This window comes from Eucyclogobius newberryi, unplaced genomic scaffold (assembly GCF_026437365.1).
Source record: "Eucyclogobius newberryi isolate DKJ021-1_F unplaced genomic scaffold, fEucNew1.0.hap1 SCAF_3, whole genome shotgun sequence".
NCBI classification, from domain to species: Eukaryota; Metazoa; Chordata; class Actinopteri; order Gobiiformes; family Gobiidae; genus Eucyclogobius; species Eucyclogobius newberryi.
The window spans coordinates 25045088-25099816 of record NW_027315945.1 but is presented as its reverse complement, the minus strand read 5'-3'; the positions used below and the strand labels follow the sequence as shown (position 1 = coordinate 25099816).

The window sequence follows — 54729 nt, the reverse complement described above, 5'->3', positions numbered from 1 at the left end:
GCTCCAAAGTATAAGTAAAAGTATAAGTCACACCCCGGTCAAAACTATGAAAAAAGGTGCGACTTATAGTCCGGAAAATACGGTAGATTGATCTCTATCTGTTCACCTAGTCAGTGTATACTCCAGTTACTAAGTGCTTGCAAGTTACATGTCAAATCTGTATTTTGTGTGTGTATATGCTAAGCAATAACATCTCCATGGAGCAGGTTGTGGACCCCCACCTGAAAAGTGATCCCTAAAGAGCATCTGTAACAAGAAATGTGTTTTTTTTTAATAGTGTATAAAATAATACATATAAAAACATTAGTTATTGTGTTTTAATATTGGAAATAGTTATCAACAGGCAAAACACAAATTCATCTATTTCAGCTTATAACTAACTTATTTTAAAATTAAGATACTCAAAAGGTTAAAAAACATACTTCTCTTGTAAGTGCGAATACTAAGCTAAAATTACAGGCAAATTCTAAATTACACACAAAAGCAATAAATTCAATCTAATTCAACATATCAGTTTTCTCATTTATTTGAAAGGCAATTCAATACATGAACATTTAACAACAAAGTTACCTTTAGTTTTCTGAGCCATGAGAAACCTGATGCTGAACATATGTTTCCATGCACGCAAACGTCTGGGAGCATTCAGTGCATGTATAAACAGGCTCAGGTACATTTTCCTTATCATTTGGAGCACTGAGAACACCATTTTCTTCAGTCCTCTGCAGGTCCTCTGCATGGTTCACTTCAAGGACATGCTCTTCACTTGGAGCAGCTTCATGCATACTACTCTCCTCTGCCATGTCTTGGCCGGGCTTTTCATCTTTAGAAGAGGAATTTGTAGATTCTGCTGCGGTCTTGCTTTCTTTTTTGTGATAGTTTAAATGTGTCTTATAGACACAAAGGAGACCAAATTTCTTCCCACATTTGAGGCATTTATAGTTTTCATGAGCTACCCTTTGTTCCTCTTGAGAGTTATTTTTATTGTCAGAGCCAAGAGCTTGGTTGTAGATTTGTTTGGATATGTAGATTGTGCCCTTATGGTATCTCATGTGTTGGATTAAGCTACTAGAATGACGGAAAACACAACGACACAGTTTGCATTGATATATCTTGACACGTAACATTTTTTTTCTTATCTTGCGACTTCCTTTTATTAACCTCTTAACTGACTTTGGTTTCAGAGTTAGATTTTCCCTTTTCTGTTGAAACTCATGTGTTGTATGGTGTTCTTTCAAGGCAGTTAATTCAGGGAATCGCTCACCACACAAACCACATCTATATGTTGAGTCAGTTTCACTGCTGGTATCTATACATTTTTTAGCTCCATTCCTACCATGCATAGATGATGTGCCATTACAAGATTTAAGATCAACTCTAGAGGCTACTTCGGTTTCTAATTTTGCCGACACCTCTCTCCCTTTGCACAGGAAAAATGAATGGACCTGAAAGTCTGATAACCAGAAAAAAGTTAGCTTACATTTTTTACAGCTGTATGATCGCTCCAGCTTAAAATCTTGACTATTCTCAAACTCATTAAATTGTACGGTAGATGAATGCTTCTGATTCATATGAACATTCAGTGCACCTTTTTTTACAAAGCGCTTGCCACATAATGCACAACAGTGAAATCTTTCATGGGTATGGTTTTGGATATGTTTCTTAAATTCCAGGCTACCTTTAAAGAACCTACAACATAAAGTACACCTGTAACCACCCTCTATATTTCTATACTGCTGATGGCGATGCAAGAATTGCAAGCTGTTGAAAGTTCTACTGCAAACTTCGCAATGGTAAAGGTCTCCATGAAAATTGTCCAAGTTTGAGTCCAATGCTTTTGATGCCAAAACATCTCTGGAGAAAGACTTCTGTAGTGGAGAGACACTGTTGGCAGGGCATGAGAAATGAGATGGTAATATTCCAGGAGAGCAAGGTCGTTTTGTTGAGTATTGCGTATTATGTGTTAATCCAGTTAACGCAGTCAGCGTACCATTCTCTTGCAGGACATACTCTCTGGGCACTTCAAATCCATTAGATGAGCCATCGAAGGTGAAAGACTCTAAAGGTCCATGGATGGACATATGACATAAGACATTTTGATATTGACTAAATCCATCACCACATATTGTGCAGATGAAGGTGCAAGTCTCTCCCACTACCTTCTGTTTTTCCATTGTAAAAAGATTTTGTCCGAACACAGAAGGCATCCCTTTCTTTGGAGTGGCTTAGACTGCTTTCCAAGTTTTTCTTCTCCAAGGCCCCTAGAACGACAACAAACCAGAAAATGAATCAACTATGTTAGAAACAGAAGTCTACAGTATTTAATTTGGGGTAATGCATGGGTTTCCATTTTCTTCTTAGATACAGATTTCAAGTCAAGTAAACTGGTAAATGGTCACATTTATACAGCACTTTTCTACCTTCAAGGCACTCAAAGCGCTTTATATGAAGGAACCACTCACTCATTCACACGCAGACACTGGGGGCGAAGTATCTTGCCCAAGGACACAACAGCAGTATTCACCTGAGGCAACTGCGATTGCACCGCCAACCTGTGGGCCAGTGGATCTTACCTCTCTACCAAGAAAGTTTATGTTGAGAGCAGGATTACAATTGCCGACCTTCAGGTTAGAAGAGAAGTACTCGGCCACTGAGCTACCGCTGCCAAGTAAATTATGCAAATCTGTAATTGGCAAGCATTTAATCTTACAAACACCTCTGGCCACCCTACTGATACGCACAACTAAAACCCCATTTCCTTTTAATGACTTGGAAATAAATTTTAGTTCGTTTTTTAGGGCCTTTGTGCACACTGGGTGCACAAAGGCACAAAAAACGAACGAGAAGCTGCGGACATTGGCTCCTTGATTAAATGAAACTATTGCTTAAATAATATCAATTCAATAGATCAACGCGGGCGTGACGTCAGAATATTAAGGAGCACTACAAAAGTCCCGGATGAACATGCAAGCCCCGTCAGGCCGTCAGGGAAATAACATGGGAAAATGGCAGAACAACAGCTAATCTCAATCAAATTGACAAAAGATGAAATCCAAGAGCGAAGCTGGAACAGCATCAAGTAGAGGACCATTCTGAACTAGTTGAAGCAATGTTTACGGCGCAGAGCACGTCGTATTAGCGGAAAGAAGGCAGTACTTGTAAAAAAGTATATCCGGGCTTTCAGCGTCTTCATCTAGACTCTCTCTCCTCGGTTCACAACAAGTCAGATTTTTGAACATTACGACATGGCATTTGTAAGGGTTTACTGAATAAAACTGATGTTAATTCTACAGCGTTTATGGAACACGGTAAACTTATATCCCGGAGCTCCAGGTGCAGGCAGCGGTGAGTGACAACCTGCGTCCCCGGTATGCTCACTTTCACAGGCGGAACGCGCCCCCTTCCCCGCTCTCCGGGTCTAAATTTCCCGGTAAAGACATGGACACAAGAGTCTTTGACCACTCTCCGGAGAACGCCGCAGAGGGGACGCGTTCTGCCCGTGAAAGTAAGCAAATCCCGGGGACGCAGGTTGTCACGCACCGCTGCCTGCGCTGGAGCCGCGGTTGTCGGCTTCAGGAAAGTTATAAGATAAGATAAGATATTCCTTTATTGTCCCACATGGGGAAATTTCATTGGTGGAACGCAGGTAGATACAGAGGTAGATACAGAAGAAAAGAACAGATCACTTATAGGAAGTTTGAAAAAACAAACCAATGTTATGAACCAAACGCCCTCTATCGGCGTAGCGAAAATCACTTTTACACATTCCATAGCAGCAGTGGTTGTTGCTAAATGTCTTTGTGGAACAAATGAGTCAATTCTGGGTCGTAATAATCAGTTTCGCTTTATGAGGTGTTTTCAATGGGAAAAGATAGCCCCGCAATTTTCATTGACTGACTTCCGGGTATGCGCTGTTGGCGCGGTGACGTCACATAGCTATTTTAAGCTCGCCCGCAGAGCGCCATTGAATTATATACCAATTTTTGGACAATGAAAGAGATGCTTTCTATTGTATTACTCATTCACTCCTCACCTGGTGATTGTAGACTGATGGAAGAAAGTTTGAAATTTGTGCCCGTCCACCAATCACCAGGCTTTTAGATAGAGGGCCGCCTTCCCGTATTTTGGACGGGGGATTTTGAAATGTGGACGGGCATTTTCGAGTGCAAGGACGGGGTCATCTGATTAATAAATCTTCGAAAAAAAGGGATCATCATCATTAAATCGGGCCGGGAAGCGTTAGACAATAGTCCGCCATTACAGTTTATAGTTTACAAGTGTAAAATTACGGCGCTCGTTTACGGCGCACGGCATAACGTCAGACGGCGCACAGCGTTAAAAGCACTGCTTTATTTTGTAAAAGCGTCGGAAAATACGCCGCTCCTAAGTGGCGGAGTGTTATCATATTGGCTTTCCATAACCTTGTCCATAACCACATTTTTAAAGTACTTTTTATTAGTCCGGAGAATGCCGAAGCTACTCGTATTTTGCCAAGTCGGCCCCGGTACCCCCGGACAAAATTATTTGGACGGGGTGTTTTCAAATCCTATCTAAAAGCCTGCCAATCACACACACTCCACTACAACACATAGTATTTTCAGTGGTCTCCCATCCCAATACTAGCCCGGCCAATTAAAGCTCAACTTCAGAGATCAGATGAGATTGGGCATTCTCAAAGTGGTATGACCCGTCTGTTCTTTACTGTGCAAGGCCTTCTTGAAAAAAAAATGACCAAAATCTCTGTAGACCATGAAAAGTAGCCAAGGAAATTAACTGCAGCATACAAATATTTGTTGTGTAGAAGTGCAAGCTATTTTTTTAAGAGAGTGTCCACAGAGCCGTGGCGCGCAACCGAAACTCCCATGTTATTTTGTGCCGCGGCTCCTGAAACTGGTGCGCTATTTGCCCGCACAGTTTTAGACCTCGCCGGGTTAAGGTTAGGGTTAGGGTCAGGGTTAGCCATGGCAGTGCCGCGGTTCCTGAAACTGCTGGGCCATTTGACCGCGCCGCGGCTCTGCAGCCACGGCCTTTTTTTAAACCAACGTGGTATCAAGAATAAGCAATAAGCTTTGTATAGCTGAATTTAGAATTGTACTTCTTTAAAAGATTGGATTGTCTATGGTACGTCAGACTTTAAGCAGCTACATTTTCCCCATGTGATGAACCCTGCGGCCCAGTCAATGGTGCGGCTAATGTGTAGATCTTTACTTGCTAATGGCCACCGGGGGATACTATAGTAGGGAGTGCAAGCGTTTGACACACTGTAGAAGAATACATCAGGGGAGTTCAGACGTGTTCTCTGTATGTTAAAGGAATAATAGAGGATTTTTGGCAAGCAGTCTGAGTCACATTTCCTCGGGGTATGGACAGCTAGTTCCCAGGATAGCACCACGTTTCCCTGGCTGCGCATGCGTGGTTGATATGTCGGTGTGTGTTTAACGAGTTCCTTCAGTGTACAGTACAAAAATGACGACAGAGAAAGACTATGTTCGAGCTTGCTCAGAAGAGACAGAAATCTGCGGAGACAAAAGATGCGATGCGATGCGATTGGTCGCGTTAATAAACAGTGGGGCTTTTGCGTGCTTCCGCACAAGGTTTGATGGTAGGCGACCTCTTGGAAAGAACAGGAGGGTGGGGGTGAGTGTGCGCATGCGCATTTTTAAAAAAGGGACTGACGGTCGCTTGAGTTCTCAAATCAGGAAATAATCATCTATTATTCCTTTAAGCTTCATATTCATTCAAACTCATATTCACAGAGTAATTAGTCTAAAGAAGAACTGAATCTAGACGTGGCTAAATGTTGAAAACGCATTGAAATGAGACTTTCTTGGCCCGACCTGAGCTGCAGGTCAAAAGAACAACTCATGCACCACAACCGTACCATCTTTCTTTGTAAATATCTCATCTTATCTCACTAAGTACAAACTCAGGAGCAGATCGAACCAGATGTGAAGACAGACAGTTAATCAGCTCACACGGAGTAATCAAGGACAGCGGGTACGTGTTCTCTGTATGTGTTTTATAACAATCCAACTCATATTCACTGAGAAATTAGTCGAATTTGACCTGTGGCACACCTGCTGTCAGCTTCGGACCCCTGGTTCAAAAGACTGGCTCTGATCAGCCTGATAATCTGAAATTTTAATCTGCCGATACCGATCACGGCTGATACTGATCACATTGGCTTTGAGTCAATCTCATTGACTTGGTTCAATTGGGTTCAAGTCGGGGCTCTGGCAGGGCCACTCAAGGACATTTTGAGTTGTTTTGTAGCCACTCCTTTGTTATCCTGGCTGTGTGTTTAGGGTCGTTCTCCTGTTGGAAAATGAAACTTCACTCTAGTCTGAGGCACAGAGCGCTCTGGAGCAGGTTTTCATCAAGGATGTCTCTGTACACTGCTGCATTTATCTTTCCTGACTAGTCTCCCAGCTACTGAAAAAAATCCCCACAGCATGATGCTGCCACCACCATGCTTCGCTGTAAGGATGGTACTCACCAAGTGATGTGCGGTGCCTGGTTTCCTCCAGACATGACGCTTGCTTTTCAAGCCAAAGAGTTCAATCTTTGTTTTATCAGACCAGAGATTTGTTTCTCATGGTCTGAAAGTCCTTACAGTCTTTGTAAGATAAGATAATCTTTATTTGTCCCACAAAGGGGAAAATCCAGTGTTGCAACACAGATCAGGTACAGAAAAAGATTAATAATAAAAAACAGATAACTTATTAAAAAAACAAAAAAAAATAAAACTTTAATAAAAATAACACTTATTTACAGCTGTTATATGGACAGAAAATATTGCACCAGGATGATTGACATTATGTCACACAATTGCACATGATTATGACACATGTTTAGGCCTATGAGTGTTTGTTGTAGAGTCTGACAGCAGGAAGGAAAGACCTGCAAAACCTCTCCTTCACACAGCGAGGGTGGATCAGTCAGTCACTGAAGCTGCTCTCCAGAGCGGACAGTGTCCTGCAGGGGTGAGCATGGTCAAGCATAGACGCGAGTTTAGCCAGTACCCTTCTGTTCCCCACCTCCTGCACAGAGACCAGAACAAAGCCCAGGACGAAGCTGGACTTATTGATGACTTTGTCAAGCTTCCTCCTCTCCCTCTCTGTGATGTTGCAGTTCCAGCAGACCACACCGTACAGGAGGGCTGATGCCACCACAGAGTCGTAAAAGGTCCTCAGGAGTCGCCCTGTCACTCCAAAAGACCCGAGTCTCCTCAGGAGGTAGAGCAGACTCTGGTTCTTAATGTACAGCGAGTCTGTGTTGAGTCCAGTCTAGTTTGTGGTTCAGATGAACACCCAGGTACCTGTATGAGTCCACACTCTCAATGTCCCTTCCCCGGATGTTCACTGGTGAGGGAGCAGCAGAGTGGCGTCTGCGGAAGTCCACCACCATCTCCTTGGTCTTCTCCGCGTTGATGAGGTGGTTCTGCTGACACCAGTCCACAAAGTTCTGCGCTAGTTCTCTGTACTCCGCATCGTCGTGGTCAGTGATGAGTCTGATGATGGCAGACTCGTCAGAGAACTTCTGCAGGACACAGCTGTCTGTGTCATGTCTGAGCTCTGCAGAGTAGAGGGTGAAGAGAAAGGGCGGTGCCCTGGAGCGCCCCCACACTGCAGATGTGTGTCATTGTGCTTTTTACTGACGACTGGCTTCCGACTGGTCACTCTACCATACAGGCGTGCTACAGAGTGCAGAGTACAGAGTTCTTCTGGAAGGTTCCTCTCTCCATAGACATACTTGAGATCTGTCAGACTGACCATCAGGGTTCTTGGTCCCCTCCCTGACTAAAGCCTTCTCCCTCAATTGCTCAGTTTGGCCGGTCCCAGCTCTAGGGAAGAGTCTTGGTGGTTCCAAACCTTTTCCATTTATGGATGATGGAGGCCACTGTGCTCATATGAACCTTCAATGCTGGAGACATTTTTCTGTACCCATCTCCAGATCTGAAATTGTATTTTCCTTCTCTATATCTCTTCTATGTATTTTCTAGTACGGACCCTGAAGCATGCATGAACATGATGTGAACGTGGGCAAGGAGGGAGCAAAGCAAGCCAAAGTTAAAAATCAAAAATCCGATTTTAAGAAAAGAGACGAACTGTAAAAAAAAAAAAAGTTTTTACATAAACAAAATTGGTTCTAGGCTGCAGAGGGCTTTTTTCACTGTAATAAAAATTGACTGGCCACTAGTGACAGGCGACAGGTTTAAGCCAACTATACCCTATCCAGTTATTTTAATAAATCCATTACAGCTAGTAGGGCTGGGCACCAAAACAATCGAAAGGTAGTACCAAAAAAAATCAAGTTTGTTTGATGCCAGTTTTTGGCAAGAACCGTTCAAGAACCGTTTGAAAAAGAACCGTTCAAGAACCGTATCGAAAAGGAAATATTGTTTAAGTACTGGGATTTTAATGAATCTAAAATGGTACCCAGCTTTTATAGCTAGGGGCTGAGGAGGTCCAGTATGGGGACCAGATCTCTGCCGTTTGCATGAGACATGAGGACGCATTCATAAATCTTGGACCAACGGCATCGGGTGGTTTGCAGCAGAGCTTGCAGTGCTTGGGATGAAAATCTGCACATTTAAATCCAAGGCCATGCTCTAAATATCTCAACGAGAAATTGATTATCACAATTGTGCAGCTTGGGAATGTGATGATTGAAACACATCGTACATTTTGGAACGGAGCGGCAAGCAAAGTTTCACTTGTGCACCTACTTCAGCAGACTGGAGCACCACACAGCCGAAGCCGATAGTCAACCCAAAATACGTGTCAAGCTTATTTTTCCTGCTCTAGGATTTTCAGTCAAAATACATAGAATCTTTTTTTGATACGCAAGTAATCAAAAAGTAACGCTACATGCCCTTCACGCATTGATTAAACATCAGAGGAAAGACTGGCTTGACTCGACAGTGATTGAGCGCTTTTATTCCCTCTGACCTAACCAGCCCACAGAGACGGTGAAGAGCATATAAGGCCAGCTTCTCCTTAAATACGGTAGATCAGTTCGAGGGGCTTCACCATAGAGAATAACAATAGACAGCAGCTACTTCTCTCTGCTTGTGTCATCTCTATGCTTTGCCTCATGGACACTTGCACTCTGTATTGAGAATTAGAAGCAAAAATGAGTTCAAAAATCTATCTATACTCCAATGCCCGTTACAGACAGGGGCGTCCAAAGCGTCCAATTTACATTCAAAGTCTATATAAATGCACGCGTCCAGCGTTTTCTGCGGTGCGATTTCTGCATTTTTGGAATCGGTGAATCCACCATTATAAATCGAGTTTAGCTTTGAGACAAAAGAAACCTACCTAATTTAATCAGAGGTGCTCCAATCACAGCGCGGAAAAAAAAAAATCATGTGATTGGATCTGCAAAATGGGTCAGACGTACCGATTACACCTATTTTGAGGTAGAGGATCTGTTATTAAAGCAGAGCCATTTAAAGGGTGCATATCATGCAAAAATCAACTTTTCAGAGCTTTTAACCTTCTCCATCCATCCATTTTCTTCCGCTTGATCCGGGGCCGGGTCGCGGGGGCAGCAGTCTAAGGAGGGACTCCCAAACTTCCTCATCCCCAGACACTTCCTCCAACTCCTCCGGGGGGATCCTGAGGCGTTCCCAGGCCAGCCGAGAGACATAGTCCCTCCAGCGTGTCCTGGGTCTTCCCCGGGGCCTCTTTCCGGTAGGACCGAAACAGGGAGGCGCCCAGGAGGCATCCGGAACAGATGCCCGAGCCACCTAAACTGGCTCCTCTCGTGGACGTGGAGGAGCAGCGGCTCTACTCCGAGCCCCCCCTGTGTGGCCGAGCTCCTCACCTTATCTCTAAGGAAGCGCCCAGCCACCCGGCGGAGGAAACTCATTTTGACCGCTTGTCACCGCGATCTTGTCCTTTCGGTCATTACCCAAAGTTCATGACCATAGGTGAGAGTAGGAACGTAGATTGACCGGTAAATCGAGAGCTTTGTTTTTTCGACTCAGCTCCTTCTTTACCACAACAGTCCGATGCAGCAACTGCATCACCACAGCCGCTGCACCGATCTGCCTGTCAATCTCACGCTCCATCCTTCCCTCACTCGTGAACAAGACCGAGATACTTGAACTCCTCCACTTGGGGCAAGGACTTGGTTTGGAGGTGCCGATTCTCATCCCAGCCGCTTCACACTCGGCTCCAAACCGTTCCAGTGCATGCTGCAGGTCCGGGGTTGATGGAGCCATCAGGACAACATCGTCTGCAAACAGCAGAGATGAAATCCTGTGGTCCCCAAACTGGACACCCTCCTGACTGCACCTAGAAATTCTAATATGGGAGAAGCTCTCCCGGAGGTGCAAGTTGAATACCCTACTGACAGAGGGCTACGCAAGATGTTCCCAACAGACCCTCACAATGCGCTTGGGTCTGCCAAGTCTGTCTGGCTTCCTCCTCCGCCAGCGGATCCAACTCACGGTTGACAGCTCTGTCCCTCTCTTCACCAGAGTGTCCAAGACATGCGGCCGGAGGTCTGATGACACAACAACAAAGTCGATCATTGACCTCCGGCCTAGGGTGTCCAGGTGCCACGTGCACTGATGGGCACCTTTATGTTTAAACATGGTGTTCGTTATGGACAATCCGTGGCTAGTACAGAAGTCCAATAACTGAACACAGCTCGGGTTCAGATCGGGGAAGCCGTTCTTCCCAATCACCCCTCTCCAGGTGTCACTGTCACTGCCACTAACCCTGATGAACGTTGTGAGGGTTTTGCCGAAGTAAAACGCTGTTTAGAAGAAGAGGGCGTCGAGCAATAAGCTGCTCAAAACGAGCTAATCTAAGCTCTAAAATCAACGTCATCATCTTCATCCTTGCCCATTTCAACAGTGGTTTCCATCTTGGCAGCAATCATGTTCTCTTCAAACTGAGCATAACTGTCAAATACTTGTGTGAAATCTCTAACTGTTACTACTGTAACTCTAACCCTAACCCTGAGCCCTGTTATCAGAAAGCATGGCATTATCTTCCACTGCTATGCAGGTGACACTCTGTATTTATCGATGAAACCCAATCAGACCGATCAAGTAGACAGACTTAGTGCTTGTGTGAAGGATATAAAAACCTGGATGACACTTAATTATCTGCTTCTTAACCCTGAAAAAAACTGAGGTCATTGTGCTGAGCCCTAAATGTCTACGAGACGCTTTATCTGAGCAGATAGTCACACTGGACAATGTCAGTGTTGCCTCCAGTTCTACTGTAAGAAACTCTTATTTGACCAGAAGCTCTCATTTAAAGCGCATATAAATCAAGCCTGTAATACAGCCTATTCAATTTGCGCAATATAGCCAAAATCAGAAGAATCCTGCCTAAAAGCGAGTGGCCTAAAAGCTCTAAAAAAAAGCTTTCAACTGGTTCAAAATGCAGCATCAAGATTACTAACAGGAACTAAAAGAAGAGAGCACAGTACGCCGGTGCTTGAGTGTCTTCACTGGCTCCCTGTCGAGTTTAGAATCAAATTGAAAATCTTCCTCCCGACTTACAAAGCTATAAATGGCCCCACCCTACCTCAAAGATGTTAAGTGCCATATCATCCAAACAGAGCTCTTCACTCTCAAAATGCTGGCCTTCTGGTGGTCCAAGAGTCTCTAAAAGCACAGTAGGTAGGAAGTAAGAGTGTTTAGCTACCAAGCTCCTGTATTATGGAATCAGCTCCCTGTCCATGTTAAAGAGGCCGACACAGTCTCTTCATTTAAGACCAGGCTTAAAACGTTCTTTCTTGAAATAGCTTATGGTCAGGCCAGTTAGGAACAGAAATATAAACTTACAGTTTTAGCTACGCTGTCCTAGGAGCAACTATGCGGAGGGAGCACTATCTATCTCTGCTTCTGACTACTTATTCTATCAAATACTATTTAACATTTAATTTCACTTCAATCTGTTCATTGCCCTCCCCGGGGGGAGTGGGACAGGCACATCGATGACCTGTGGACCCATATGGTCCTCGAGTCCCTGGAGAAGCGGTCTCTACTACATATGGACGGTTCTTCATCTGCCTGAAGAACTGGTTCTCCTCCTGAGTGGCTCCACTGTCCATCTCGCCTGTCCATCTGAAGGAGTCGGATCTCTCCTTCACTGTGGAACTCCTCCAGGTTTCAACTTTTTTTCCCAAGGAGGTTTTGTAGTTTTTCCTGGCCGAGAAAGAGGGTCTAAGGACAGGGGACCGTGGGACATTGCCAAGTCCCTATGAAAATTGTTTAATCCGTTTTTCACTGTCGCACTCTGAGGCAACTGCTGTTGTGATTTTGGGCTTTACAAAAATAAATTGAATTGAATTGTTAATAAGGCGCTGGTACAGCTGGCAGCCCGGTGTAAACGCTCTCTCTTCTTTCTCACACTTATTGTGCTTTATCTCCTATATTTTGTAAATATAGTTAGTATATTTTTTCTATTTTACTGTACGATAGGGACACGCGCTGGAATAGTTTTTTAATTCAACTGTTTTTGACTTTTTTCGGCTGGATTTGAGCGTTTTTCGTTGCGTTCGTTGTGTTGTTGTGACGTGAGCTAGCTCCGAGCGAGCCCACCAGCCCCCCCCGCGCCCTCCGGCCGCGCTAAAGTACGGCGTGTCGTCGGTACACGTTTATATACACGTTTACATGAAAGAGGAACTTCACGAACGATCGGGACACGCACTGGAATCGCTTTAAATTAACTTGTTTTGACTTTATTCGGCTGGATTGAGTGTTTTCGTCGTGTCGTTGCGATGTGTTTTGGCTCTGAGTCCCCCGGCTCCGGCCCCGCCGGGCCCCGCCCCCCGGCTCCGGCCCCGCCCCCCGGCTCCGGCCCCGCCCCCCGGCTCCGGCCCCGCCCCCCGGCCGGCGCCGTACCGCGTTTACACAAAGGAGGAACTCATGAAACTGCGGAGAACAGTCGTCTTACCCGGAGATCGTCACGTTATCCCGGCGCAATACTGACCTAACCTAATACTGATGTGCAATTACTGTGAAATTCATGTGCAGTCTATGTGCTGTCGTGACACATATTCATGTGCAATTACTGTTGTGATCACATGCAATGGTATTTATTTATTTATTTGTCTATGGGAGTTTTTATTTATTTATTTATAGGAGATCTTCTACTGAAAGTGTTTTTCAGACTTCCTATAAGTGATCTGTTCTTCTGTATCTACCTCTGTATCTACCTGCGTTGCACCAATGACATTTCCCCATGTGGGACAATAAAGGAATATCTTATCTTATCTTAAACCAGAGCTCCTCACCTTGTTCTAAAGTAACCTACAGTGTGCCACAGTGTTCAATACTCGGTCCGAGTCTTATTTGACTAGGAGCTCTCATTCAAAGCACATAAATCAAGCCTGTAAACAGCTAATTTCCACCTGCACAATATAGCCAAAATCAGAAAAATCTGGCCTAAAAGGGATGCTGAAAAACATATCCATGTATTTGCGACTTCTAGATTTGATTACTGTAATTCCCTGCTCACAGCGTGTCCTAAAAGCTCCATAAAAAGCTTTCAACTGGTTTAATACACAGCAGTAAGATTACTAACAGGAACTAAAATAACACACTCTCTACTCCATATGGATGGTTCTTCATCTGCCTCAAAGAACTGGTTCTCCTCCTATGTGGGTCCAACTCCACTGTCTAACTGCAAATATAAGTGCGTCCTTCTGTCCGTCCGAGGGAGTCAGATCCTTACTTCACTGTGGAACTCTTCAAGGTTTCTACTTTTTGCCAAAGAGGATTTTCAGTTTTTCCTTGCCGAGAAGGAGGGTCTAAGGACAGGGGACCTTGACACATACCAAGGAAATGGGATGCTGGGACATTGCCAAATTTCTATGAACGTTGTTAAATATGTTTTTTACTGTCGTCCGTCTAGGCAACCACTGTGTGTTGTGATTTTGGGCTTTACAAAAATAAATTGAATTGAAAATGTGTTTTTTGAAGCTGTACGGTTACCACATGGCTGCGTATGGAAAGTGAAAATGCAATGCCATGGTTTCTGTCCAAATTGCAAACGATGAAAGCCTGCTCCTGTATCCACCATGTTTGGCTGTGGGCTGCGCCAGATGCGCACCGCTGCATAGAGACTAGTTTATGCTTCTCTGTCAAATCTACGCAGACCGGTGTGCATCGAGGTCTGCATAGATTTGACAAAGAAGCATAAGCCCCGCCTTGACGCGGACATGAATGGCACAAGTATTCATTCAACACATGCGATTAATTGATGAGCAGAAGCATTCAAGTGGCTAAAATTGCAAAATAAACTCTGTTCAACCTATAAACTGGATAGATTTGGTCGAACTTCCCATTATCCTCCTTTCTAATAAGTGATGTACAGGTAATACAAAACATATTTATTATGAAGGATTTTGACACAAAGTCAATGTGATTGGCATCAGCCGATCGGAGCAACTCCGATTTGTCACCCAAACCTGAATTAATCGTAAAGCAGATCTCGGCAATTCACAAAAACGTGTGAAGGTACTGCCTCCCCTCAATTTGACTGTTACAGTGCACATAAAACCTTCAGATTGAACCGATCCGCTGTATAGCCAAACAAGGCCTTAAAATCAATTATATCTGACTTACATAGCTCTTTTAACGTTTTTAGATCCTGCTGTTCTTTTAGATGATGGAATTTTGTTGACGATTGGAATAGTTCTGATATTTGAGCAGTTTATGCATATTTGAAGTTATATTTACATTGCAATCAGATACAATATGGCATGGTAAAATAATTGAGCGTAAAAAACAAAAAACGCAAACCCATCTAAGTGGACAGCGTATGTGGTTTTCAGGCCCTAGAATATGATTATGTAATTTTCCCAGATAGAGGAAAGAGACCGTTTTCATATTGATTTCAAGCAATTTTCACTTCAAAAAAGGCATTCAATGCCTTAATCGCGCCTCATCGTTATTATTATTGAGATGCGAGGAAGTCCAACGATATTACCTAAAAACACCACTTTTGTTTGTGTAATTTATTTTCTTTTCTCTATGTAACCAACATGAGAGTGAAGTTAAGAAGCTTGCTAAGAATACAAATGGTATGTGTGGAATAATATTAGCCTACAAAGTAGCTTGCCAACAAGTTAAGACAACTATTTGCCAAAAACACTATGCAGGTTAGCTTGCGTGACAATAGAAAGATATATACGAGGCAAACCTGGAGCCATATTCACAATAAATCCTGATTATTTGTTAAATCTGATGTTACTACCATATATTGTTAACGTTAAACGCTATCGTTACATGGCAGAAGGCTTAAAACTGGATCTAACGTTTTACGTCTTTCTACGTTAGCAAAAGGTTGAGAGAGCATGTCGCTAGCACAGTGGAGATAATGTGAACTTACCGTCAAAATAAGTACATCTAACTTGATGTGCGTGTTGTATTCTCGATAATTTGACCCATGGATTCCGTGGATCGTTCTTTATTTTACGTAAAGGGTCTGGATCGCTCAATAACACACTTAGCTAGCTTGTTCTGTGTGTGGCAGCTGTAGCTTCTGGTTTGGCCTGTGCGCACCAAAGTGGTGCTACACGGTGCACTAGCGCCCACTTGTGAGTACAAGTCATACAGTCTGTAGTAAGACAAAGGTGGGAAAACCATTGAGTTATATAACCAATGAGAAATAAGCCAATGCAGTAACACTAGAGATATAATCACCCTGGCACCATGTAGTAACTCAAAAACATGCAGTTCCAGCAGCCACTTTCTGACTGTGGTAGACTTAGAGGGAGCTGGACTTATTCTATTAAAGCTAGATGTGCTATTTAGCAAAAACAAGTAAATCAAAATAAAATATAATACATTTTTGTATTCGTTTTTTAATTGCACAGATAGGATGTATACAAACTTGTATTCTCACTGTGAATGGACAAAATTGAGTCATTTTCTTAAATAAGATAAGATAAGATAAATAGCCCGGAGGAGGCTCTCCTCTTACTTGTTTATAGAAAAGATGTTCCTTAAACTATAATAATCTAGATGACTAATCTGGATTATTATAGCTAAAGGAACAGGATTTCTATATTGTGTCTAATCTAATGCCCATCCTCTACCATAATAATGTGGGGGGAAATATTTTTTTTATGCACTTAAGTAAAAAGTACCTAAGACAAAAACTCAGAGTACTAGTGACTTTTGAACACAGTTTAAACCTTTTTAAATAAACACCGCAGAAGTTGTTTTAAATGACAATTTGCATATTCATTGGGCCCTGGCTGATCAGAGCAGGCGATGCGGCGATGTTTGTGTGTTTGTAGGTTTAGAAAGCAGCAGATACAGTAGAGAAAGAGCTACAGATGTACATGACTACTTATATAAATGTACCTAATTACAATTAGTCAATCCCCTGAAAAAGATAATCTAAATCCAAGTGGGACTTTCATGGTTAAATAAAAGGCAATTCAAATTAGCCTACAATTACAAGTACATATTTAAAAATATACGCAAACAAGTAAAATTACTTACAATTAATTACAAAAAATATACTCAATTACAGTGAGTATTTGTAATTAGATTGAGGAAACCAGTCAGTATCTGGTGTGGCTACCATTTACCTCACTTCTCCTTCACATAGACTTGATCAGGGTGTTGATTGCTGTCTGAATGTTGCTTGTTTAGAGGGTAAATATTCAGTTTGCCAATTCAGAAAAACAAGACAGAGACACTTGGAGTTCCCTACATAATTAGGACCACACATATACATGATGAGTTGCTTGCAATGAGTTGCTTGCAAAAGTAGGCATTCCCCTTTTCCACATTCTGTCACATCACAACCACAAACCCAAAGTGTTATACAATTGTGAAGTGGAAGAAAAATTATACATGATTTCCATAAAAAAAATTAATATAGAATAAAAACATTCAAAAGTATTCAGCTTCTTTTCCCTGAGTGCGATTGCTGTCGGAAGTTGCCTGATGATTGCTGAAAGATTGCATGTTGAACTAATGATTCAATAGAGTCCACTTGTATGTAATATTATCTCAGTATATGCAGATCTTCTGTGAGGCCCACAGAAGTTTGTTTAGAGAAGGTTTTGGATAGTTGTAAAGGGTTAGGTTATAAAAAGATTTTCACTTCAATCTATCATCATCCGAAAATGGAAAGAGTATGGCACAACTACAAATCTAGACATGGCCGTTCACCAAAACTTACAGGCCAAGCATGAGAGCACTGATCAGTGCCATGGTAACTCTGGAGGATCTGCAGACATCCACAGCTCAGGTGGACAGTGAATCTGTCCATAGAACAACTACTAGTCATGCACAACACAAATCTGGCCTTCATGGGAGAGTGGCAAGAAGAAAGCTATCTTTGGAAAAAGCCATAAGAAGTCAGGTTTGCAGTTTGTCAGAAACCATGGTATGTGACTCTGAACACATCATCCCCATTGTCAAATACGGTGGTGCAGGATCAGGCTGTGTGGCAAATATACCATTACACGTGAATTTAACATTTGAATCTATTATTTTTTTCACCGTTTAAAAAAACATTCCTATTAGAATTTCTACCATTACAAGATGGCCGCTGGAAACTAACTTAAATGTAGCCTACAAGTAGTTTGATGTATTTTTCCTACTCCAATCTAATGCAAAATGGTCTAAAAGGGGACTAGAAGTGCTGCACCCCCTTGTGATCAAGTATGAACATAAACTATTTAATACATAAGTATTTGAGGTCTTCTGCAGAAATCATGCTGGGTAAATGTTGTTATAGTAGTTTATGTTTGACAAAAGAAATATACACAAACTAGGTGTCTTTAACTTAAAACTTGTCGACATCTGAAAAGCAATTCTCTACAAAGACATCCAGTTTGTGGATTATAACAAAAGAAGACTAAATGAACGTTGTTGGAGTCATAAAGAAATATTTTATTTATTCAAGAGCCATTGACAGGCACAAAGATGTACATATTACGAGTAAGAGTAAACAAATGAGCCTTACCTATACAAAACATATATATGCATTGGAACAAAAGTTGAGCTCTTGTTCGCTTGTTTAGAATCAAAGATTAATTGGAAGCACAAGACCTAATAAAAAGTATAGCTGTAATTTGTTATATACAATGATATGTACATTTGCCAAATGTTACTGCTAATACAGCCAGTCTTATACCTCAGCTTCAGAGACAGATTTGTCTTTACTCCGACTTGTAATCATTGAGGTTGTGTAGGTGTATGAGCGAGACACCTCCTCCTGAAAAGCTGTCTCCAGGACCTTTAAGATCGATTTACGAACTTTATCCTTGAAATCTTGTCCCATGAACACATAGAGGAGTGGGTTTAAGCAACTGTTAAGAAAAGCCAGGCTGGTGGCAATAGGAACCCCAATGGTGATAACAAGGGCTAACGTTTCACTTCCTGGAGGACTCGCCATGTGATGGACCAACTCAATCAGTGCCATGATGTGGTATGGAGCCCAGCAGAGGAAAAAAGTGGTAATAACAGCTGCAATAATCTTAAAAGGACGACTAGACTGGCTAGCCAAATTGCGGTTCTTCCTAAGTCTGTGTATTATGACAGCATAGCAGGTGACGATGACAGTGAAGGGGACTACAAATCCCAGAAGAAAGCGGGTGATGGTTATAGCTTGATGCCGAAACTGTCTGAGCTGGTTGACCGCCGGCGTATCGTAGTCATCCGAGAAAGCGAAGTTGTTGAAGCAGTTGATTATGTCCTCGTTGTGATAAGAAGGTCCCGTGTCTTTTATGATGAAGTACGGAGCACTGAGGATCAGAGCCAGCACCCACACGCCTAGACTAACGCAGGACGCCTTCCTCACACTCCTGTAGTTTTGAGCCCAGACAGGCCACACCACGGACACGCACCTATCCACACTGATGACGACCAGAATATAGACACTGGCGAACATGTTCAAAAAGCTTATGGTGCTGTTAAGTTTGCACATGAACTTCCCAAAAGGCCAGTGGAAATCCATGGCCGTGTAGGTCACGCTGAGTGGTAGGAAAGCCGTGAAGAGAAAGTCAGCCACGGCCAGATTAAGAAACCAAACCGTGTTGACAGTTTCCTTCATCTTGAAACCAGTCACCCAGATAACCACGCCGTTGCCCAAGACGCCAAGCACGAAAGCCAAACAGTAAACGATGAGAGACATGATTTTGAGGGACTGTCTAAGCTCAGCGTGCTCGTCCTTGTCGTCAAATTCATCGTCCTCGTACAAAGAGCCGTTCCTCCCAGTCACGTCTGTGGCATTGATGTGGTAAAACGGAGTTGCTGTTATTATATCCATCATTGTTTGAAGAACTGAAAGGCAGCAAACAATACATTAGAGACGCCTTTTAGAGAAAAAGCTTATACAGACAAACTTTGAATTGAAATGCAAGATTGCTGTATAAAAAGGTGTCGGTGTAATCCCTCATTCGTCCAGGCGTGTTCCATAGTAGAAAAACTTCAGTTGTAGTCATCTGGACTCAGTTAGAAAAAATAGACGTTTCGACTCTCATCCAAGAGTCATTGTCAATAACAGAATTTAGATCGAGAACTCCAATATTTATCCTATTCTGTGGTAAGTCCAGCCCATTGGGCGGAGCCTTCCTGAAGAAGAAAGAGTTGTTTGTTTCAACAGAAACTCCCCCCTTGTATCTACCGAGCTAGCCTATTCAGAATTTTAATGGGCTATTAGAATCCTCTTTGTCTTTGTGAGACCCTGGCTTAACCACCCTGAGTACCTGATTAGCATCTAAATGTCCTGGTCCTGGTCCTCTACCTTTCCAGGGGTTCAGTATCCCATTATAGATACCAGGAAGATTGAATCTTAGCCCTCCATTCCTGTTTAAAGAAGGTCTTTCTTTTTTAACAAAAACAGCTTCCTTAACTCCTCTTTCAAACCATCTTTTCTCCCTGCTTAAAATCTTCACCTCACCGTCTTCAAACGAGTGATTAGAGGCTTCAAGATGGAGATGCACGGCACTCTGTGGTCCTGAACTAGTATTTCTTCTGTGCTGATAGAGCCTCTTGTGTAGAGGCTGTTACGTCTCACCTATGTAACGTTCTTTACAGCTTTCTTCACTGCATTGGATTGAATAAACTACATTGCTCTGTTTTTGAGTCGGCAACTTGTCCTTAGGGTGAACCAGTTTTTGTCTTAAAGTGTTTCCTGGTTTAAAATAAACAGGGACTTCGTGTTGTCTAAAAATTCTCTGCAGTTTTTCCGACAGGCCAGACACATAAGGGATAGAAACACCCTTCCTTCTCTGTTCAGTTTCCCTTTTGTCCTGCTTCTTGGTTCTCTTCACTCTGTTGAGAGCCCAAGCGGGGTAACCACAGGCTGAGAGGGCATTTCGGACATGTTTTTCCTCTTTCTTCTTGCCCTCTGAGCTGGTGGGCACAGCTTGAGCTCTGTGTTGTAAGGTTCTGATCACCCCCACCGCCGTGCATCTCCATCTTGAAGCCTCTAATCACTCGTTTGAAGACGGTGAGGTGAAGATTTTAAGCAGGGAGAAAAGTTGGTTTGAAAGAGGAGTTAAGGAAGCTATTTTTGTTAAAAAAGAAAGACCTTCTTTAAACAGGAATGGAGGGCTAAGATTCAATCTTCCTGGTATCTATAATGGGATACTGAACCCCTGGAAAGGTAGAGGACCAGGACCAGGACATTTAGATGCTAATCAGGTACTCAGGGTGGTTGAGCCAGGGTCTCACAAAGACAAAGAGGATTCTAAAAGCCCATTAAAATTCTGAATAGGCTAGCTCGGTAGATACAAACAACTCTTTCTTCTTCAGGAAGGCTCCGCCCAATGGGCTGGACTTACCACAGAATAGGAGTTCTCGATCTAAATTCTGTTATTGACAATGACTCTTGGATGAGAGTCGAAACGTCTATTTTTTCTAACTGAGTCCAGATGACTACAACTGAAGTTTTTTCTACTATGTATAAAAAGGTGTAAGTGTGAGGATTATATTCAAAAGCGTCTCAAAAATAGCCCCAGATGAGAGATGAAAAATCAGTTAGACAAGACACAAAAGTGACAAATATTAAACTTAGGGTTAGTAAATGCAGGTCAACATGGCTGTGTGCACTGTGCAAACTAACTAACTGCATGCATATACTCAGTTTGGCGTTAAATAGTCACCACAAAATAGCTGAGACAGAAAACTTCTTCAGTCTTTAGCTGCTTGGTACAAGCCAGCGCTTTGATATGTATTCAACAAAAAAATAGAGACACCAAATCGCATCTGCATCACTTACGTTGGTTGAAAGTTGAGACAAGTTGGAAGAGTCCGTACTAAAGTAGTTTCCAGACGCTGGTGATGGGCGCACTCCTCCGCGGAGACCGGGACAGACTGGGAGGCTGCACCGCGTCCCGAGCTTTAAATATGTGACGTCAGCGCACGGCTTACGGGGGCGCGTGCACGAACCACAGCTATCTACTGTCTAATTGATGCAATTGCCATCAAATGCTTTTTTTTTATTGCTAATCAGCGAGACACGCACAGACACGTCTGTAGAGAAATGAGTCTTTGTTTTAGACGAGGGAAAGTCCTGGAGTGAAAACACTTCAGCGCAAATTGTGGGTTGTTGAGTTGAGAGTGAGTCGGGTTTGAGCAACAGCGATGATGCTGCCGCCTAATGTGTGTTATGCACAGAGAAGCTAAGCTTGTGTTTGCTTGTGGTCACATCTACAGGTGACATACTCCTATTCTGCGCCTGGGTCATCACACAATCAAGGGTTTCATTTAGACAAACGTTTGGCTATAATAAAATACAAAAAACAAACAAAAACAACTTAAAATTGTGTTGCCAAAAATAACATTAACATGCCAAACAGTGTTTGGTTTGAACAATATTTCATCATCATTTTGCTTCATCCAAAAACTGTGCAAGTTTTACTGCCAAGAAACATCTATCAAATTGTGATCCAAAGTTTATTTGCCTTTGCAGCTCACCATTCTTTCTGTACTTAGCTTACAGTCTTATATTTCGTACTAAATTCAAACTGCAGTAAAACGCAGATTCCTCCAGCTGGATATTTTAGGGGATTTTGGGGGAGTGTAAATGGTGTAGGTGGACAAGAATAGATGTCCAACTTTCTCCTAGCATAATGAGATTACATACCAGATGCTTGCAGCCCTGTTTTAGTTTTTATTGTTTGAGAATAGGCTAAAATCTTGCTTGACCTGGCTTGATCTGTACGGTTTGCAGGGAATAGATAAGGCAGTTACAAAGATACAAGTTCTAACTGAAAGATGTTTGCAGCACCACACGCTTGGACCAAATCTCAAAGTCATCCACACAGTGACACAGTGATTTACACACATAACCCAAACACTTAAATCAATGGTGAGCTATCAAAGTAAAAGCATGTATTTCTCACATCTCCAAAGTTTTGTCTTTAATTATCTCAAAAAAGGGGAGTCAAAAACCTCTTCACGTTCTCACAGATGCACAACCTGCTCTTCCCTAAACTTCTGAGTCTCTAGATAACACAAAGAAACTGCACACAGGAACAATGTCCTGCCAATAGTCCAGATGTGAGGGGGAGGAAGAAACAGTGTCCGCTCCCACTATGCCGGCTCGCTCAGCATGTTTTCAGAGCAACACCCTGGTTTTTGGAGTGTAGGAGGACACACCATTCTGCTTTTGCACCCCCTTTTCTGGGATAAATAAACATTCACTGTGTGCATGTAATCCCACTGAGAGAAATGCACTGTGAATATAACTCTAAAACTGCAATGCAAATCTTTACACTGCACAAATAAATACATGCCAACATACACAAGTGGTCCAAATAAATAAAGATCATGCATCAAATGAAAACAAACTAGAATTAAAAGTGAAACATTTTAAATGTCCACCACCAGCTTGTCTCCATTGACATATTATTACAGTGTAACAATAAACTTGTCTCCATGGAGACTAGCAAGTAATGACAATTGACCTACAAGTAAGATCTGTGGACATGAAGCCTGTTCAGAGTGAAAATACAAGGTATGGTATTTTAGCAATAAAACACCTGTAATTTATTCCATGCACAATAGATACAGCACATTTAATACCATACTGTGGAACATTCCAGGCAAAGCAGGTGGCAAACCCACCACCAAAAAAAAAGTTACTGTTTCTTTTAATAATGATTAAACAGGATTAGAGTGGATTACTTTGTACTAATCTAAACAAGATGAGAATTGAATTCCAAATCAATACTGGAAGACTTTATGTATCAGTTCTGTTGTTTCACTGTGCACTTGAGTCTATGGAAAAGTCCAGGCCGAGTGCTGTGCTGCAGTCTGTATGGTATATTAATAGCTATTCCAAAGCTATAGTTTGAGGGCAGTCTTCGGAGTCCAGAGCCTGCCAGAGTTCTTGATTTACCAACCAAACCTGCAATTATGTGTGTACCGCACAAATACCAATTTGGGTGTGTAAAACAACTCAAGAAGGTTTAGAAGCAGTTTAACTTGAACAGAGAGGCATATCTGGCATATGCTCAGAGCGTTAGGGCTTTACAATGCCCTATACAGCAGATGTAAGAGGGGGCTCAGCTGTACGGGACAAAATGTGGGACATTGAGGTCGTAATGACATAGTAGAATAGCGAGAGTCGCCATTGCACACCCAGCACTTTCTGCTGAATGGAGAAACAGCGTTAGGCAAGTTTTCTAAAGCCACTCCTGGAGATGGTCCAAGGCATAACTTAGTTTTGAAAATGTAAGATTTGAGTTACACTAACCCAAATAGTGGGACTTCACCACATATCCAGACCACAAAGGTTTGTTGATCTAGTTGTGGTGTTGCCTGGAACTCAAACGCCTGTCTCACGGCTGTGGAGAGGTCAGGAATTTTGTTTTCTGAGGCAAAATGGCTGCATGCTTCAATTCCCTCCAATGGCTCATAGTGGGTTTTTCCACAAGAAAACACCACACACAAGCAAAAGAGCAGAACCTCAAGAACCTAAAGAACCTAAACCACTTCCTTACATTCACTTCTAGTTTCAGCTCAGTTCCTTGAGAAAGGCGTAGAGATTGCGAATAATCAGCAATGACTGTGGCATTCAACATTGCTGCCGATGCACATTTTATTTGTAACAGTTTGAGCAATACAGTGGGGGTGGAGCTACAGTATATGGCAACGCAAATTGTTTCTATTTTATTATTCTTTCCATATCATTGTAAACAAATGCTTAGATGTTAAATGAAAAGTTTATGCAAATGCATCTCATTAAAAATTTGCAGCAACAGCAAGTTAACTGCTCCAGGTCCCTCACATCCAAGTGACCACATCCAAAATGCTGTTTTTCACATGTGCAATTAAAACAGGCATCTGTGAGTCACATGTGCCACTGACAAACAGTCCCACCTTTCAGCAATTATCCCAGGGACTTTTGCCAATTTTGTTTTCTCTTAAAAATATTTAACTTAATGCATTTTCTCAATACAGGAATATAATCCACTATATTGTAATGAGAAAACCAGATACCTTTAATTCTTATTTACTTGCCTGCAAACTTACAAAAATACTACAAAGATGTTTACTCAAGTATATTTTAGATCTATATTATAAACATAGTAGAAATAGCTGCAGCTGCAATAACACTATATTTCAGTTATTCTTGTGTGTCTGAAGTTATTAGTTGTAGGTTATTCTTAATATAATGACAGCAGTGATTTCAAAAACATGCTTAAGGGGAGTCCAAGCATAATGCGCAACATCCTGACAGGTTACCCTAGTGTTTCTCAAAATGTGGTACATGCACTACTACATGGGCTGCTTCTGGAGGACTATATTAGTATGTATATCTTATTTTTAAGTTTAAAGTCCTTGTTTGGCCATCTAAAACCTGGCTTAGTCCTGTTTTAGACTTAGAGCTGGTGATACTTTGAGAGCTAAATCTTTACATAAGTGGTGAAAAATCCACTAGGCGGATTGAAGGATGGGTCAAAGGCAAAGGACAAATTTCCCAACAGGAACAATAAAGTACTTAACGTTAGCAACATCATGATGAAATAATATTTGGGCATTTCTGCAAACATAGTTTCTGTTTTCATTAATAGTTATGATTAGCACTTGGTTTAACGTTAGAAAAAGGGTATAATTTTTTAGCACTAAATGCATTAATTAGAACATTTTTTCTTTCATCTGAGGAAAAAAAAAGACAGATTTAAGAGTGCTTCAAGCTCAGTAGTAGGGCTTGTCTGAGCGAGATGGGAATGCATTATATGTGAGAGTTGAGTGTATAATCACAGGTTTGGGTAAATGCAGCCTCACATTTAAGTGTTTTCACGTCTGTGCTGATAAACACCTATGCTCAGTCATGAGTAACAACCCAGTACCACATAGTACCACAACATACTTCAAATTCTGATGAAACACACTCACAGCTACTTCCTCAGTCTGACTATTCTGAAAAAGAAGAACAAAAATTTATACAAAGACTATTTCGGAAATGCAACCCTCGAAAAGCTGCTGGACCAGACGGTGTCACTAAGGCCACCTTAAGACACAGCGCAGGCGAGCGGGCCCCTGTCTTCACTGGCATTTTTAACACCTCCCTGGAGTCATGCCATGTCCCAGCCTGCTTCAAGTCATCCATCATTGTCCCTGTCCCCAAGAAGTCCCGGATCACTGGACTTAATGACTACAGACTTGTGGCGCTGACGTCTGTAGTCATGAAGTCATTTGAGCGCCTGGTCCTCCCCCACCTCAAGTCCTTCACCTCCCCCCTGCGGGACCCCCTGCAGTTCGCCCACAGAGCCAACAGGTGTGTGGACGACGCCATCAACCTGGCTCTCCACTTCATCTTGCAGCATCTGGACTCCCCGGGAACCTATGCCAGGATCCTGTTTGTGGACTTCAGCTCTGCATTCAACACAAACCTCACCATCAGCTCCCTCATCAAGAAGGCACAGCAGAGGATGCACTTCCTCCTCCATCACCGTGTGGTACACTGGAGCCACAGCCAGGGACAAACAGAGACTACAAAGCATTGAGCGCTCTGCTGAGAAGGTGATCGGCTGCAGACTTCCATCTCTGCAGGACCTGTACGTTTCCAGGGCTCTGGGACGAACAGGTCGGATCACAGCCGAACCCTTCTCATCCTGGACATGGTCTATTTGAGCCACTCCCCTCAGGCAGGAGGCCACTCCCCTCAGGCAGGAGGCTACAGTCCATCCGGACCAGAACCTCAAAAACAGTTTTATTTCTTCTGCCGTTGGACTCACTCTTCTTAAACACAGTCACTTTAACCATAATCTAATAACTCACTGCACTGTTCACTTTCTGCACTACATATGTATATCTTTACAACTTTGTGTACATATTAAGCCTATTCTTATTTTTTTATGTGATAGCTTATTCTTATGACTTATTCATTGTTTTATTGTTTTGCGTTGTATCGATCACCAAGACAAGTTCCTATGTTTGTGAATTTCAATGACAATGGCAATATACCTAATCTGATTCTGAAATATGTTAGATAAGCTGTAACTTAAGTATCAATATACATTTTCATGGACATAATGTAAATCAGGAAATCTGGTTTTAGATTTTATTCAAGCTTTGTGTAAATTTTAATAACAACTGAAAGCACAGGTTTATTTAGACTTTATTGATAAATACATTGCACAATAAGCCACAGTCCAGCAGTACTGTGTGGTTTCCACAAATATGAGTGCAAAGACAAAAAATAAAAAACAATAATGCATGATTACTGTAATGCTCTCTTTTGTTCTTCTTGGGGTCCAGGTCACCCTTGTAAAAGAGGTTCTGTTTTTAAATATGAAATATGAAAACTGCTATTTAATTGACTTTATTTCAGACACAAGGTGGTCCATACTTAAAAGAAGACAAAGTTCAAAAAAACAACACTCTAATTAGTCCATAAAATTAATTTAATGATTGTAGAGTATCTCAACACAGTGCTTTCTGTACTATACAAATAAAGATTGATTGATTTAATATGGATGGGTTACTAGCAATCTTAAATGTTAAATAATATGTTACCATACTGTATGTAGATTTTAAGTTCGTGCCGTTTTATGAAGATAAGTTATCTTAAGTTATCTCTTTTGTCATCTTAGGTCCGGAGCGGCTACACTATTTAAGCATCCAGATCACATACACCTGTGTTCATGACGTTTTAGGTGTTTCATGATGCTCGTACTCAGCGCCAGAATCTCATAGGATGCATGGTTTGGATTGGAGAACCCAGAGAGCCCAGAAGAAACTCACCCAGACAATCCACAAGAGTCTAGGATTCAAAGCTGGAACAGTCTCACTGAGAGGTGGTAATGCTCACCACTTGCTTAACTTGTAAATATTGTGACTATTAAATTGTAAAGTTTGCATTACATTTAGATGTTATTGTTCGGAGTCACAATTTTTTTGGGGGTTGGGGTTTTATAATAAGCAACATTCTGGGGAATACACCATATGTTAATGTTTGAGAGCTCTGAAGACCTTGAAAAAAGGTGATAAGATTAAAAACAGTAAATGGTAGCGTTTGATAAAGGGCACATTTGCCAGCGCAGTCATTGCAAAACATGAAGCTTTTGCTGTTAGCTGCTCTGTTTGGTTGGGCAGGTATGGGTATTTTGAACTACATTAATATATTAAAATGATGTTAACTTTTGCTTTTTATTTCAGCTGCCCTCAAAGATAAGATTGTAGGAGGCTATGAGTGTCCTAAAAACTCAGTGCCTTACCAAGTGTCTCTCTTCACTGGATACAACTACTGCGGCGGGACTGTTCTGTCTAATGAGTGGGTGCTCTCAGCTGCACACTGCAAAACAAAGTAAGGAACATGATTACACTCAGATAAATCATGCATATAAATCTTCAAGATTGTTGGATCATAAAGTAGAAAAGAACCCTTGAAACTTGTTCTATGATTAGATTTTGATAAAACCTCTATATTGTGTGTAGTTCTGATGTCGAAGTGCGTCTGGGAGAGCATGACATTTGGGAGGAAGAAGGGACAGAGCAATACATCGTGTCCGCCAAGTTTATCAGGCACCCCGACTACAACCCCCGCACCCTGGACAGCGACATCATGCTGATCAAGCTCAGTCAACCCGTCACTTTCAACAGCTACGTCCGCCCCGCCGCGCTCCCAACCTCCTGTGCTGCAGATGGGACAATGTGCAAAGTGTCGGGATGGGGAAATCTGAGGTCCAGCGATGAGGGCTGTGAGTCTGATCATTGATACTGTGATATATTTGAATACCTTAATCATTATCATCCTACCCTTAAGTAGCAGCAGTTGTAGGAATTTCAAAGGAGTAAGATTTTTACAATAATACAACTGTGAAAGGAAAAAGTACAAAACCGAAAAGACCAATAGATTTTGATACTTCATGTGTTTATTTTGTCTACATAGCACGTTACCCTCATAAGCTGCAGTGCCTTGAGATTCCCCTCTTGAGTGATGACACTTGCTTCCATTCCCACCCTTTTCAAATAACTGAGAACATGATTTGTGCTGGCTATCTCGAGGGAGGCAAAGACTCCTGCCAGGTAATTTTGAAAATAATAGCTTCTTGTTTTAAGTCTTTTATAAAAGTGACTAAAGCTCTTTTTTGTGTGGCTCAGGGCGACTCTGGAGGACCCTTAATGTGCGATGGCGTGCTGCAGGGAGTGGTGTCATGGGGCAGCGGCTGCGCTCTCAGAAACAAGCCCGGGGTGTACACTAAAGTTTGCAATTACATCTCCTGGATTAAAAATACGATGACTTCTGGCTAAGAAACAAAGATATTGAAATAAATCTCATATGAAGTGGAAACGCTAAATCACCCATGAGAATGTTTGTGTACTATGTGCTGTGTACAGTGCAAGGCCAAGGGTGTGGCATTCGACTGACTGCATGAATAAAAGCAAATATCTGTAAAAATGAACTTACAATTACTGTATATTGATCATCTCTATTGAAAGAAGAAACAACGATGTGTTGATTCATTACATACATGGTGGAAGTTAACAAAGTAAAACAGTTGAAGTACAGTACTTTGTAAAAAGATTGAGGTATCTGCACTTTTTTTAGTTAAGTAATATTTTGCTATTTACTTCACTGCATTTGAGAGCAGGTATATATACTGTCTAAAGGCTTTGTTTTAAACCTCCAGCTTTGAGCAAACAAAAGCATACACATAAAATACACGATAAAAATTAAGCAATGTATTTGAACTGGCCTTTATTGACAAAAGATCAACACAATTCAAATCATCACATTTTACACTTTAACAGTTCTGAAAATCTGCGTGAAATACTGAATATTGAAATGTGCTACTTAGTTTTTGCTCCACTTTTACTGAACAAAAATGATTGCTTCTTCCACATATATTAAGTAAATGTAATGCAGAACATATGGATACTAACCACAGTTGACCAGCAACACCATACAGTGTATAAACCTTTTCATGCTGCTAAGGATTGTATTCTACTTAAGGTGCCATGTTTTCTCATGTTAGTTATTGATTCATTCACATAAAATACTATGTTGGGTGTGAGAGTTAAGTCTAGTCCTTATTACCTACAATGACAGGGAATGAGCAGCAAAGTCTCGATGCCAAACTGATTTTTACAGGAAGCCAAAACTGAATCACAAAAGACAAATACTTTTTGTGGGATTGCCAGGAAATTACAGGAAATTATGCGTCAGTTTAAGAAATACTTTAAGGTGGTATTTTGAAATGTATGTGGCATGCAAGGATTACAAAATCTTGGCCCTGCGACGAGTTGGCTACTGTCCAGGGTGTACCCCGCCTAAGGCCCGAAGTCACTTGGATAGGCTCCAGTCACCCGCGACCCCGAAAGGGAACAAGCGGTAGAAAATGGATGGATGGATGGCCTCAAAATAATAATGGATCAATATTCTGAGTTAAAACTCACCCAGACTTTGCACAGTGCTAATAATGGGATGGGACTGAACTTGAAGAGACCAGATCAGGTGCATTAAAACTAAATATTGAGGTCTCAAACTGGTTTAAATGGATTTTGGTGCTTGGGTGTGGCATAGGGCATTGAATGAGTCACTGGACGATGACATGACCGCCAATTGAAGACAGGGATGACCTATTGGACACAGAAGGCATGTTTTTAAGATCATTGATGTACAGAATAGAACTATACTAAAACGGCCCAACAACAATCCAAGTCTCTTCTTATATAACTGTGGTATTTAGACTAGACTTAACCCTAACCTCATTAAATAAATGATAAACGATCCAAACGGTGACAAAAAAACAACATTGAGAAACCACAAAAATATATCCTAGCGGGTTCACCACGACATGTGCATATGACTGGCATGGTTCCACCATGACATCAACTGTGGCGGCGTCTATTTGGGACCGACATGGAGCAGGCTGATGGCTCAGGCCTGTGGCTATGGGTGTGGGCCCTCATGAGTGGTCAACAGATTTCCTTGTAAAGAAAGTCTCCGGGGATGTAATCATGGTTAAACCAGGACATTGGCAGTGGCTCCAGGGGGAAACTTTGATTTGTCCACTGAGAACTGAATGTAGCAGAAAATACAGGGTTAGAGATATGAGCCATTGTTCTGTGGGGCAGTTCCACTTTTCACTCCAAACTCCTTTTTTTCCTCTCCATCTGCAGTTTCACAGACTTGTCGTTAGATGGCAGTATATCCAAGTCTTATGAAATATAAAATGTGTCACATACACTACAAGATAAAAGTTTTTCATGTAATGTTTTTACATCGTGGATTCTCACTGATGGATCTCACTCAAAACTATGAATGAAACTGTATGGGATGAAATCATTGATGATATAACATGTTTTGTAGATTTTTCACTGCTTTGCACACACATTACACTCCACTAATGATCAAGGCTCAGCAGGATCAAAACTTCAGCTCACTGAGAGAAGGACAAGGATTTGCAACAAAGGGTGGCTACTTTGAAGAATCTCGATCTAAAAATATAAAACATGTTTTTCTTTGCAACATAATTCCATACATCTTGCTTAATATGTTCATATATATTATATTTCTTCATCTCTGTACAATATAAAAAGTAAACATAAATAAAAAATACCATTGCATTAGAAGTGGTGTCTAAACGTTTAACTGGTAGTGTATAAGGTAGAAAAAATAAAATAAAAATGTTTTATTATTCTTCATGAACAGCCATAGGGTCAATTGGATTAGTTCAATTGGAATGATAGGCCTTTGTGACTATGTTTAACTTATAGACAATTTAAAAAATAATAATCTTATTTTATAACTTTATTCAGTGCAATAGAGCATGTATTTGAATGGCCCAGCAGATGGCAGTAATTGTGAGCTTCTTCACATACTCAACAGGCCAAACTTTTACACTCACACAGACTACACAAGAATCAAAAGAATAGAACACTTTTCCCTCCTAGCAAAATAATAGAAATATATCACTTAAAAACACTGCTACCACTATTTACGAGGGGCCAGCGATTGTAGAGCGACCAGACGTCCTCATCTGAGTCCCATGTCCCAGCAGATGTAGCCAAAACCATGGATTTGTCCCAGTTTTATACAAGACATGTCCCAGTTGAATACCACAGTAAACAGGGGAAAATATAGTAATTTCTTTGGCCAAAAAAGAAAAATCTGGCTTTAGAAAAAACAGAACACAAAAGATGCACTTAGTTCTACTGATAGAAGTCTCTCAGATTAAATATTGACTCATAAGTGAGCAGTGAAAGAGGTGTGAATGGACTGAGTGCATAAAATGTTACTAACCCTAACCCACACTTTTTACACTTTTATAATTACCCCCAAACCTGGTTGTGTCCCAGTTCTTAATTAAAACAATCTGGTCCCCCTACAGCGTGTCAAATTGCGGTCTGTTTCCAGGCAAAGTAGGCTATGGTTTGTTTCAGTGCCAATGAATGAACAGGTAGCGCAATATAAAAGCGCTAAAATGTATTTATTGTAATGAAGACCGTTACCTCAGCACCTGTCTTGATCCACGTGGTTTGATCAGCTCAATCATCCTGCCCTGCCCCGCGGATCTGCTCTGTCTTCTCTGAGATGAATGTCGGGGCTCTGGTTCTGTTTTCCATGGGCCGCTTTGGAGATGAAATAAACGCGCAGAACGCCTTGTTCACACCCATTAAATGAACAATACCTGACGTTTTGGCGAAGATTTCAGAGGTAAACCTTTTGTTTTGAGGTGCACTTTTCGCATTCAGGCATAGAGGGCACACGACTATCATTACAAATCTCTCATCTGCACAGATGTTCTTTGTTATCCATTGGCTTTTTTTCCATGTGCAAAATGTCAATAGAACATATTTAAAAGGGTGTCATGTTTGGGCTACGGGCACTATGCCTACATTGTCCTTTTGTACAATTGAATTAAAACTCTAACAGAGATTATCCATTCATACATTCATTTAAACCAATGTTCTTGCTTTTTTATGTCCAATAGGCGTTGACTGCTCCATCAATAATAACCACAACCCTGAATATGCTCTGAACGTAAGCAACTGCAATTACAATCATCTCCATGGAAAACATGAAAACAAAGCCATGAGAAAGAGCCGTGAACACATTGATGTCCTCGAGCTCCTCGGAGGGAATCCGCACCGCCTCGTGCCTGACGCACATCTGAGTCACGCACGCGCCTAATTTATAGAGGTGAGCGCATGAAAAGCGCAAAACGTTACTTCGTCCAGAAAGAGCACAGAAACAAGGTTCTGGACACAGCAATCCACAGCGCATCCCTCACAGATAGACCAAGCAACATCAGGTATTTTATATCAATTTAATATTTTCTTTTTTAAAAGTTATTTAAAAGTTATACAGTGCAGCAATTTAGACATTTTTGACAAGTCTGTATATATATGAAAATAAATGAATACAAATACAAATGGATGGAGCCAGTTTGAGACATATTACACCCACATGTATTGTGAGCCTTGAAACATTGTAGTGACTGTACTGTGCTTTAGGGCAAAGGCTGTGATGGAGTTAAAGCAGCTGCTGAAGAAGCTGAGCTCTGGGCTGCGGGCCATCTTCACCTTTCTGTTTGCTCTCCTGGTCTTGAGTGTCATGACCTGGGCTTACATCCAAGGCTTTCAGTTGATCACATCCAAATATGGCATCATCTCTTTTGGCTTTTACGGGTTACTTCTCGGACTCCATCTCCTTGTCCAAAGTTTTTTTGCCTTTGCAGAGCACCGTCGAATGAAAGCCCGCATAGATCCTTGTTCTTACACTAAAACAATTGGATTCACAATAGCTGCCTACCAAGAAGACCCTGAGTACCTGCGGGAGTGTCTGCTGTCTATTCGGGCTCTAAAGTACCCCCCCGAGCTCCTACGCATCATCATGGTAGTGGACGGCAACTCTGAGGACGATCACTACATGATGGAGATGTTCAAAGAGGTGTTTGCAGATCAGGATCCAGCCTGTTTTGTGTGGAAACATAACTATCACACCTGGGACCCCCACATTGCCCCGGATGACGAGGATGTGGCCAAAGCCATTAGTTTGGGCACAGACTTCACACCAGGAGAAGATCCTCAGCGCAAAGTGGTTGAAGGTCTGATTCAGAACAACCGCTGTGTGTGCATCATGCAGAAGTGGGGCGGCAAACGGGAAGTGATGTACACGGCATTCAAAGCTTTGGGGTCCTCTGTCGACTATATCCAGGTATGTACTTTGTGTTCATGTATTTAATCTGTTACTGTTTAGAGTCTTGTAATGGTTCACTCTGTGTTTCTAGGTGTGTGACTCAGACACAAAGCTGGACTCATTGGCCACAGAAGAACTTTGTAAAGTGTTGGAGAGTAATCCAAAATATGGTGCAGTTGGAGGAGATGTCATGATTCTCAACTGGGAAGACTCTTTTGTCAGCTTTATGAGCAGTCTGCGCTACTGGATGGCCTTTAACATCGAGCGGGCTTGCCAGTCCTACTTTGACTGTGTTTCCTGCATCAGTGGCCCTTTAGGTAAGGATAATTTGAGAGTGATAAGCAATTAGAAATAATTTGATATGTTTTTATTTATAGTATGTGGTTATTTGTTAAGGACTGTACAGAAATGACATCCTACAGCAGTTTCTGGAGTCCTGGTACAATCAGAAGTTTTTGGGCACACATTGTACATTTGGAGATGACAGACACCTCACAAACCGGATGCTGAGTATGGGCTACGCAACAAAGTAAGGCAACATGCCCCTAACATATAGTCAGTAATAATCTTGGACACCATGATGTTTAAATAGATGTTTCTTTTGTTTAGATACACAGCGCGTTCCAAGTGCTACACAGAGACTCCGGCACAGTTCCTGCGTTGGCTGAACCAGCAGACGCGATGGACCAAGTCTTTCTTCAGAGAGTGGCTCTTTAATGCCATGTGGTGGCATAAACACCATCTGTGGATGACATACGAGTCCATTGTCTCAGGCATATTTCCTTTCTTTGTGACTGCCACTATCATTCACCTGTTCTGGACTGGGACTCTGTGGGACATCTTGTGGATCCTGTGCTGTATCCAGATCATTGGGCTGCTCAAAGCTGTTTATGCTGGGATTCTGCGCAAAGACCCTGTCATGGTGTTCATGTCGCTGTACTCTGCTCTGTACATGACCAGCATGCTGCCCACTAAGTACTTTGCCATCTTCACAATCAACAAACGGAGCTGGGGAACGTCAGGCCGGAAAAAGATTGTTGGAAACTACATCCCTCTGATCCCTCTGTCTGTGTGGGGCTCCATTTTAGTGGGCGGCATTTGTCACACCATTTACAGGGAAACCTTTTTGGACTGGCTCACCCCACCCAGACTACTAGAGATCCAGTTTCTCATTTATGGGTGTGTGGCCTACACATGCTACTGGACAACCATGTTCTTCCTCTACTGGGTCTGGTTTAGACGATTATGCCGTAAACGTTCACAAAAATATGAGTTCAATGTATGACTATGTATTGAAGTTTCAAGATGAGAAACTTAATTTATTTAATTTATAATATGTTTGTTGCATATAATAACTAATGATTTATTGAAAATGGCAAATAACCCAAAATGAAATGCTGCTGAAAATGGATATTGTCCATGCAAAAAGAAGAGTATTAAACTGTGGTACTTTAAAAAAAAAAAAACTTTATAAAACCTGTACTCTCAGGTATGTTTTTACATCACAATGGCTGAACTTCCTTGATATTTATTTAAATTTTTATGTGTAGATGGACCCTGAGCCAAAAAGTGTTTTGTACATTTTGTATGTTTCGCTGCAACCACTGAATGTTACTCACTTACTGTAGTTTTGTGTGAAATGGTTGGAGCAATGAAGGAACGGTGTCCTTGCATATTGTTACTGTTGATGTTTTCCTGTAATATGTGAAGAAGACACTGTATAAAGAGTATTGTTGTGAGAAAAAAAAAGATCTGTCATTCATTTGTTTTCTAAAAAATATAAACAAATAAAGTTGGATATGTGTACTGACTAAAGACACTGATTCAGTTCTGTTGGCAAAGAATACTCCCATGGGTTTCAAAGTGATAAAAGAAAAACTAGAATTTTTACTATCAGACATTAACAATGTGCAAAAGTCCTCAAATATAAACAAGAGGCTGCAAGACACCTGAATAAGTGTGAGAGAAAAGAATAAGCGTTCAAGGCCCTAATCTCAAATATAAAAATCACAGCCAGTCTAGGGTTAAACTGCATTTTGGTTTACACAAACTCACATTGTTGAACAGAAATGTTCTATACCTGCATGAAAGGGAGACGGTACAAATAACAAATATGCAAATTAACTAAATATTTTTATTTTTAATATTTTTAAGACGTGTAAAACAAATGGACTGACATTTCTGCAGCCTAATAGTTATTAACTAGTTGCTAAAATATTGTTCTGTAGAAGTATTCGATTTAAAATAGAAATAGAAGCCATTTATGACATAGCAGCGTAGCATTCATAGCAATAATTATATGTGATATATTTGAAAACATAGGGGTTGAAAGGCAGTCATGTAATCTTAATGTCTCAAAACCTCAGACATTTTTTTTTATCAGTTTTTCTTTAGGGTTTTTATGCAAGAGGAGACATTTTGATATTTAGAAATGTAGTTGACCTTAAAGTCGACTGCGGGGCCTCACTCTTAAGTGTGAGTCAAAGCTGAAGCAACGTTAAAACATGGGTCATTTTCAGTCACATATGAGTAAAGATGAGACTTCCTACAGAATTCCCCATGTTTGGTCTCCAATAGTAACCCTGTAGTTTGGAACAGGATAGCGCCATGAGATCTGTAAAACAACAGTCGCGTTTTAAGGTTTTGGGGCAGCAGCAGTGAGTCAGTTGAGGGATTAAAAGAATCTAATTTAAAGAGAGTTGAGGTGTGACGAAGAGAAAGATCACTTCCTCTGGATCTGTTTCTAATTACTCCGTCTCTCCCTCCCAGTCTGATTTTGACGTCACAGCAGAGGAATGACCTCAGCTGACACATGCCGGGGTACATGGGACCTAATCAAAAACATCCGAAAGTTAAACTACTTATGCATTTCTGGATGATGTTGGCCCATGTTCAACTATACAGGAAATATACATTCAGAAAAAGTTACAGAATTTCATGATGATGACAGTAAAGTAATGAAGTAAAAATGTGTGGGTCAGATTCTAAGGCCAGTTGACTTGTCGACAGGTTATCTCTGATGCTTGGCCAATTGCAATTTAATTTAAGACTAAAGATTAAATTAATCCTAATCCAACCGCAATTCAGCCTGTAACTTGTAAATTGCGATGGAGTTGTGTGCAAGAGTTGTGTGACTCAAGCTCAGACTGGATCAAAGTCTCATAATGATAAAAATATTGTCGTATAAAGACAAGTAGCCATATCATTATCATATCTTGCTTGTGACTTTTTCCGATAGCGTGTCTGCCACCTGCTTGTCTCCATGGAGTTGTTTTTTCTTTGCCTGTAAGTTTCAACAGAATGGCATTATTGTATCAAACTAGGATTTACTCAGGTGTGTTCTGATCTGTAACTTAACGTGGTGTCATCAACTTGTCTCTATGGAGAGAGAAATAGGTTAATACCATGATCTGGATTGTAGAAAAAGGTTCAGTTGTAGTCATCTGGACTCTTGGATGAGAGTCGAAATGTCTTGTTTTTTCTAAAACTGAGTCCAGATGACTACAACTGAACCTTTTTCTAGAATGGAACACTCCTGGATGAATGAGGGACTACACCGACACCATGATGTGGAGTAAGTCATTTGTATCCTAAAGCCAAATGGATGCTCAACTCTGCAGTGTCCTGTAGCGTCCTGTCCCAGGACAATGTCACACCTTATCAAAACAATGAACAATCCAGTGTGGAAGAAACCCGGACCCTCCCGCAGAAAAGCTACGGTACATAGAGCACCTTGAAGTGATAAGAATTCAGTATAACTCAGTGGCTGTGACTGACAGATGACAGATTCTGATGTTTTTGTAAATATGACTTTGTTTGGTGTGATAGCCCCTGTGGTAAATACTCATCATAGTTTTACAGGCAAGTTGCATTTTGTGAAGATCATTTGAAAAATGTAATTTGGAAATGAAGTAGTTGAAGCTGAGTTCTAAAACAGAATGCCTCTGTCAATATCATCAATAAGTGACATTCCATCAAAAATGCAGGGACAATTTACTCCAACAGCCATTTTGTTATCCGGCATATTTATTTTCTATTGTGTAAATCAGTCACCAAAATGGTCAAACTGGGTAAAAAAAAAGCGACATTTTTAGTCTTAAATATAATCATTTACATTTTAGTAAAGTGTGTAGTCTAACCTGTCATATGCACTTTAAGGCCCGTGGAAAGGATGATGGACGGCCTTATAGACTCAAAGTGGTAAACAATTAAATTAACTGTGAAACAAAATCTCTACAATACTACCATTTTAAAAAAACAATAATTACATGCATATTTTATGATGCATTGTCATAATAATCAATAAAGCCCCCACATGTTCACCATTACCATTTCACTCAAAGCATTTAGAGAACTGAAACAAATGCTTCTAAGCATGTTATTATCGTTTCCATTCTGTCAAATGCTTGTAAATAAGAACAAAGGCGTTTGTGCTTTTCTTACATGAATTTAGTTGTTTTTGGCTCTCTGTGAATGGAGCTGAGGGTGTTCCCCATGTCTGCTGGTTCTTTTCACAACACAACACCCTCCCTCATTCTGGTTGAGCAATAGTACTAAGGAAAACATGATAAAATATCCTACGCCACAGGAAATGACAACTTCACTGAACATTGGTAAATTTTGTGTCTGGGACAGTAAATAAATAATCTATAGTCTTTAGTCAATAAAAACTGATATTTTAGCCAAGTTCAGAACAATTTGTGTTGTTGGCAAGTCCATTGATAAACTAGTGACAATGGAAATGTTTTCAATTGTTTCATATGTGTAAGAAAAAAAATATGCAAGAAAAAAATGGATAGAGTAGTAGAAATACCCTCAAGTAAGAGTGTTTAAAATGACTAAAATATAGTAAAGAGAAGTAACAGTTATAAAATAATTATCAAAGTACTTGGTGTAATTGAATGTATTCTGACGCACTGACGCACAACAACAAAAACAAAAAACAGTTCCAGTACTGTTCTAGATAAGGGCTAACATCCTTATCACAGTACTTCTAACCTGGAACTTTCGCAAATGAGATCCAAATGTAGATTAAAGGGGACAAATTAGGAAAAATCAGCTTTAATACGTTTTTAATCTTATTACAACATGTTTCCTCACCATCAGGTAACTCAAAAGTTGCATTTAGACTGATTTGTGCAGGTTTGAATAATCCGTATTGTCCTGCAACTAAGTCTTGAGTGCTTGAAAATTCCTGTTTTCACCTACCCCCTATCCCCGCTCACTGCTCTGTACTTACACATATAGCCTTGTTTAAAAAAATAACAATATGTAAATTACAATCTGCTGCTTGTTACAGTTAAATTGATTTGATTTGATTTGACAGTGAAATGTCACAATGAAGTGGCAGAGATGATGAGTTCTGCAGTTTTGAACAGGAAGTTGTTGTTGTTGTTGTTGTTGTTGTTGTGGTGGTGTTACTTTTAATGGCAGTTGGCAGCCAACTGAAAGGTTTACTACCTGAAAAAGCATAATGTCTCCTTTAAATAGACTCTAAGTGAGGTGAACACTTGAACTGCAGAAGAAACCACCACATGGACCTGGTGTGCTACAGTTTGAGGGACAAGACTGCAAGGATCATGGACATTCAGACATTCCCACTAAATTCAATAACTTAACTGTGGTAAAATTACAATCACTAATTGACCAGCACATTCATGTCAAGGATCATCAGATCTGAAAAAAATTCAAAGGAAATGAGTGGGCACCAAACACCAACTCCGTCCAAAGATATGGCACACATTTGGTACAGATTGGGTAAGAGTGGATACACTGTTTCCTTAGTAACAAAATACTCTAGTGGGAAAAAGTACAAGCCATCTGCACATGAAATACCAAGTGGAGTTGAGTCACGTATGTCTAAATTTAGCCAATACAGAGATGTATATAAAGCTCAAGCATCATTCGCTGCCATTGTTTTGGGAGTGAGAACCACATCATTTGAGGTTTCTGTGTAATGTCTATGATTGGGACACAACAGTGAGACAACCAAAATTCAAAAGAAATGTTTCAAACTACAAAAGTAGATTTGCTCATATTTAGTTGGAACTCTTGTTCTTGTCTGAAAACCAGATTCTCCCAAAGACACTTCATGTCATTACCCACTCCAGTGACAGTCTAGACTAGAGTGATGCAAACAATTAATCCATGTGTTAAAAGGGCCGTCATGATGAGTACCGTTATGTAGCTTGCATCCTGTGTCCTGTAGCGTCCTGTCCCAGGACAAGGTCACAGCTTATCAAAACAATGAACAATCCAGACAGAAAAACAACCAAAGCAACATCCTATCAGCACAGTCACCTTAACGAAAAGCTATGCTGAAAAGACTACCGTATACATGGGATTCAGGATGGTGAAAAGTCCTCAAAATATAGTCTCTAACTGGAGCTGAAACCCATGAACAGTAGATTTCTAGCTTAGTGCTCGTAAGTTAATATGATAGATATTTCTGTCTTTATGAGTAAAACATAATTTAACTTTTAATGGTTCACATTGCTTTTAATCAGAATATGATCATTGACATGTTATATCCAAATACTGTATACAACTTTTTGCCATGAAAAAAGGGTGTGAAATTGCCATGGTACATTTTGCATTTATTATTTTAAAAGTACCTAAAACGCTTATTTAAGCCACATGTATAATCAAATACATAAACGCATAACAAATCTATCAACTACAAAAATAATTTATCCAAGTGTAATTCAATGAAAACATGTAAAACATGGTTCCTGATGGTTGTGAAAATCATTTTAATCATGACTGTAGTAGCGATGCAGTTGTGCATGTTGCCATCTAGTGGTGAAAACAGTGAGTCACAGCTATAGATGAAGATGTCAAAATGACATTTGAACATGTTAAACTTTCGAGGTCTTCCACTTAATCGGTTTCCTCGTCACTTTCCTGTAATGCCAGCAACCAGCATGAAATCCTGCAGAGAACAGCAAAGCGTGACAGAATATTAGATCTACTGACATTAATACAAATGTGTCCATGTTATTTAGTGAGAATGGTTTTGTTGTACCCCAGGGAGAGCAGCAGCAGCAGCAGCAGCAGCAGCAGCAGCAGCAGCAGCAGCAGCAGCAGCAGCAGCAGCAGCAGCAGCAGCAGCAGCACTGATCAATGAGAGACACCTCCTATTATTATTATTCATTATTACTATTATTATTATTATTATTATTATTATTATTATTATTATTATTATTATTATTATTATTATTATTATCATCATCATCACACCAGGCCAAGTTCTAATTAAAGCAGCAATAAACCAATAATAATTGATTAATTTTCATTCAGAAGGACCCTAGTGGCACCTAGACAACAGCTTGAAGACCATGTTTTAAACCAGGACTAGTTTGAACTTGGTCTGAACAAGGATTAATCTTGATCACAAAATCTCCAAATGAAGACTAAGTCTAAATGGGATCCAACCCTTGACCATGACAAGAATCATTTTGGTTAAATTAAAACTTTAACCAAACAGTTAAAAACAGAAGCCTTCGACCACATCTTAAGAACAAAAACTACACACAATACGTTTTATAAAGTTGATATGGTGATCCACCTTATAGATAATAGAAGAGCCTGACGATGGGGCGCTCCTCTGTGTAGATCTCACATTGGTTCATGCCCTGGTGCTCTGTACCCATGTCAGGGATGGAATAGAGCGTCCTCTTCAATGGTCCGCTCTCCGAACAAATCCGGCTCTGTAGTATTTAACTGGACAAAGAAACACATGTTCAAAAGATCAGTCATGAGACAAAGTGTGTTTCAAACCTGTGTTTTAGAACTAATGGTGGGTGGCATATAGTCTTGCATTGAGGGATTTGAATAGGCCATAATGTTTAATCCCTTCTTGTCTTTTAAAAGTATAATAGAGTAGATCCTTTTATTATTTTTTTCTGTGAATTATTTATTTGTCAGGGACAAACAAACATTATTCCTATAGGAGAGAAGCTGCAGAGGTGAGGCTAGTTTTTTTTACACCACATGTAGAAGAGTTTATAGAATTTGACTGTCCTTTGATTGTTAACGCAATTTCCACACATGGTCATTTTGATATAACAAAAACCTAATTTGCACAGAATATGCAATATCCCACTACATTTTCTAGATGGAAATCCCTGGTCTACAGTACATTCTTCATTGGATAGCTATAGGTTGCACTGTTAAACTAGATGCTTCAATGTACATTAATATAATCATAATGTTGAGTAAAATATTAATAATTCTATAAACTGCTAAACTTGCGAAGGAAATTTAAAGATATAGTAATGATGATAATATTGATGGAGGCCGAAATATTTAAGCTAGACCGAAGCAACAAAGAAACAGTAGTAGTTGCTTGAACCAGTTGGTATTGAGGACCATAATCAAATTCTGTTCTCTTTTAATGCCAATTGTGCACATTACATTGGGCCCAGAATATGTCCATTTGTTGCACATTAAAGGCATGTACCTTTTTTGCAAACTTCCACTTAATCTGGAAGTCAGTGGGCAATTCGAACTTCACTTGCTGCTCCTGCTGTCCTCCATTACCTTTATTTCTTCGACTGGAATGAAATTATTGTAGCACATTTTCACACAAACAACACACACATTTGTAGATGGGATTCACAGGGGGCAGCTCGTGCAGACTGAGCCCTTGTTAATGATAATGCTTAAGCCCTGAGTCTCTGAGGAGTGGAGTAAAAGTGATGACATGCTAACACAGAGCTGCACCAGTGTGATACAAATACCATTGTGTGTGGGAGTCAACTGTCACCTTGCATAAAGAAACCAAGGACTTAAAGAGTACCTTGGGGGGTCTCTGTGCAAAAGATATAAAGCGAGGAAATAAAACCTTGATTGCATTTCCTCAGATCTGGTCGTTTAGCAAAGAGCACTGAAAGGATCAAAAGCATTTGAAACGTGAATGCTTATGTTATGGAGGTAAAATATACAGTGGTTATGTAAGATATGTCTGGATTAAAGCGTCACCTTCTCATTGGAAGATTGTGACGTAACAGTGAGGTGGACAGGTGTCGCTTATCTGGGCAGTCGATGGGATATCCACACTTTTTATCATCGCAAATCGTACAATCGTACTCAATGCTGCTGCCAATCTGGGAACCTGATGAATGTGAAATGGACATGAGCTGCTTCAAGGCAATGATTTTTAAACTTTTCACTACAATTGCACTGGAAAAAATGACTACAATCTAAAATAAGCTAAAATCTGCTTGAAAAATAAGTAGTATGTTTCCTGTTTTAGGCATAGTTTGACTAACTTCAAGATTGCAAATGGAACAAGCGTACAACATCCTATTTTAAAAGACAAGCATTTTCTCACTTGAAAGAAAGAAAAAAAAAGCTACTTATTTTAAGGAAGCCAAAATACATTAAAATCAAGATGAATACACGTTTTAACATATTGTCTTATTTAAGATTGAAAATTGCCTGGATCACATGCATAGGATGATCTGCTTAATATTGCCTCAAACTTACTTTCTGTCTGCAAGGTTAGATTTAGAATCAATTTGATAAACGTTTTGGCTTGCTTTGTGTTTGCCACAACTTCGAACCACTTTAGTGATGGTTTTGGTCATCTTTTAAAATTGAATTAGATACAACATAAAACTGGTGGTACTTTGATAGCAGAATATGTGTTAAAAGTTTGAGCCCGCTGACTTAAATGTTAGTTAAGCTACAGTTGCTATGGAAATAGACCATGTAGGTGATTTAATCTGAGATCCCCTTTTTAATGTTCAGCTTCTAACACTTGTTTAATCTGTTATCATGTCCTCCTATCACACTGTTATGCTTGATTGGTGTAATATACTTGTAAATAGCTTCTCTAATAGATAATAATCCTCTTGTTCATGTGTTTCAGCTTGAATGCTTGTTTGAAGAAGCCATCTTAAATAGCAGTGATGCCAAAAAGTAATGTAAAAAGCATAATCCCGTTTTGAATTGTAAATTGCTCTGGCATCAGCGCTCATTTTTCACCACTCTTTGCACTGTACTCTTATCGAGCCGAATGGCTACACAATTAGCTTGTTATGGGGCTCCATGTCACTTTTCTAGCACATTTATTATCCATCTATGTGGAGGCAAATCGTCGAAGTGTAAGTGAAAGTTACAAGTCAGATCTGTGAGAGAATGCATGTTTTTCAAGGAACCAATGAAAGCAAAATGGATGTCATACGGACGAAAATTCTGGACAAAGAAACCGCCATGAAGACAAAGAAGTGGCAGATCCCCCACAGAAATGTTACATATTGCCCCTTTAACCCTAGATTACAAAAATAAGGAAAACGGTCACTAACCACATGGGGGGTAGCATTCAGAATCTGTGGAAAGAAACAACAAAAAGATTACGTGAAAAAGACTGAGCTTAAGTGTTATACACTCAAATGTATGGACAAATTCAGTACACTCACTTTTCTCCAAACCAGGCCATAATAACCAGCTTATTACAAAGCGCTAAGAGAGATCAGAGGAGCTATAATGACTTCATATAGGCTGCTCTATAGATGAAAAGATGAAGGCGAAAGAACCATGTCTCACCTCCACCTCTAGGCAGTTCTGAAGCGTTTGCAACAAAATCAACCTCTGCTCATACTCCGTGTCTGAGGGATGGAGAGGAGCAGTGAGAGGGTGGAGGCAACATATCAGGCTGAATTATGTTCTTAAGGGCATCATTTTCAACTCTACAGTCCCTAACGCAGCCTCATCTGACATTTTATTGAACATTTGTGAAACCGCAAAGGTTTGTTGACGCCGCAATGTGTTTAATAAGAACAGATGTTTACCGTCTCGAGTTCTCTCAAACTCTTTAAATATCGGCCCGAGCTCTTTAGCCAGTATATCCTTCAGCTGCTCCTTATAGCCATATCCTATAGCAAGGAGCAAACAATGAATGAAGAATTGAAATACATCTAATGCACGGCTCTCCTCTATTTCCCATTAAAATAAGATAAACCAATCCTTTATTTTTCAACACGCACCATTAAACAAAAGCAAGGGACTAAAATAACCACCAAATTCTGACTAGAACCAGGAAGTACCATCACATTAGTCCTGTGCTCAGGTCTCTGCACTGGCTCCTGTGGCTCAGAGAAGAGACTTTAAAGCAGCTCTGCTTGTGTCTCTCCATGGCCTAGCACCAAAGTACATCTCAGACATGTTAGTGCCATATGAACCATCTCAGACGCTGAGGACCTCAGGGACCGGCCTCCTGCTGGTGCCCAGAGTCAAGACTAAACATGGACCGGCCTCCTGCTGGTGCCAGAGTCAGGACTAAACATGGGCCGGCCTCATGCTGGTGCCCAGAGTCAGGACTAAACATGGACCGGCCTCCTGCTGGTGCCAGAGTCAGGACTAAACATGGACCGGCCTCCTGCTGGTGCCAGAGTCAGGACTAAACATGGACCAGCCTCCTGCTGGTGCCAGAGTCAGGACTAAACATGTACCGGCCTCCTGCTGGTGCCCAGAGTCAGGACTAAACATGGACCGGCCTCCTGCTGGTGCCAGAGTCAGGACTAAACATGGACCGGCCTCCTGCTGGTGCCAGAGTCAGGACTAAACATGGATCGGCCTCCTGCTGGTGCCAGAGTCAGGACTAAACATGGACCGGCCTCCTGCTGGTGCCAGAGTCAGGACTAAACATGGACCGGCCTCCTGCTGGTGCCAGAGTCAGGACTAAACATGGATCGGCCTCCTGCTGGTGCCAGAGTCAGGACTAAACATGGATCGGCCTCCTGCTGGTGCCAGAGTCAGGACTAAACATGGATCGGCCTCCTGCTGGTGCCTTGAGTCAGGACTAAACATGGGGAATCTGCGTTTCAGTTTTATGCAGCTAAAATGTGGAACAGTCTTCCTGAAGATGTGAGACAGGCTTCTACTCTGACAATGTTCAAATCTAAGCTTAAAGGTCCCATATCATGCAAAATCGACTTATCAGAGCTTTTAACCTTCTTACAGTGCCATTGGTGCCTCACATACTGTATGTGCCTGTATGTTTTTTTGATTGATTCCTGCAGTCTTTAGCTATAGAACATCTCTCCCTTTCCTCAGATGTGCAGACGAATGGGGCCTACCTACAGGGACGCGTCATCACTTCTGTTTCAGCCCATCCTCCAGGAAGCACTCTGTACCTGTAACACGCATCTCCACACTTGGAGGCTCCACACTTGGGGGCTCCACACTTCACATTTGAACCTTCACATTTGGAACCTTCACACATGGGAGACGCTGGCTTCTCTCACTGTATTTACTGCACCTCAGCAGCTCTTTTGCTAAACCTGCATTCCCCATAGGCAGAGCTATGCTCTTCCCCAAAGTTACAGCACTTCAGTTTCGCTCCTCAGTCACATTTCCCATACTCGTGATCTCCTGCACATTTACCACATCTTTGCTTCCCTCTGCAGACCACTGTTATATGTCCAAAGCGCTGGCACTTGAAGCAACGCAGGAGCGGTGGAACTTATGGCCTGACGCCATAGCTCACATATCCAATGAACACCTTACTAGGCAGACATTTCCCTTCAAGTTTTATCATTACCGACAGGCTGTCACATCTTTCTCCAAAACGGGTTGTTTTCAACCGCCTAGCGTCCACTACCTTAGCTCCAGTTATATTCTCCTTTACTTCATCCACAGTCACCATCGTAGGGATGTGATAACTCCTCTGACCGGGTTTCTTTCAGCGTCTGAAACATCAACCTCCATCCCACAAAGACGTTGATCGCTATCCTTTGTCTTTACATACAACCAGCAGCGAGCCATTTCTAAAAGCTTGCGCATCTTTGATCTCTCCCACTCCCTCACTTAGGCTCGACGTCAATGCCACTGGAATCCAATCCTTTAAGAACACACTTTCCTGCGCCAGTTTTATGATCACCTTAAACTCTCTGCTTGCATTCCCAACATTAGAAGTTTCCTCCTGCTTCTCACTGCCAGAACCTTCAGACTCAGATGGGCTTGAGATCTTTCTACGCCTCCGGCTATCACTTGAAGCCTCAACAGCAACAAAAGGTAGCTCCTCCCCGCTCTCTCAATTGCTACTGACCATCAATTCACTTTCCTGTCCTACCAGAGAGCGGTAAGGCAGAGCTGATCCTTCTTCTTCTTCCCCATCTTCCTCTTGGTAGAGGCTTTAAATTTAAATCTAACAGTTTGGATAATGCCACACATGGCATAGACATAGGAATTTATCATTTGGATTTTTCTGGAGTTCAAAGCTCAATGTTTGACTTCTCTTCCATAGACTTGGTTCTATTGTCTTTAGTCCCCATTTCTTGCTGCCTCATTGCACCACTTTTACTGCAGAGCACAGAGATGGAGCGAGCCAAGGAGGGAGGCTGCGCAGGGGAGAGGGGCTCATGAACAGGGAGTTAAAGACTGGTGAACGTACAGCGATGATAGTGGTGTATAAGACACACACTTGCATAAAAGGGAAATGGGTGTAGAAGCCAAGAGCAGAGAGCGGGAGCAGCCTGAAGGGTAAATATGAGTTATGAATGAAACAAAGATGACAATGCAGTGTTGTCAGGGGACACAAGTGACAGACGGAGGCAGGCGTCGGGGAAGAGGAGAGACTACAAATCAAGTCGACTGCCTCATCACATCCTCTATCCCCCACTCCTCCTTAGCCCCAGTCACTCGGCTCTGGTCCCTCACTCCCGGTGCATCTCCATGGCAACCAGACAGGGTGCCTAATACATGAACTTAATATATTTCCAGTGGCAGGGTGAGCTGGGTACTAATGCATTAATCTGTCTCCACACAGACAAGCCAATCAATATTAGGCCAGTCTGCTCCAGGACTGACAAAGTCAGGCGTGGAAAATCCCAAATGTGCGCATGGTTAATTGTGCATGTGCGCGCTTATGTGGACGCCATGTTTGTGCCAACAAGGGCACTTTGATGAGAGCTCAAGCATTTCAGTTTCAAATCTGTTCATTCACCTCTACATTTAAGCCAGAATGTAAGCCATGTGTTAAAAAATATCGGATGCCCACCAATTACACTAGGCTTTAAAAACAGTAAGAATTCACAAACCCAACTTTTTAAAGACTTTTTATTAACAACACAAAATATAATTAAATGACAGGTCCAGCTGATATCTGAAGGTGATGTGTGTGGCGGAGTCACAACCCTTGGCTGTCTTTCTTTTGACCCATGAAGGGTTAAACACAGAGCCAGCCAATAAGGGTTAGCCCCCTGGGAATCTGTGCTGCAGGAACAGTTGGGTTTGAAAGTGATTATACCTGAATTGTTTGTATGGATACAAACAAGCAAGACTCCAGTGTTTTATTTAAAGTGTTGAAACTGAATGCAGCCCTGTTCCCGAGGACCTCACCTGTGACCTGCTTTGACCTCACAGGTTAAGGGTCTCAGGGACAGAGGGGCATACTGAGAAATAAAATAAAAGCTTTAATAGACATCAGACTAACCACTAAATGTAACTGGGAGCAGCCACATGTGTGGCAGGCCGAGCTAGACATACAGACAACCTCATTTGACATTTTGGATTCTGCACTCTGCAGCACCTTCAATGCAGATGTACTTTTACTGCTTTACTTCTACATTTTTTCTAAAATATATTTCTAAAGAAAACAAATGTTCTACACTTTCGGACAAAACATTCATGCTGATAAAACATTTTCATTTTTTAGATTTAATACTCTCATTATATAGTATTTAATGCTCTCTATATAAAAAGATATTGCATAATTGTATGTATACTACATAAACCAGGGTTACAGGAAGATGAGTGCAAATAGAAAGGATTAAAAACGGAATACACAATATATATTCATATACATGATCATTTACAAACCTGTTACAGTATTTTACATGTTGTACTCACCAAATAAGACGCACGACAGGTCAATGAGGATATCTTTTGTCTGTAAATGAAATGATAAATCTTAACTCTCACGCTAAACATACAACTATTAAAAAACAATCCATAGACACGAGTGATGAAAATGTTATGGAATAGATGTTAAAGGAAGGCTGCGTATGGTTTCTGTATTGTGTAAATACAATGCACGTATTTGTGACAGATTTAAACACACTCAACACCTAAACAGTGATCGAGGCGTGAGGTTCCTGCACCACACTGTGCACCTCACAGTCTGCAGATGTGTGAATTCCATGTTAGCTTCATCATGTCGGGCCTAGACAGACACTTCACTGCATCTGATAGACGAGGCTTAACACAAGTTCAAATTAACACCTGGTATTCAATTATGCAATATCTACATCCGAGCAGACATATTTCACAGGTGTGTGGTCAAAACATAATTGTAGATAATTTATGCAAAATTGTCAGACATATTAAGCTAATGTCATAATATTAACCGAAGGGGTAGTCACTTGAAAAGATAGCAAAAAATACAGTAAATACATAAAACAGTAACTAATCTTTGTTACCACATGCTTGAAACAGAAATATCAGTTTTCCTTCAACAATGAAGATAAAATCATTAACTATAATCACGTGCACAATAAAAGTGAATGCATAAACATGATAAAGTTGCGTGACAACATAAAAACGCCTTAAAAACAGGTGACCATTTTGCATTGTATTGCTGCTGATCGACACGCAAACTGCACAGAGGGAAAATATCAAGACATTCACCTCGTAGTAAGCGCATTCATCTTCTGTTCTTCTCATTCAGTGGGAGTGCAGTTGTGCAGCTCGTCTCAGCATCCGTGCATCTTATGGGGCCAGACAGAGAGCCCAGCAGCAGGTAGGTTACAGATAATAGTATTGATTGTATTACTCCACTCTTACCTGACTAACAGCATCCACGCAGCCGACACTCCTTTCTTGCATCTCTGAAGTAACAAACACAAATGAATCAAAAAAGCTTGCGTATTAAAACATGCTTAAACAACACCAGCCTCTGATCTGTCTCTGCATCCGTCTGAATACATCTCTCTCCCTCGTTCACACTCCACTCTCTCTTTTTGTTTTTTCTAGGCTCGTGTCTCTGCTAGCCCACTAACCCAGCCTATACCCGTCCGCACACCAGTCACTGTGTGTGTGTGTGTGTGTGAACGTGTGAGAAATAGGAAACAGAGTGCAGAGAGTGCATACACGTGTGAGCCCAGGGTTTGTGTGTCTGCGAGCGTGCATGTGTGTGAGCGTGCATGTGTAAGACAGAGGGGGGGAGGAGGGCGAGCAAGGGGATGCAGGGGGAGGGTCAGAATCTCTAATAGGACAGGAATGGAAAGAAAATATGAAGCCCGGGAGTCTCGTGAACCTGACAGACATTACTGCCGGCTCCTGTGTGTGCACAGCAATCATAACAATGTCAAATTGATTGGAGGATTTAGGGTGTCTATCGAACTATAAATTACATGAAGAGTCATCACAATGTAATAAACATGATGCAAATATTATAAAACACTGTGTTGATGATGCATTTAACATGTACGCTTAGTCGGCCAACAATGTAAATGTTGGATGTTTCTATCAGATCAAACTTTGCACATTAATAATAGTTTGCTTAGCAGGTTTGATGTCTAAAGGCTATGTGATTTTGGCTTTAATATCTGCAGCTCTGTGAGGCAACTGTTAGATAACAGAATCACAAGGCCCTGAGGGAAATTCACATCCAAAAGTAAATCTAATTTGGGCCTACTGATCGACTGTCTGTCCTCAATATAAAGCATAAACATTACACTTGGTGTGTAAATATCATTAATGGGTTTAAAGGGTTTGGTCCATGGTGTACAACATACAATATCAGCCAAGTGTCACAGATATGCAGCCAATGATGATAAAGAAGTACTTAGTCATAGGCCTCAAGCTGGAACAGAACTTCTGTACATCGTCCAATGCAGAGATGGAGGATAATAATTTTTCAAATTATCCTCCCGTAACTTAACTTGTATTCAAGGAATGGTTGAAAAAAAATATATTTATGTGACACCACACTATCACTGCAAAACACTGTTTAATTGAATTTAACATTCAATTATTAATGATTCCTTCATAATGTAAACTTCAGGGCCACAGCAGGTGGAGCAAGTGAATCCAGTCTTGATGATTCCAAATTGTTGTGTTGGGACTCAAAAAAATGTAGGTACTTAAAACTGATAAAATAAATACATTTATTTTGATAATAAAATTGGTGCTTGGTTGGTCCTTGGAGAGCAAAGCAAGTTATCAGGATGGGTCACCACAAAAGAATTTACAGTTAAAAATATTCAATAAAATGTTTAAAATTAGAATCCTGTTTTGTGTTCTAGATATTGAGTCATACTGAAATAGGTACATAAAAAGTATTGTTCAAAAGTATTGTTCAAGTATGCATTTAGAAAGAAATTGAAAGATATCTAGCCCCAGTGGTAAGTGAGTGTTGAGACCACATGCATTAGCATAATACACATGCGTAAGTGTATTCACACTCGCTGTGTGGTGCAGCAACTCAGCTCTGATGTCCATACTCAACAACGTACTCCCTATGCACAATTTGACATTACACCTGTTCTCCACTGTTCAAAGCAAAGTACACATTTTGTTCTCAGCAAAGTCATATTGGGGAGGAATAATGGAAAAGACAGGATCCAGGCAAAGTGTGCGCCTCAGACAGGTGTGTGTGTGTGTGTGTGTGTGCGCGCGCGTGTGTGAGAGAGAGAGCCTGTGGCGCTCTCCGCAGTGCCACTGAGAGACAAAGCACTGGGAGTGAACCACAGCCATGACATCATCAGTCTGGGCTGTGTCTGCCCCGAGTCTCAGGATGAGGAGGCTCATCATCCCCACATCTCACTTTTAGTACTATATATATTTAGTACAAAGGAAACGCAGCCATCAGGGCTCGGATTCCTATGCTTTTAGTTCTTTGACTTTTTTGTCTACACGCAAAATTCAGAAAAAGCGGCAAGCTGTTAATACCATAAACTGAATATTTTAATGTGGTTCAGGCTGTTACTCAACTTGCCTGAATGGACAGAAACTGCCTTTACAGTAGAGAGGCTAGATAGTTATTGTGTACACACTGCTACTTTATCCTGTGTGTCATGCAGAGAAGAGAGGCTTGGCTCAACTATGAAACAGAACGCCAAAAGTGACGAAGCTGAATCAGCACAAATACAAAATATGCCCCCCCTCTTGGAGGAGAAACGCCATAACGCACTGCAGATGGCTGCTGTTCCTGCCACCAAGCTGACAAACGTAGGCAGACAATAAAACATGGGAATGGACTGTCACACATGTGCATAATGCATGCAAAGGAAACACAGCTGTCAAGGCTCTGAACACAGTGAGGTCGCACAGGCCACAATGCAATACAATGTGTAAAATGTAACAGGACACATCTATATGTTAAACAATGTGTCTCTCCTGACTAGGGTTGTGTTCAAAACATTGATAGGGCGATATATTGTCACGGATTCCTTATTGATACATGATACGCAATACTGAGTCATAGTATCAGTATATATATATATATATATCTATCTTTTTTTTTCTTTCTTAAATTATTATTTTACAGGATACGTATCGTAATGAGGGAATTGTATTGGAATATACAAGTATTGGGATACGTATCGTATCGCGAGGGTCTTGGCAATACCCAGCCCTACTCCAGACTGTGCGGTATATTACGGCTATAGTGATCATTTTGCAAAGCTGAAGTTATGTATGAGGCTCCTGTAATGGATCTAGATGACAGTCTTTGGGTCTTTGGGTCTCTTGTGTCAGAGATAACGAGTTAATGGGTAAAACAGAGTACTTGTCCCAGATGATCAGTTTTAGAAAAGCGCATGTGCACATTAACACTTGTCAAACTGATACAAACATTTACAACAACATTCCAGCTCCAGGGAGGTCAAACATTCATGAAGGAGAGGACTTCACCCAGGGGAAGACCATGGCAGGATAAAAGGAGACAGGAGAGTTTTGAAGGACGAGCCATGTCATTAAGCCGTAGGAGTCCCTGCGACAGACCAATAGTGTACTTACCTCTCTGATGGGGATGTGTGGTAACGAGTGACTCCGCAGGGAAAGCTAGAAGGTTGTACAGTTATCTCCTTGCTGTTTATTATGCGAAACCATACAACCAACTACCTCACACTGCAGAGCACAGACAGCCGAGATGCGCCCCAGACAATATCCTCAGCACTTTTTTGAGTAAACAGTTCCACTGATCTGAAAATCTCCTTTCCTCTTTTCTACATACAAAACACTCATAAGGTATTAATTCAATCAATAATAGAGAGATAATAGAGATTTAGGTATTAAAATATACAATAACTAGTATAAAAAATAAAAAAATAAAAAGAAAGCTAATGAAATGTTAACATTAGTGTGAAAGATCTGCCAAGAATGTTGCACAGTATGGCATTAAACAGTTATCTCAAAGGAGATGATAAGGTGACACCACAAGGCCAAGTATTTTTAATGATAAAACCATCTGTACTTGAATAAATGCAAGATGGATATAGAGGCAATATATAGAAATTTAGATAATATTGAAAATCTTATTTTGAAGAGATGCAAAATTTGAAACTGTAGTATTTCATGTATAGTAAAAACAAAACAAATTAAAGCCGCAAGCGGCATCCAACGGCCCTCGCGGGCCGCCGGCCTTCCGACTCTGCGCTTTGGACTTGATAAAGATGGCGCCCTTATTGTGTGTTGAATTAAAAAAGAACTTCGCCGTCTGTTCTACGCCCATTCACTCATTGTTGACTATTTCTGTCATAGCAGGAGTAAGTATGCATGATCCATGCCTTCGGCATGGGCTAGTTCACTGTACTTGCCAGGGGCGACAGGGTACCAGACAGTTGCAACGCTGCCGCGGGAGCAATAGGCCCTCCGCCCTGCTGGGGCTCGGGCCTAAAAATACTACAAATGTAGTTTCAGGTGTAGAAGGTGATATTTCTACACTTTTGTGATTAATTTGACAGATATTTCACATTTGACTGATAATTAAGCCTCAAATAATATGTTTAATACATTCTGTTGGACTGACAGAATGTTCTGTATTGGGATACTCGAACAAATATTGAGATATTTTTGTCACTATTGCTCACCTTTAGATAGATATGTTCATTTACATCCAGTGGAACATTTCGTGAAAAGCTATAACCTATTCATGAAGCAGGTGAAAGGTTAAACAGTGCAATTTTAAATATGGCATTATACAATATCCAAAACCTATGCTGACTTCCTTGAAAGACCTCAAAACTCCGCTCCAAACCCACCAGTGTTTTAAAATGTATGAACTAAGGCTCAAATAAGCTGTACAAGTAATGCCAACTGTGAGCCACTCAAAATGAACCAAAATTATACCTATATTCAAGTCCTCTGCAGCGATGAGGGCACAACAGGAGCTCCATGTTCATTCATAGGATTTACTTCAATATCTTCGGAAACTGTCACCCCCTAATGGACACTTTGCAAACTGCTACTCCATGCCCCGTATTTCCAGTTCTTTGCCCTGCCAATGTCACCAGACTGCAGTGAAGCTGAAAGGATGGTGGACAAGGTGAGATTTTCTCAATCAATATAAAAAAGACGCAACCAGCGTGCTTTCAAGTCTCACCATACACATATCTTCAACAAATGTACATTTCTTTATGAGATTAACATATATTAAACAAGATACTATTTATTTGGCCTTCATATCTAAGAGAAAGCAACAAAAATTGTATGTACATTTAAGTAATAACAACAAGGTGAAATATAAAGTAAACTAAAAATAGGGGCAATAAGATTTCCCCCCCTCATATTCAATCACTATTTTAATTATATTTTATTCTGTCCTATTAAAAACTAAAACTAAATGGCTTTTAGTATTCATTTCCAGTTCATAAACAAAGACAAAAAATAGTAAACGTGTATTCCTCCAAAGTCTGAACTCTGCTCCAAACCACGTGAATTTACCTCTCGATTAAAAAGACTTGCATCACTAATTATCACACAGTTAGAAATTACTGAATCCCGATCTTGATTTAAATGAGATTATTGCACTGTCCTAATGTGATCTAAAACAGTATTGATAATGATGCATATTACTGCATCAACAAGTGTTTTTGCAGGCATGACTACATGTTGATTTTTATTGGTGTTTAGAATATGGAATGTATGTTTTTGTTTTTAATTGCAAGACATTGGTTCT

At 40.9% G+C, this 54729-nt stretch overlaps 4 protein-coding genes across 4 annotated transcripts; 2 read left to right on the top strand and 2 right to left on the bottom strand.

Annotated features, from left to right (window-relative positions):
- Nucleotides 1–565: 565 nt before the first annotated feature.
- LOC140374219 (uncharacterized) lies at nt 566–15549 on the bottom strand. The gene is made up of 2 exons (XM_072461055.1): nt 15363–15549; nt 566–2258 (listed from the first exon to the last, which is right to left on the bottom strand). Exon 2 carries the CDS (start codon nt 2202–2204, stop codon nt 573–575), a length of 1632 nt encoding a protein of 543 aa, XP_072317156.1. The 5' UTR covers nt 2205–2258; nt 15363–15549; the 3' UTR covers nt 566–572.
- Nucleotides 15550–17863: 2314 nt separating this feature from the next.
- Nucleotides 17864–21340, bottom strand: fpr1 (formyl peptide receptor 1). The gene is made up of 2 exons (XM_072461057.1): nt 21222–21340; nt 17864–19279 (listed from the first exon to the last, which is right to left on the bottom strand). The coding sequence occupies exon 2, from the start codon at nt 19266–19268 to the stop codon at nt 18126–18128; it is 1143 nt and encodes a 380-aa protein (XP_072317158.1). The 5' UTR covers nt 19269–19279; nt 21222–21340; the 3' UTR covers nt 17864–18125.
- Nucleotides 21341–27432: 6092 nt separating this feature from the next.
- Nucleotides 27433–28854, top strand: LOC140374224 (trypsin-3-like). The gene is made up of 5 exons (XM_072461061.1): nt 27433–27550; nt 27614–27761; nt 27893–28155; nt 28347–28483; nt 28559–28854. Exons 1-5 carry the CDS (start codon nt 27511–27513, stop codon nt 28706–28708), a joined length of 738 nt encoding a protein of 245 aa, XP_072317162.1. The 5' UTR covers nt 27433–27510; the 3' UTR covers nt 28709–28854.
- Nucleotides 28855–32485: 3631 nt separating this feature from the next.
- On the top strand, nt 32486–35336 carry has1 (hyaluronan synthase 1). Its single transcript, XM_072461266.1, has 5 exons — nt 32486–32715; nt 32918–33620; nt 33694–33919; nt 33999–34131; nt 34212–35336. The coding sequence occupies exons 1-5, from the start codon at nt 32612–32614 to the stop codon at nt 34885–34887; spliced, it is 1842 nt and encodes a 613-aa protein (XP_072317367.1). The 5' UTR covers nt 32486–32611; the 3' UTR covers nt 34888–35336.
- Nucleotides 35337–54729: the final 19393 nt, after the last annotated feature.

Excerpts from the sequence above, each read along its gene's own strand:
- has1 (XM_072461266.1), top strand. The coding sequence starts at position 32,612 with ATGAAAAGCGCAAAACGTTACTTCGTCCAGAAAGAGCACAGAAACAAG. Across the intron at positions 32,716-32,917 it reads GATAGACCAAGCAACATCAG|GGCAAAGGCTGTGATGGAGT; the intron begins GTATTTTATATC and ends ACTGTGCTTTAG. Across the intron at positions 33,920-33,998 it reads CTGCATCAGTGGCCCTTTAG|GACTGTACAGAAATGACATC; the intron begins GTAAGGATAATT and ends TTATTTGTTAAG.
- LOC140374224 (XM_072461061.1), top strand. The coding sequence starts at position 27,511 with ATGAAGCTTTTGCTGTTAGCTGCTCTGTTTGGTTGGGCAG. Across the intron at positions 27,551-27,613 it reads TGCTCTGTTTGGTTGGGCAG|CTGCCCTCAAAGATAAGATT; the intron begins GTATGGGTATTT and ends TTTTTATTTCAG. Across the intron at positions 27,762-27,892 it reads GCTGCACACTGCAAAACAAA|TTCTGATGTCGAAGTGCGTC; the intron begins GTAAGGAACATG and ends TATTGTGTGTAG.
- LOC140374219 (XM_072461055.1), bottom strand. The coding sequence starts at position 2,204 with ATGCCTTCTGTGTTCGGACAAAATCTTTTTACAATGGAAAAACAGAAG.
- fpr1 (XM_072461057.1), bottom strand. The coding sequence starts at position 19,268 with ATGATGGATATAATAACAGCAACTCCGTTTTACCACATCAATGCCACA.